At 41.6% G+C, this 72,089-nt stretch overlaps 2 protein-coding genes and 1 long non-coding RNA gene across 7 annotated transcripts; all 3 read right to left on the bottom strand.

Moving 5' to 3' along the window:
* Positions 1 to 8,386: 8,386 nt before the first annotated feature.
* On the bottom strand, positions 8,387 to 14,087 carry LOC102079290 (nuclear factor 7, ovary-like). The gene is made up of 3 exons (XM_019351066.2): positions 13,927 to 14,087; positions 12,948 to 13,825; positions 8,387 to 8,893 (listed from the first exon to the last, which is right to left on the bottom strand). The coding sequence occupies exons 2-3, from the start codon at positions 13,806 to 13,808 to the stop codon at positions 8,387 to 8,389; spliced, it is 1,368 nt and encodes a 455-aa protein (XP_019206611.1). The 5' UTR covers positions 13,809 to 13,825; positions 13,927 to 14,087.
* Positions 14,088 to 37,876: 23,789 nt separating this feature from the next.
* Positions 37,877 to 54,276, bottom strand: LOC109199838 (nuclear factor 7, brain-like). 5 transcript variants are annotated; one of them, XM_025906020.1, is made up of 2 exons: positions 54,090 to 54,276; positions 37,877 to 40,130 (listed from the first exon to the last, which is right to left on the bottom strand). In XM_025906020.1, exon 2 carries the CDS (start codon positions 40,010 to 40,012, stop codon positions 38,621 to 38,623), a length of 1,392 nt encoding a protein of 463 aa, XP_025761805.1. In that variant the 5' UTR covers positions 40,013 to 40,130; positions 54,090 to 54,276; the 3' UTR covers positions 37,877 to 38,620. The 5 variants fall into 5 exon arrangements, with proteins under 5 accessions (XP_025761805.1, XP_025761804.1, XP_025761806.1 ...); XM_025906019.1 differs by having other exon boundaries at positions 37,877 to 40,101; positions 54,061 to 54,275; XM_025906021.1 differs by having other exon boundaries at positions 37,877 to 40,086; positions 54,046 to 54,275.
* LOC109199839 (uncharacterized) lies at positions 43,615 to 44,528 on the bottom strand. Its single transcript, XR_002060138.1, has 3 exons — positions 44,451 to 44,528; positions 44,006 to 44,278; positions 43,615 to 43,884 (listed from the first exon to the last, which is right to left on the bottom strand). It is a non-coding gene; the product is annotated as an uncharacterized LOC109199839 (long non-coding RNA).
* Positions 54,277 to 72,089: the final 17,813 nt, after the last annotated feature.

Genomic DNA, 72,089 nt, shown 5'->3' on the forward strand with positions numbered 1-72,089 from the left:
CTAGATGGCCTGACGCAGCAGTTAGGGGCAAACTCTGTCAGAGTTTGTCTTTGCACAGGCAGTGCAGAAATGGCTCCGATACGCCCCAGACCGTTTGGGTGGCGCAGGACGCACATCATCCATCCCCATCCTGGAGTAAAAACTACAAAGTTATGTTAAAATATAAATGTAAATAGAAAACTGTCTTTTAATAAAGTATTTGGCAAACGAAACATGTCTATTGACCATTTTTTGTTTAGTTTTCTTTTTCTCTGTTACATCACATGCAATGCTTTCTTATTTTATGATATTAATATTGACATGATACATTGTGAGACATTTGATTTTTATAAAGGGTGTCCAGTTTGAGGAATAAGTGCAATTATGTGTTTAGGTGGTTTAAGTATTGATGGAAACATGCAGTAGTTTAGTATTGGTTAAAATACCTATAAAGAAAGGTAGATTTCCAGTCATGATTTAACTCTTGTTTTAATAAAAAAACAACTGCGAAAGAGGTGGAAAATCAACACCATAGCTCAACAGTGTTTCAATATCAGAATCTGACATTGTTTCAATGTCAACAGTGTTAGAAAATATAACGTCGAATCAATGTCAGGTTTCAACATTGATTCAACATCAAAACCTGACGTTGTTTCAGCGTTAAAAATGGGTGCAAGAGTGACGTTAGGTCAACGTCACACTTCAACGTTGATTCAATGACGTCGCCTGATATTGACTCAACATTGTTTCAATGTTTCCTTGCTATCTGGGCGGTCGACCTGGCTGTGTGTGTGTGTTCTCCTCTCTCTCACTGTTTTTTCTCCGGCTCCGACCTGGAAGTGCTGCCGCTCTGAGCTGCCTCACCTGCGACCGATTCCTCGCCAGCTGCTGTCAATTATCCACCATCATTGGCAGGACTATTTAATGGTGTAGCTGAGTGACAGACAGCGCTGGAGTATTGCCCCAAGCCGGGTAGTGACTCTAGCGCAGAGAGTGGTAAAAACAGTGTAGATAGCGAAGGGAGGCTAATTGTGTTTGTTTTTGCCTGTTCCCAGGAGCAAACGAGATGGAGAGACGGAAGGAGCGACTTTGCTGATTTTTGGGAGTTTTATGGACACCAATGCTCTAGCACGTATCACGAGGGGAGAACGAGAGAGGATCACTGAAAGGACTTGCACTGTGGATAACTGTGGACTGGTTTTGCTTCACTGTAAATAAAGACATTGTTCAACTTTAATGAGAGGTCCGCGTCTGGGTTCGCTAACTCACCATCTTTAACACATTAGAAGAATCGTACGTAAGAAAAACAGGATCACCGTAATCCACGTAGTTCCTCACGCATGTAAGTAATTGAGAGTGAATGACTCCAGGTGAGCATTGCCACCGACAATAAAAATAAGGTGTAAAAGATCTCCATCTCAGCAAAAACCACAAAAGAAATGAATCAAGGAAACCGTTCACTTAAAAGTTAACACGGTTAAGAACAGAGTTAAAAACAAAAGAAAAAAAGCAAAACACCAATAAACACCTGCTGCAGGTCGCCACAAGAGCAGCGCCCCTCACAACACAGATTCATGACACACAAATGCCAGTTCATCTCTCACTGGTGACACCTCTAAAATGTTTTTAATCTTTAAAGTTTTGCCTAAAATTCTTCTGTCTTTCTTTGTATTGGCAGTATTTAGGAAATGATACTGGTATATGTGGATTCTAAATATCACATTTCACAATAAGAATGGACCAATCCGATATACATTATTGTTATTGGTCTGATCCTGACCTAAATTATCGATTCCGATATCGGGGAGAAAAAAAATATAATCTGATCCATTAAATATCACACAAGCACCTCACAAAACCTGCAACATGGTGTAACCCAGGTAGTGACCTTAGCACATCTGAGCAGTATGTGTCACGTGATAGAGAGGCTGTTGTGTGCAAGACCTGTCGGCAGTCTGGAGTTACTCTACACTGAAAAAATTTGGAGCCTTGCTACGTGTTGCCAAACCAGGTGTCGTGCCAAGGTAGGCATCCCTGACAAAACCCGCTCCCCCTGCGCCGCAAGCAACCATGGAGTGCAGATCTAGTGTACTCAGCCTCCATTAGAGACAATTACATGTGGAAGTACTGTTTTAGTTTTGTGATAAAGTGAAAAATGAGTATCGTTACATTACCATTCAGTTTGAGGGTTACAAAAGAAAGTTATATATTTATATATTCTCATGTGGTATTGGATGGGGTTATTTTAACAAACGAAGTACATTTTGCCTGATAATTATTTTTATCCTACTGTAACGTTACTGTATATAGAGCTAAAACCTCCAAAGTTTTAGGAGTAGTTAGTCGCTGTAAGAAGTGTTTGTGAACTAAAAATCAAGAATGTGGGATACTGTTTGTCCATTCTGTCGGGGACACCCACCCCGGCATGACACATGGCTAAACAGTTTTGTGGTTAAAAAAACCAAAAACATTCATGTTTGTGTTAAGTTTTGTATAGAAATGACACAAAATTCAGGCTCAGGTTAAATGTGATGGAAACAGCGTACACTGACATCCATCTTGTTAAAAGAGGAGTGTCATGAAGCCGTGTTTGCATTTATTTGCACTGCTGTCCACTCTGGATGTCTATTTATGTTGAGCTGTAAATGTGAAAAGGTCCATTCTACAACCCCATCTTTTTTTAAGTTGTTGAATATAAAAGGTTTTTTATGTTCTGATATTGCACGTTTTTTCAGAACCAAGGAGTTTTTGAAATCTGCATAAATTTGCATTTTACATTACTCTTCAATATTTCTTTAAATACTTAGATTTAAAATTATGCTAATAGTTTAAATAAAAAGTACTGCTTAACCTCAAAATGTTTTGGGTTTAGTGTATTTTTTTGCATACAAGTATAATAGATGTGTTTTGATTTGCTTTTATTTTAGTATGAACTTGTACAAAATGCACCAAGAGTATGGGCTCAAAATGTGGTCATAAATATTTTGTACCTGTAAATCAGTTTTGTACTTGTAAATCAGGATTTGTATGTGTAAAAAGAATTTGTGTGTGCGTAAAAAAGACTTGTGCGTGGACTTAGCCAAAAAAAAACGTGTGAATCTCTGCAAGTTACAAGTACGAATTTTGACCCTATTTTTCTTTCTTCACACACACACACACACACACAATCTCACATGCATACAGATGTTCACAAATACATACAATGCCTTGTCTTAGAACCATGTTTTGCTGTGATGTGTGAACTGTTTTCCCAATAAAAGGCAGCAAGTGGAGGCCGGATTTGGGGTCATTTTCGTGGTAGACACCAACGTGGCCTCCCTTGCAAGTAAATCGATCGATCGCTGACTGTCTTGTTTTCTTCATGATGAATGACTCTCTAAAACAGCGGGGCTTGTGGAAACATAGACCCAACAAGTACACAGAGGGATAACAAGGGAATGAGACACAGAAGGAGAGCAGGGCTGGGAGTAATTAGGCAGGATGAGACAAGGAAATCTGAATTGAATACATTGATATGAGACATGGATTTTCAAAGTAAAACTGGGAACACCAACTACACTTACAGACTGTTGGGATTAAATAATTTGCAGTGTCTCAATAATTCTATGCCTTTTATCAATAATAAGAGTTATGATGTTATATACAGTAGTATTAAGTGGACACAGCCCTGAAAATAAAGGCATGAGACCATGTGTCCTTGGGGAGTAGAAAGCTGCAGACTCTTGCTCAGGCTTGCCTGGGAAAATGTAGATAAGAGGGGACTGTCTCTAATGGAAAGTTACTGAGAAACTGTTGTTTAGACTAGAAAGAGAGAGCTTCTGTAATAAAACTGTTTGTGGCGTATGGGCAGAAATCTGTGCCATCAGAAACTGAATTTGAATAAGTTAAATTTGAATTTGAATTACTCGGATTGAATCTGAATTGTAACTTGAATGAAAGCTTTTGAAAACTGAATTTGAATTAGTCTAATTTGAAATTGAATTTATGGTTTGAAAATGAATTGATTTGCTTTGAAACTGCATTTTATCCTTTAAAAATTCAGCTCTCGAATAATTTCAGATTCACTTCTCACCATTCAGTTTCAGTTCTACAATTCAATTTCAGTTCCAAAATTCAGTTTTTTGGGACTTACATCCGGTTCCGGTTCAAGCGCAGATTAATAGAACTACAGACTGATAGCGTTACTGACGGAATCTACAGCGTCTTGAGCTGAATTAAGACTTCAGAAGTTATTCGTCATGTCGAATGACCAGCGGATAAACTCTCAGGTTGGTAATAAATGTATTACATGTATAAGAACAAGCGTCATGTTAACAAATGATAGCCGTACAGTAACCTTTATGCTTATTGTAGCTGCTAGCTAAAAACGCTAATTTAGCGTAGTTTGCCCTGAATTCAGCTTTGACAAACAAATATGATCGACTGTTTCTAGTAGAATTCCAGAGTTGTCATCTTGTACCCTCTCAGAGCCCTGTATGCTTGCAGAGACCCCTACAGTAAGGAAACATGCAAAACAGTGTCCAAACCTTTGTATTTTAGCTTTATTTATGTCTTACACAGCATCCCAACTCTTTAGCTAACTTAATAACTTTAGCTAAAGTGAATAGTTAGTCTAATTCATTAGTGCAGCATTACTGGATCACCTCTGTTTGAAGTGATATAATATGATATACAACTATCACTGAAACAGCAAACTTTGTAAATAAACAAACAACACTTCTCATTCTCTAAACGTTTGGCCACAGCTGTAGATTACATTATCAGTACTTGTTCACTCTTGACAATAATTACATTTCTAAATTCTCTTTGTGCATTTACAGGTAAACAATATCTAATATTTTATCTAAATGACTGCTTTGTCTTTGAAAAGGTGAAGAGCCTGAGGCCGGTGACAGTCCAGTTCTACTCTAAGTACATCCTTACGGTGGCTCACAGGACAAGGCCACATTCCTGTCCTGCCAGGAGAGAAGAGAAACTTCAGAGTCTTCATGAAGTTCAACCACACCTGTCATATTCCGTATGACAGGGGTCTCAAACTCCAGTCCTCGAGGGCCGGTGTCATGCAACTTTTCCATGCCCTCGATAACTGGAGTTTGAGACCCCTGCTGTATGGTGTTCATGCAGTTTTCTACCCCACAGTTACAGCATGTCTGACTGCCTGTTCAGCATATGCAAAAATATATGATGAGTTTAAGCATGTGATGACAAAGGCCTTCCATTATGGTGTTTGTCATCACATGTCACAGACATCTGGATGATCATTTGGAATAAACAAAAAAACAAAAAACTTGTTACTTCATCTTTTATCTTTATTATTATTATTGTTCTTATTTTACATTTTTCATTGTTAGGCATTGGGTTTATTTGTAGTAGTCCTTTCCAGCTTCTCTCCCTCTTCCATATTACTGTGTCAGCTTGTCAGCATCTATTTGGGGTTGGGAGTGGAACAGGAAGTAAGGAACAGAAAGTGCCATTTAAACCAGGAGAGGTTCTTATATTTCAGAAGAAGGGATTAATTCAAAAGAAATGACCTCAATGCCATATTTTATTTAGGAACCCTAGAGAGCACTTTGCAAAATAACACATTCTTATAATTTCACCCTCAGAAGAGCCAAGCTACGACTGTCAGGGAAGGTGATGTAGGTACAGAGCATGTGAGAGTGGTTAAGTTAATGTCTCTTGTCTAGATGAAGGCACAGGAGGGATCAATGGCAAGGCGTAGAGATTCAGTATCTTCAGTGGACACTCCATTTCTGGCACAAAACACCTGTAAAAGATGGTCGATTTAGGAGGTGACCCGACAACTTCAGCCTGTCAAACATAGCAATGGAGCAGTATGTTTTTTAAAAAAACAACTAATAAGCATGCACTCAGTACCCTAAGAATTATTATGGTAGTTAAACACAGTGATAGTTGTATATCATATTATATCACTTCAAACAGAGGTGATCCAGTAATGCTGCACTAATGAATTAGACTAACTATTCACTTTAGCTAAAGTTATTAAGTTAGCTAAAGAGTTGGGATGCTGTGTAAGACATAAATAAAGCTAAAATACAAAGGTTTGGACACTGTTTTGCATGTTTCCTTACTGTAGGGGTCTCTGCAAGCATACAGGGCTCTGACAGGGTACACGATGACAACTTTGGAATTCTACTAGAAACAGTCGATCATATTTGTTTGTCAAAGCTGAATCCAGGGCAAACTACGCTAAATTAGCGTTTTTAGCTAACAGCTACAATAAGCATGAAGGTTACTGTACGGCTATCATTTGTTAACATGACGCTTGTTCTTATACATGTAATACATTTATTACCAACCTGAGAGTTTATCCGCTGGTCATTCGACATGACGAATGACTTCTGAAGTCTTAATTCAGCTCAAGACGCTGTAGATTCCGTCAGTAACGCTATCAGTCTGTAGTTCTATTAATCTGCGCTTGAACCGGAACCGGATGTAAGTCCCAAAAAACTGAATTTTGGAACTGAAATTGAATTGTAGAACTGAAACTGAATGGTGAGAAGTGAATCTGAAATTATTCGAGAGCTGAATTTTTAAAGGATAAAATGCAGTTTCAAAGCAAATCAATTCATTTTCAAACCATAAATTCAATTTCAAATTAGACTAATTCAAATTCAGTTTTCAAAAGCTTTCATTCAAGTTACAATTCAGATTCAATCCGAGTAATTCAAATTCAAATTTAACTTATTCAAATTCAGTTTCTGATGGCACAGATTTCTGCCCATAGTGGCACACCACCATTTTGAGATCCACGACAGTGTGTCATGCAGGACACATCTCCCTTCTAGAAATAATAAAGTGTTAAATGAACTCGGGGAAGTGTTGATTTTTACAGAGTGCTTTTTACAGACTCAAAGTGCTCCGTCATGTCTCTGCATGACTCAGGCTTCATGCAGAGACATGACTGACTAGTAACCAGAGGGAACAAAGAGAGAAAACTTAAGAACTGGAGATCACAGAGCCATGAAACAAAAGACTAGTAATGATAAACTAAATAAATCAAAGCTTAATAATAAAACAAAAATCAAAACACTGGGTCACTGACCCAGGACCGTGACAAATAGGATTGTGCATCCAAATCACAAGAAATGTATAGATGGAGATATTAGCCACAAACCTCTGCCCCTTTTTATTATAGCAGTTCTTAATAAATGAAGGAAATTTTAAAAATGCAAGAATAAAAAGTCCCGTGACTGGACTGGAACTGATGTGGGTACTAGAAACAGAAAACCAGTGACACATGTACAATAAATCTTTTCAAACAGGAACCGGTCAAATGTAAACAACAAAAACACCAATATATAAGACTGGGGATACACACCTCTTCCTGGTTTCCCATTTCCTTAATATTATAAAAAAGCTGCTTTTGCAAAGGTTTGACATTTCATTGAAAAATAACATTTATTGACTGAGGGGCAGTATGGGTTTAAATATGTTTACCTCAATAGTTATAATGCTGCTTTAAGACATAGGTAATGTAGTTGTAGTTACCAAGGAATATGCTTTCAGAGTGTGTTTTTGAATTTCAGTTAAAGCATTTGACACAGTAGCTCACTAATTACTAATGACACAGATGGGAAGATATAATATTAGAGGGGTAGCACATGCTTGTAATGCAATTTGCTAAATTATAGAGAAGCCATAAAGTGTTAACATTGTATATTGTGAATAAATGAGACATGTAATGTATGTAAGTTGTTAAAAATAACTTTATTATCTGCAAATAATTCTAATTCACATTGCTCTGTAAAAGCTTGAAACCCATTTTGAACACAGTGGAAAATGAAGTGAGAGTTTAATGAAATGATTTGATCTAAATATGTATATATATATACATATATAAAATTATAGCAGCATTCACAATGTTTAGTAACAGGCTAAAAAATATAAGGTCAAGATTATTTTCAATAATGTTGAAATGGAGTTTATGTATATAACGACTTTTCTTCGTGAGAGTTGACTATGAAATATGTTGGACGTCTCATATAAACAGTTTTAAAAAATGTCCAATGCCACTGTAATATTGTATAATGTCATTACAGATGCTATATTTATTTCGTAATTGTGCCACACATTACTCACACATGTCAGTCCATGTCCGAACAAACTAAATCACCTCCATCTAGACAAATCAAATAGAAACATGAATCACTTGTAATGATTAGAAACTTGATAGAATTTCAAATCTAGTTTGGGGAGTCATTCAGTGAGAAACAGTGAAATGATTTTCCATGTGAAAAGGTGGACAGCAGAAACAGAAAGAAACAGTGAGAACTAAAAGAGAAACAAAGAGCTTTGGAACAACGAGGCAGCAGGAGGACAGCTGCAGTTTAACAGCTTCAATTCACTGACAGGAAACAACATTAGAAATATCATCATCCTCAACTCATCTGCTCCACTTAACCTTCAATGGCAGCACCTTGGCTTTATCATAAGTGTTAATATATGGAAACATCCTGTGAGTGAAAGTGTGTGTGAAGGTGTGTATGTGTGTGTTAGTATCAGGATCAGAGAATGACAGCTTTCCTCTGTTCCAGTCCAGATTCACTCTGATCCTCTGGAACTTCTTCTCTACTGAGAGAGCAGTGACAGCTGATGGTGAACATGCTGAGTATTTGCTTCCATCAAACCACATTGTCCATAATCCAGACAGATGGTTTCCCTTCCTCTGCACAGACTCTTCGAACACACCTAGGTCCCACCCTGTACTGTCTCCAACTTCGACATCCCAGTTGTGAGTTCCTGAACCCTCAGAGCCCAGGACAGAGTAGAAATGATCAAACCTCTCTGGATTATCAGGACGCTGCTGCCTATTTACTCGTCTCACACTGGTCAGATCTTCAGACAGGATGAGGTTTGGATGAGCAGTGTTTGGGTCCAGAATGAGAGGAGTGTAGTGTTGTAATAGTAATTTTACAATGTATGTTGAAGGAATATTACTGCCCTCTGTTGGTGTGTTTGTGCATTACATGCAATAAAAGGTGTTCGTTAAAAACATCAGGTTATGGGCCCAGAGGTCGCCAAGGGAAGCTGCTAACACGTTTTTTGGGAGTCATAAACAGGATTGTGGGATTCACAATGGAAGATAGAATGTTTATTGACAAGCTGAGCGGACCGGAGAATTGGGCAACCTGGAAATTTCAACTGGAGCACCTGTTGAAGGCAAAAGGACTATGGGGTATGGTACAGGAGACGGAGCAGCTAGCTGCGGATGCTAATGCCCAAGTACGAGCTGAATTTGAACGGAAGAAGGAAAAGGCTTTTTCAGTGCTGGTACTGAATGTAAGTACACCCCAATTGTACTTGATAACAAACTGTAAGACCCCCAAAGAAGCATGGGAGATGCTAAAAGCACAGTTTGAAAGAGATACTATTGCCAACAAGCTATTTCTGAAGAAGAAGTACTTCCGGTGTGAAATGAAGGAAGGAGAACATCTCAATGATCATTTAAAAAGGATGAAGGAACTTACTGATCAGCTAGGGGCAATAGGTTCTGTAATTGAAGAGGAAGATCAAATTGTCACCCTTCTAGGTAGTTTGCCACCCAGCTATGCAACTGTTGTTACTGCTTTGGAGACAAAGATGGACAGTCTGACACTACAGTTTGTTCAACAAGCCTTGATAAATGAGGAACAAAAGCGAGTGCTTACTGACAACACCACTGTGTCCAGTAGTGTATCAGCTATGTCATCTCAGATGCATAGAAATGAGCAGAGTGGATCAAAAACAGTGGGAGCAAACAGCTCCGACTCATGGAGATGTTACAAATGTGGGAAGGAAGGACATATCAAGCGTGATTGTCCAAGCATTAAAAAGAAATACAAAACCCACAAGGCTAAAAGCGTGCTGTATAAAGACAAAGAGGACTCATATGAGGGAGCTTTTGTTGTAAATGAGTCATGTAAAAGTGATGCACAACAAGAAGAATGGTTAATTGATTCAGGAGCGTCAAAACACATGACATGGAATAAAGAAGCTCTACAGAACTACCAAGAGTTTTCAGAACCACAAACAGTGAAACTCGGTGATGGCAGAGTAGTTGAGGCTTTAGGCCTGGGCAACATAACAATGAAAATGTCATTCAGAGTTAGTGATGGAAAAGATGTCACAATGTTTGATGTGCTGTATGTTCCCAAATTATCAATGAACCTTTTCTCAGTGGGAGCTGCTGCCAAGAAGGGAAACACAGTGAAGTTCAAAAGGACTCATTGCTACATAGGAGGAAAAAAGTACTTTGTAACTTTCATTGATGACTACTCCAGATGTTGTAAAGTGTATTTCATAAGAGAAAAAACGGAAGTCCTGAGCAAGTTCAAAGAGTTTGAAAGAATCTTCTCGAATGAATGTGGACAGGGAGTAATAAGACTCAGAACTGACAATGGTGGGGAATACACATCTAAAGAGTTTCAAGAATATTTGAAAGCTCAAGGCATCCACCATGAAATGACTGTACCACACACACCACAGCAAAATGGTGTCGCAGAGAGAAAAAACAGAACTCTAGTGGAATCAGCTAGAAGTATGCTGTCACATGCAAAGTTGCCAAACACATTCTGGGCAGAAGCTGTTGCTACTGCAGCTTACATACAGAATAGGCTCCCAACATCTGCTTTAAAGAATGAAACACCCTATCAGAGATGGTATGGAAAAAAACCAGATGTTAGCCATATGAAAGTATTTGGTTGTGTTGCTTATGCTCATGTTCCAGACACAGAGAGAAAGAAGCTGGACAAAAAGGCAGTGAAAGTTCGTTTCCTGGGATATGCAACCAATGCAAAAGGCTACCGACTGTGGGATGAGCAAAAAGGAAAAATACTGATTCGACGAGATGTGGTCTTCAATGAAACAGAGTTTAAATGCAAACAAAGTGAAGATGATCTCTGTTTTGGGAATGAGGTGACACTACACACGGATGAAAGACAAACAAGTACTGAGGAGACTGTCGCCAGTGATGCTGCGAAAGGAGATCAGCGGATCAGAAGACCTCCAAAGAGATATGGATTTGAGGAGTTTGCTGATGTAGCTACAGTTGATCATTATGCAAACCTCTGTTGTGTCACAGAACCAAAAACACTGGAAGAGGCTATGTCAAGTCCAAATGCAAAGGAGTGGAAAGAAGCAGCTGATTTGGAATATGAGTCACTGCTGGAAAATGACACATGGGACTTAGTGGATCTACCAAAGGATCGCAAAGCAGTTGGATCAAAATGGGTCTTTAAAGTTAAGCATCACAGTGATGGACAAGTGGAAAGATACAAGTGCAGACTTGTTGCCAAAGGGTTTTCACAGATTTATGGTGCAGACTATGATGAAACATTCTCTCCAGTTGTACGATTTGGTTCAATTCGTACATTGTTATCATTTGCTGTGCAAAACAACCTGAATGTGCATCAAATGGATGTTGTGACCGCATTCTTGAATGGACACCTGGAAGAGGAAATCTACATGGAGCAGCCGGAGGGTTACATCAAACCTGGACAGGAACATCTAGTGTGCAAACTAAACAAGTCAATATATGGACTGAAGCAGTCTCCACGTTGCTGGAGCAAAGCTTTTTGAGAGTTCATGAAAAGTATTGGTTTTACACAGAGTACCTCAGATCAGTGTGTGTTTGTTAGAACAGGTCAGGAGTTGGAAATATTGGCTGTGTATGTTGATGATCTGATTTTGATTACAGAATCAGCAGAGAGCATGACGAACTTAAAGGACACTCTGAAGAAACACTACAAAATGAAGGACATGGGTGAGCTATCGTACATTCTGGGCATCTCAGTGGTCCAAGACAAGACCAAAAACCATGTTGTGCTTCATCAGAGACAGTATATTGAAAACATACTACAAAAGTATGGAATGTACAGTGCCAATCCTGTAGGAACTCCAGCCGACACAAATGTCAAATTGAGAAAGAGTGATGATGTCAGTCAACCTGTAAACCCAAGCATGTATCAGTCAATGGTTGGAAGTTTATTGTATGCTGCCATGGCCACACGACCAGATATTGCACAAGCAGTGAGTGTGGTGTCAAGATTCAATGCAAACCCAAACACTACACACCTTACAGCTGTGAAAAGAATCCTGAGATATTTGAAAGGAACTCTAAACCTGGGACTCAAATATCAAAGAACAGAAACAGGAACCTTGATTGGGTATTCAGATGCTGATTGGGCAGGTGATCAGGACGATCGACGTTCTACAACTGGAAACATCTTTCTACTTGCAGGAGGTGCAGTTAGTTGGCTTAGCAAGAAACAAGCAACAGTTGCACTTTCAACTGCAGAGGCTGAGTATATTGCTTTGAGCCAAGCCGCACAAGAAGGAGTTTGGTTAAGACGACTACTAACTGAACTTGGAATGGAAACCACAGCAACAGTGATCCTGGAGGACAATCAAGGAGCAATTGCAATCGCAAAAAATCCTGTTGATCATGCAAGAACAAAGCACATAGACATTCGTTACCACTACATTCGTGAATGTGTGCAAAATGGACAAATCCAGCTGAAGTATTGCTGTACAGAGAACATGAAGGCTGACATCTTAACCAAACCACTGCCTAGACAAAGGTTTGAGTATCTCAGAGAGAAGATTGGACTGTGTTCAGTTTAAAAAGGATTATCCTTAACATGCCTATATTATGCTTATGTTAAGATGTCAAGCATATAAGTGTAATGAAGAATAATAGTTTTGTCTAAGATGGACACAGTACATTTTTTTTGTGTGAGTTCAAAACAAAAGAGAAAATGTTTATTTTCTAGTAACACTGTGATATAGGTGCATATTTTTTTTTGGAAAGAAATAAGCAATGGCAGTCAAGTAAGTGAACTCCATGGTAAAATTAAGTGGGAGTGTTGTAATAGTAATTTTACAATGTATGTTGAAGGAATATTACTGCCCTCTGTTGGTGTGTTTGTGCATTACATGCAATAAAAGGTGTTCGTTAAAAACATCATGTAGGAGACCATGTCCTTCATGTTGTTCCAGATGTTGTATGTCAGGTTGCCCAGGTGTTTGGCCTGGTCTATCAGAGCTCCTGAGGGCAGCTGTGGATCATCCAGCAGGGGGCAGCGCTGGACTCTTTCCACTGCAGCCTTGTAGTTGTGCAGGAATGAGACGTCTTCAGCTCTCAGCTCCTCCTCTGTGGCTCTGACTGTGTCTGAAAGAGCTGCTATCTCTCTGCTCAGAGCCTCCATCTTCTCCTTCATCATCCCACTCTTCTGCTCCTCTTCCTGCCTCAGTGCAGCCAGCCTGATCTCCTCTTCCTCTGCTAGAAACCGGTGAAGCTTCTTAAACTGCTCCTTAATCTGCCTCTCTGTGTGTGGGGCCTGGACCTTAATGTGTTTTGCTGTTTGATCAAACTTCACTTGAACTTCTTCATAAAGCTTTAACTTCTTCTTTAAGGACTCCAGAGTTTCCTGAAGTTCCTTCTTGTGTTGTTGTGCAGCTTCATCGATGGGTCTGAATCTGTGCTTGGTGTGTTTTTCTGAGGCACAGCAGACGACACACACTGGCTGCTGATGGTCCAGACAGAAGAGTTTGAGTTTCTCAGAGTGCAGACTGCAGAGAGCCTCTGAAGCTCTCTGATCTCTCTCCTGTAAGAACGACTCACACAGGTTCTTTAAAGCTCGGTTTAAAGGTGGATCATACTTTGAAGATCTTCTCTTACAAACTGGACACTCGCGTGTTGGTCTCTCTCTCCACCATCTCTTCAGACAGTCTTTACAGAAGCTGTGGCTACATGACAGAAGAACAGGATCTCTGAAGACCTCCTGACAGACCGGACAGCAGAGATCCTCCTCTGATCTGGAAGCCATTGAGTCTGTGAGTGAAGCTGAAAACAGCAGACAGGAAGTACAGTCAGTCCTGGCTCCCCTCCCTCCTCTACGACCTTCACTGAAACTTCCTTTGAGTCGTGTTTTTGCTCAAACTTACATTCAGTGTGTGGAGCGTCAGCAGCTTGAAGCAGCAGTGTTGGAGTTTTCCACTTTTCTCTCCTGTAGCTGGACTCACTCAGAGGAAGCTGCTAGTTTGGTCTGAACTCAGTCTGATCGTCTGTGCGTCTCTCTTTACTGAGAAAGAGGAACAGCCTGTTTCCTCATTTCTCTCAGGTGAGTGACATGAGAAGGCGGAGCTTCATTAAACTTCCACTTATTTCACTTAGCTGGGCCCACATCCTCATTTTAGGTTTGACAGCATTTTTAGTAGACAAAGGTGAATCGCTTAGATATGAACTGAGCTACAATTTGGGACAAGCCTTGGAGGGGACTGGCGGCGGGCCTGGTAGATCCCCATGTACTAATGAGAAGTGAAGAAGTGAAAGGATTCAAAAAGGGGAAGAAGGGTGGGGCAGGAAAATGAGAACAAACAGCTTGTATAACTGGGGGATCACATATAGATATGTTTGTGTAGATAGTGTTTGGAGACGTAGGCCTGCTCCTAAAAGATATTTCATCTCCAAAAACATGAGTGTGAAAGCAGAGCGCAGATGTTTATTGCAGGTCAGAAAAACTTTTCAGAAGCTCAGAAAATAAAGTGTGTCTCAGTGGTGCAGCTGTTTGGCGGCTTTTATTTCAGACTTTGTTCTGGTTATTTTTCAGATTTCCCAGCAGTGGAAGTGTAATGCAGTCACACAAACAGGTGGTGATGAGGTGGATTTACTTTGTTACAGACCTATAAAAATGAAACAGATTGTAAATGTGTTTTTGGCTCCTCTCATTGAACAACCAGCAGTTACTGCAGGGTTGGGCACCTCCAGGTCTCAAGGACCAGTGTCCTGCATGTTTTAGATGTCACCCTGCATCTACACACCTGAATCAAATTATTAGTTCATTACCGGGCTCCTGGAGAACTTCAAGAGACGTTGAGGTAATTTAGCCAGGCCCTTGAGGCCTGGAGTTGCCCACCCCTGAGTTACCACACTGGAGCAGCTACTTTTTCATCAGACCAACACCAACATCAAATTCTATCTGACACAAACAACAGCTCTAGATGGATTTTAACCTTTGACTTTAAGCCCTCTTTTTTTATATTCCCCAAAGCACAGTTTAATCAATTTGAGTTTGTAAGAAATGTTGTTTTAAACTTTCCGCTGGAAGTTTTTCAGGCAGATGTTTGTTGGTCAGGTGCAAGGTACTGGTTGAATTCATGTGGAATGACCTCTACTTACATAGATAGTAAGAAGACATTGACATGATGTTAAATCAATATCAGGCAATTCCGTTCAATTAACATTGAAATCTGACATTGATTTTACATCACTTTTGCATCCTCAATTAATATTGAAACAATGTTACAGTTGGATATCGGATCAATCTTCAAATTTGACATTGATTTTACATCACTTTGGCACCCTCAGTTAATAATGATAAAAAATCCTGAATTCTAGTGTTTATTTTCCACAACATTTGCACCCATGGTTAATATTGAAATAACAATTACATCATGGTCAAAAATAAAGAGGACTTAATAGGTATTTCATTCAATACTAAACCACTGCAAATTAATCAATCAATACTTAAACCTGCAAAAAAGACAATTGTGTATTATCTAAAAACAGGATTACCATATATGTTAGACATTTTCTTTCAGCTTACCATGTTCATTATAATATCCCACAACATTAAGGATCGGGCATTATGTAATTAACAAAATAACAATACACATTTTTGCATCAAGAAAAAAATATTATGAAGACGTTTTTTGTTAAATGACTTATTTAAAACTCATTGTTTTTAGTTTACTCCAGGATCGGGCTGGATATCGGGCATCCTGCACCCCCCATCCCCACATGTTGAAACCAAGCACACCATTGTTTTTCTTGTGACATTACCAATAAGTTTGATGTGTCACATGGCCCTCTTCCTATTGAAAAAACAAAAGTTGTATCCAAGATGGCCGACTTCCAAATGGCCACCATGGTCACCACCCATCTTGAGGAGTTTGCCCCCTCACATATGCTAATGTGCCACAAACAGGACTTTAATATCACCAACCATTCCCATGTTATTACGGTGTATCCATATAAATGGCCCCTGTACATACAGAATAGCATCACAAATGTGTTTCTCACACACGGCATGTAAATCTTTAGGTGAGGCTAAGTGAAAAACAAAGTCTTAACTTTCTCTTTGAAAGGAAGATTTCAAGAATGGGGCTGAAGGTATAGATCCTCCCTGTGAGATGGGGGCCATATGTAAGAGCTGTGGAATGTTTTTGTCAGCCCCTGTATTTAAAGAAATGCTTTGCTTTTCATCTGTAGAGACAACGGCAAGGGCATCTCTCTTGGCTGCTTTCTCTCCATGCTGCAGCATGTGATTAAACGCAAATTAAATGACGCTCATCAAGTGTTTGCAGTTTATTTCAAAAAGGTTAACTTAGGTTAACTGGTGATTCTAAATTGACTAATGTTACCTTAGACTACTAAACAGACACAATAATCAAAGTTATGTTGCCCTATACAGGAAGTTGATTACATTAAACAAAGTCTTAATCCCTTATCCTTTGAGTCTTACACAGTAGATATTGTAGCGTTCTGGAGCCGATGTGGGTTAGCGGAGACGCCTTGACTGCTTTGACATCTTGGTGTCTTCCCTGCTTGCCCTGATAAAAAAAAAAAAAAAATGAGAAGCTGAATCTAATCTATGGCAGCTCTCCTCTAAATCCTGGCAGTTGTTGATAATAATGTATACTTTATTAATATTGTTTTCTGCGTTGTAAATAAATTGTCATTCTTTTGCTTGAAAGAGTCTGTCTGGTAGCCATGACAACGATGATGAGCCATGGCCAATCTCTCCTTCATGCCTATGCTGGAACTTCCAAAAGGTGAAAACGAAACATTCAGAGATCAGTGTATAGTGTCCTGTGTGTGCTCTCATTCATTCACACACACACCTAATCAAAAACCTAACCATAACACTGGCACTAAAACAAAATTTTAAGCCTCAAACATGCCTTCAGACTTGTGGGGACAGGCATTTTGTCCCCATGAAAAACTGATGGTCCCCAAAAATATAGTAACATTCCAACATTTGTTCACAAAAATATCTAAACATAGTACACACACCACTACATTTCTCATTTATATATTGATCAATTATTTTTTTGTTTTGATTAAGAATAAATTATTTTTTAAGAAATAGAGAAATGCTGTGTTTTAGCACTGTGATTGTGTTCACTCACATAGGGCGAGATATTAAAACATTTTACCGTCACAGCTGTGATGTAGACAATAGTTCATTAATTCAGGTTTATGTAATAGTTTAAGTGACACACTAACAATGACATCATTTTTTCCAGCAGGAGGCAGTAATACACTAAACTGCACCTGTTGTGTTGAAAGGAAGGTGTGAACATGTGCTGTAACCCAAATTAAGTTAACTGAAAATCTCTCTCACACAAACACATTCTCATTGTGATATCTTAGTGAGGACATCCTATTGACATAATGACTGTGAAGGTTCTCAGTCATCCAGGTCATCGTAGTCTAAGGAGCTTGGAAAGAAAAGCGTCTGGACTTCTTTAAGTTGCTTGAAGATGTTTCACCTCTCATCCGAGAAGCTTCTTCAGTTCTAGGGTCAAATGGTGGAGAGTCCCAGATTTGAACCAGATTTGGGAGTGTCCCCCGGAGAGGGACAAAAGGACCCCCTGATGATCATCTACCTAATCACATGAGCCAAGATGTGAAAATGGGTGTAGGTCACAATCAGCCAAGGTTTCAGGTGAGCTCATTAGGAAGTCTAGTCCCACCCTATCATGTGATTTCCTGAGGTCAGATGGCCCAGGATGTGACTGAAGGTTTGAACTGAGAGGCAGCTCAACGTTTGCTGCATAAACTGCATAAAGGCGGTGCTCAGCTACCACAGAAAGAAATAGAAACAGTGAGAACTAAAAGAGAAACAAAGAGCTTTGGAACAACGAGGCAGCAGGAGGACAGCTGCAGTTTAACAGCTTCAATTCACTGACAGGAAACAACATTAGAAATATCATCATCCTGAACTCATCTGCTCCCCTGACACTGACACCTTCAACGGACACACCTTCACTTTACCAACAGTTTCGATATATGGAAACATCCTGTGAGTGAAAGTGTGTGTGAAGGTGTGTATGTGTGTGTTAGTATCAGGATCAGAGAACGACAGCTTTCCTCTGTTCCAGTCCAGATTCACTCTGATCCTCTGGAACTTCTTCTGTACTGAGAGAGCAGTTTTAGCTGATGATGACCATACTGAGTATTTACCTTCATAGAACCATATTTTCCATAATCCAGACCGTACACTTCCCTTCCTCTGCACAGACTCTGCTAACACACCCAGTCCCCACCCTGTACTGTCTCCTACATCAACATCCCAGCTGTGAGTCCCTGAGTTAAAGCCCTCAGAGCCCAGGACAGAGACATAACGATCAAACCTCTCTGGATTATCAGGAAGCTGCTGTCTCTTTGCTTCTCTCACACTGGTCAGATCTTCAGACAGGATGAGTTTTGGATGAACAGTGTTTGGGTCGAGAATGAGAGGAGTGTAGGAGACCATGTCCTTCATGTTGTTCCAGATGTTGAAGGTCAGGTTGCCCAGGTGTTTGGCCTGGTCTATCAGAGCTCCTGAGGGCAGCTGTGGATCATCCAGCAGGGGGCAGCGCTGGACTCTTTCCACTGCAGCCTTGTAGTTGTGCAGGAATGAGACGTCTTCAGCTCTCAGCTCCTCCTCTGTGGCTCTGACTGTGTCTGAAAGAGCTGCTATCTCTCTGCTCAGAGCCTCCATCTTCTCCTTCATCATCCCACTCTTCTGCTCCTCTTCCTCCCTCAGTGCAGCCAGCCTGGCCTCCTCTTCCTCTGCTAGAAACTGGTGAAGCTTCTTAAACTGCTCCTTAATCTGCCTCTCTGTGTGTCGGGCCTGGACCTTAATGTGTTCTGCTGTTTGATCAAACTTCACTTGAACGTCTTCACAAACCTTTAACTTCTTCTTTAAGGGCTCCAGAGTTTCCTGAAGTTCCTTCTTGTGTTGTTGTGCAGCTTCATCGATGGGTCTGAATCTGTGCTTGGTGTGTTTTTCTGAGGCACAGCAGACGACACACACTGGCTGCTGATGGTCCAGACAGAAGAGTTTGAGTTTCTCAGAGTGCAGACTGCAGAGAGCCTCTGAAGCTCTCTGATCTCTCTCCTGTAAGAACGACTCACACAGGTTCATTAAAGCTCGATTTAAAGGTGGATCATAAACTGATATTTCCTTACAAACTGGACACTCGTGTGTTGGTCTCTCTCTCCACCATCTCTTCAGACAGTCTTTACAGAAGCTGTGGCTACATGACAGAAGAACAGGATCTCTGAAGACCTCCTGACAGACCGAACAGCAGAGATCCTCCTCTGATCCGGAAGCCATTGAGTCTGTGAGTGAAGCTTGATGTTCAACGAAGACAGTTGTGTTGTTTATCACATTCCCCTGAAATGAGAGAAGTGGGAGGGTCCTCAAGCTAATATATTGAAAGAAAGGGGACACAATTTGTACATACATACTTTATCCTACAACTTTTAATTTAATTGGCAACTTAACTGTACTTGAGAGTAAAGGAAAAAGTGATTTTTCTCATTTTACAGTGTTATCCCATGGCAGGGATGCAGACTGTACTATTAAGTATCAGTATCAAGGAGATGGTCATAGTCTTCAGGAGGAAGTTACCCCCAACAACAGTGGTGAACATCCAAGCAAAAGACATTGAGATAGTGGACTCTGACAAGTACCTGGGTGTTCACCACAACAATAAACTAGACTGGACTACAAATACAGATGTCCTGTATAAGAAGGGCCAGAGTCGACTCCACCTGCTGAGGAGACTGAGGTCCTTTGGAGTCTGCAGGACTCTGTTAAGGACACTCTATGACACTGTGGTAGCATCTGCCTTTTTCTATGCAGTGGCCTGGGGAGCGGATGCATGGACAGGGACAGGAGCAGGATTGACAAACTGGTGCAGAGGTCTAGCTCTGTGCTCGGATGTCTTCTGGAGTCTGTGGAGGTGGTTGGCGAGAGGAGGATGTTAGTAAAGCTGACATCCATTATGAACAAGCCACATCACCCTCTGCATGAGTCTGTGAGTGTGCTGAGCAGCTCCTTTAGTCACAGACTGAAACACCCTCGCTGCAGGAAGGAACGCTTTCGCAGATCATTCATCCCAACAGCAATTAGACTTTATAACTCCTTAATCACGATGTCATAACTCACTGGACATTGTGAACATCCACGGTCACCACTTCATTGTTAATGCACCTTCTATATGTATGGACATGTGCAGGTATATGTGTATGTATATTTATACATGTATATTTGTGTTTCCGTGTGTGTGTGTGTGTGTGTGTGTGTGTGTGTGTACACACATGTCTATACTTTTAGATATCCATTACTTACATAGTAATAGTAGTGGTAGAATAGTTAATTTTATTTATTGCATTTCCACAACCATCTATCCATAATCACAACCTGTGTATGCTACCATTGTATATAGTTTATTATTGTATTTATTTTGTATGTTTGTATTGGTATTTTTTTTTATATTTTCTTCTGCTATCTGTCTGAGCTGAATTAACACACAAATTTCCCCACTGTGGGATCAATAAAGTCTATCTTATCTTATCTTTATAAGGTTGGGGGAAACCTGCAGTCAGCTGAGATTGAAGAAGTCACTTGGATGACTGATGAAACATTTCGACCACTGAAAACGATACGTCCAGATGAACAGAATCAACCTTTTTGGACACAAAATGTCTTCTAGCTTTAAAAAAAAATATTACAAATTAATTAAACTTAAAATTAAGTACATTAATTCAATACATTTCAACAGAACCATGCACTGGTGTTTACTTCACTACAAACTTAAAGTACATTTAAAAACAACTAAGAAAAACAATGAATAAATTCAATATACAATACTACTGCCCTAAAAGTAAATACAGCCCAGAGAGTGAGCTGCTTTGCAGAGGTTTGCAATCTCAGAGTGCTTTTTGTAATTCTTCTTTTGTTTTTTAAACTGAATCATGTAAATCCACTCTAAACGTAGAGGGAAGATCTGCATTAAAGGGAAGAGAAGAAGCTTCCCAGGTGTGAGAAAAAATATAGATGTCCTTAAAACCCCTGGGAGGGAATTTAAAGTTGTGAATTTCAAAGTATAATTAAAATGCTCTTATGTATCAAACTTATGTAAACAAACATTTGTATTTAAAAGAAGAGAAAAAATAATTTACAGTGATTACATGACATAAAAATATCTGTGTGCTAGAAAGTGAAGTCAGAAAGTAATGCGTTAAATAACCATGAAATTGTTGAAATGTTAAAAATAAAATGTCTAAAGATTCTAAGAAAGATTCTGAATTCTTCCATTTCTACTCGATTAGTCTGCTTTTTGGTTTAACATTTAATTTCATTTAATATCCGTGAATGAAGAAACCGAGCAGAACTTTTTGTCTTGATGCATGCTCAGTCATCCAGATAAGGAAATCACACAAAATTCATTCTGTTCATCTGGACGTAGCGCTTTCTTTAATTTTCACTGTCATAATATTTGGAAGTAACAGTTTTATGTTTTCATTAAATTATGCTGCTATCACAGCATAATTCACAAACAAGTCTTTACCGTAATATCAGTTTATATCTAAATTATATGTTTTGCTGACTTGTACCATTAAATTTATGCATAACTGTTTTGAACTTTCAGGAAACCCAAACCTTAATTTCTACAGAAAAACAATGTCAAACAATTATGTCACACCTCGGCCTAGGAGAAACTGGAGCGCAACACAAAAAAAACAAAAAAATGAAAGAATGCCCACACGCCCTGCTCTTAACACAAGAAGAAACCAACGCTGCCACAGGATTACGGTTTTACGACAGCCAGGTGTTTTATTGAACTCAAAAAGCGTCAGGGTGAAAATGACCACAACAACAAACAAAACTGTTACGACACGTGGCCAAAAGAGGTCTATGTTAGCTGTTGTTGTGTTTCTTCTGTACTGTGTTTTAAAAATCTCTGCAGGTTATTCCTCTAATGAAGAGCAATGGGCTGCTGATTGGACCGTGGATCATGTGACTGCATTTAACAAGCCGCTCCGACAGCTACTAGGAGGAGAGAGAGAAGGGAACAAGTGCGAGAGTGCTCCAATTGACAGCAGACTCAGACCCGGCCCCTGGCTTCCAAACTGTTTGTGTTACTCTGCATATGTGTAAGTGTGCTCTCAAGCTTGCTCTTCGCTGGAAAGAGGTAGAGTTGGAGTCTAAGGGCAAAGACCTTATGCATCTTTGCATAAGAGCTATGGAGCTGGATCCTTCTCGGCTCAATGGCACTGTTCCTGTAAGTTAAACCTCCGACACTTTTGTTGTTGACCAGTTTAACACCAGCAAGCAGTTGTCTAAGTACCTCCTTTTAGGGAGGGAGAGGTTGACTCTTATTTTACTACTTTTGAGCGTATTGCAGCCACCTTAAAATGGCCTAAAGCTGTATGGAGTCTGTTGTTGCAATGTAAATTAGTGGAAAGAGCGCAGGAAGTTTGTGCAAGTCTGTCCATTGCTGACAGTCTGAATTATGAGGTTGTCAAGTCCACTATTCTACAGGCTTATGAACTGGTTCTGGAGGCGTATGGCCAAAAATTTAGTTCATGTAATAAGTCTGACAGACAAAGGTTTGTGGAGTTTGCATGAGAGAAAACTCCCTTATTTGATAAGTGGTTAGCTGCTAGTAAAGCTAGTAAAGTGGAGAACTTTACTCAGCTAAGAGAATTAATCCTGTTAGAGTTTAAGACATGTCTCCCTGAGAATATTGTGGTATTCCTGAATAAACAAAAGGTAGGGTTACTGTCTAAACCTGCTGTCCACGCCAATGAATTTGTATTGCCAACGTTTTAAGGTTTCTTGTAAGCGAAAGGCGCATTCTGCTGTTGTTGCTATGTCAGATTGCAAATGTTTTTATTGTCATGAAACCGTCCATCTTGCCGCAGTTTGCCCATCGCTTCAGCGCAAGGAGCATGCTCAAAGTTCAAAGAAGCCAAAAAGTGTTGATTTTGTTCATTCGATGTCTACATCCACTTCAATTGGCAATGACACGAGAAGTGACAGCCTTGATAATAGTTACCGTCCTTTTTGTGTCGGAAGGATTTGTTTTATTGACTGAGAAACTGAAGGATGGCGTGCCGATCATGATTTTGCTGCACAGACACTCATTTTGGCATGCATTCCACCTTTTTCTGATGAGTCTTTCTGTGGTTCTGGGATGATTATGGGAAATGACCTAGCGAATGGAAAAGTGTTTTGTACTCCGAGGGTAATTGAGAATCCTGTATCTAATTCTTTGTCGTCAGATCCTTTTGCTAAGTGCTTGCCATCTGTTTTTCCTGCTTGCGTTGTAAGCTGCTCACACAAGCGAAAGTATGGTGATGTTGATTTGTCTGACTCTTTTCTTTGTACTGGTTCTGAACCAGAGTCTGAATCTAAAACCTGTGACCCACTGGTAGATGACTCTGAGACAATGCTGTCCACTAGTCCATCAGTGACATCTCACCTGCCTTTGGGAGTTAGCGAAAAGGATTTTGTTCTGGCACAACACCGTGACCTGACCCTCGTGACTTGTTTTTTAGCTGGCAACACTAGTGACCAGAACCCTCGTGTTTATATTGTTGAGGATGATGTGCTAATGCGCACCTGGTACCCGCCTACATCTGGTGATTTATGCTGGAATGTGTTTAAACAGGTTCTTGTGCCTCAACACTATCGTCACCATGTTCTCAGTCTTGCCCATGACAATTTTTCTGGACATTTGGGTATTAGGAAAGCCTCCCACCGCATTCTGTGCCATTTTTTGGGCCAGGATTGAAGGCTGACGTGGCTAAGTACTGTCGTTCATGTCACACCTGTGAAATCAGTGGTTAGCCTAACCAAACCATACCACCTGCCCCATTAGACCCTATTCCAGTTTTAGGGGAACCTTTTGAGCATACTTATCAACTATGTTGGTCCACTTCCTAAGACAAAATCGGGATATCAGTATCTTCTGACTTTAATGTGCGTTGCTACGCGTTTCCCTGAAGCAATTCTGTTACGTGGCCTTAAAGTTAAATCTGTTGTTAAGGCTTTGGTGAACTTCTTTTCTATTTTTGGGCTGCCAAAATCTGCCAAAACAGACCAAGGCTCTGATTTCATGTCTAAGATTTTTGCTCAAGTCTTATGATCACTGGGTATCTAGCATCACAAGTCTAGTGCATATCATCCCGAGTCACAAGGGGCACTAGAACGTTTTCACCAGACATTAAAATCTATGATGCGAAAATTCTGTCTTGAGTCTGGAAAGGAATGGGATGGAGGTTTGCCACTGTTTCTTCTAGCAGTGAGGGAAAGTGAGCATGCCTCAAGACTTTTCTAGAAGTCTTGAGGCATGCTCAATAATCCAGGCAAGGAAGTCCCAAATAGTTGATTCTATTCATCTGTACGTATGTCAACTTTTTGTGACCTATAGAAAAGTTTAACATTAATAATTATCTGAATGATAATTATCAGGATAATAATAATAAATATCCTGAATCTACTCTTTTACTCCATATTTACACTAATATCTGTACTTTCTTCAACTTACATTTTCAAAACAGGCTCATTGCATTTGGTAACAAATTTGAGGGGAGTTTTTTCACTCAATACAAGCCTTCAAACATCAAATCAATTCAAGCCAAACTAGTAACACACGAGAGTAACAAATCATTGGAGGATGTTGCATAGAAAGAGATCACTTATTCCAAATTCAGGGGTTAAGTGGCCTGTTTTAGGGGTGTTTGCAGCTCTGCTTCAACAGCATAATCCCAGACATCCTCACCACCAAACAAGACGACCTTCAGATCCCACCTAAACGGTTGAACTGTCACACTGCTCCCGCTGCCAGACTGCAACTGCACCTTATGTACATTCTGTAATTCTGTAGTTCTGTACTACAGAATCTGTAGTATTCTGTAGTATTCATTCCACCTCATTTCATTTCCGTTATCCTGCATCCATACTGAGCTGGAATCCATAAAAACACAACTGTAAGTCCCATCATGTGTATTATGTAAAGCATTTGCTGAACCTCTGGTAGAACACTTGCTTTACTTTCTGAGTGGCTACACTGTAAACCAACCAATGGCGAGCTTGAGTCTGAACAAATGACTGTTTTTAACAGTCATGTGTCTTCTACCCATGAACAACTAACAGAATTGCTGGTAATGGCACTCTTTGATTCATGTTGAACTGATTCAGTTTAAGTTCTATTGCTCTCCCAGTCAAGGTTCATGCAAAGCTCTTTGTTTCCTGCCTTTCTTTCTCGCAGCAAGATTTGAGTATATCTTGTGTTGGGTGATCCTGTCCATGGCCCTGCAGATTTGCCCAATAATTGAGTATTAGCTGCTTTCTTGTGATTTCTAGTAGCATCTCACCCATTTCTACCTGTAAAACTGCTGTTGGGGTTGTTTTAAATGCACATGTGGAGCATTTTAGCTCCTCATACTGAATGAAGTCTAACTTTAAAACTCATCTGAATCAATTAAGAAATCTCAAACTCAACACAAATGACTGAATAACATAATACTCCCTACACTTCTGATTAACACATTTGCACAGCTAAATGGCTCTATATAAGAAAAAATATTCAACAAATCCCTTCGTTTCCTGAGACAAACAGAAGGAATCATTATTGGGAAAAACTCTTCCTTTTGGTTTAACTCGCTGATATCAGACATGACATCAGCAGTACTTTAAAAACCAGGAAATGCTGAGCCCTATCCCACACCTGACCTACATGAAGACTGAAAACAAAGAAACAATGTAAATATGCACAAATGAATTATTTCTTAAACATAATAAAGCTTAAAGGGACATGTGACTGAGTATTTGCTTTGATTTGCTTAATGTTTGATTTTTGTCAGCAACATAATAATTAGAGAATAATCTGCTTAATGTACAAAAACTCAATACTTCTGGGACAAGTGGAGAGTATTACAACTGCAAATTCACTTTGTCACAAGTATTAATGAGAAAAGCTCTGTCTCTGTGATTTCAGTCCAGAAATGCATCTTTTCATAACCAAGTATTTAATTTAACATTATTTAAAGCAAACTAAATATTTTAAATGTCTCAAGGAGGACTGTAAGATCAAACCTGTGGCTCTGAATACTTCCTGGAGTGACTTTAACAAAGTCCACCAGAGTAAGCACAGCTGGAGCTGATCACACTTACGATGAAACATTTCAACCAACTTTAATAAAACATAAAATCCTTGTTGCCTTAGGCAGTGGTGTGTACAGTGCCAACCTCATTTATATCTGAACAAACATTTTTTTTTTTTTTTTTTTTACCTCGTATATAAACAATGGCCCTGTTATGATGTCACAGGTGAGGCCTGAGACAGAGATCTGCTCAGAGTGACCAGAGCCAGGTCAGTGAAGACAAACTGGCTGTAAATGTAGTGCCCCCCTTCCCACCCACCAGCTATGAAACCCTCTATCCCAGTTCTCTCAGTTTGTACTCACTGGCTGGTGTGAAGCTCCTCGGCTGGTTGTGTCGTCAGTGGCGTGGCAGTTAATGTTGACGGTTTCCTTTCAAAAAGGAAAAAAGGAAAGGAAAAAGAAAGTCTGAGCAGCTCTCTTCTGGGCCATCACCTCACATTCACTCTTTTTCTCACATACACAAATACAGATGAGTGTGTTTGACATACAAAAGTCCACATTAATTATTGACATGCTTTTATGGCGCCATTAGCGCAGTAATACACAGTTGGGACATTATATATTTGGACACTGTCAAGTTTAGTCTTTTTACCTGGTTACTGAAACACATTTTAATTATAGTTATATAATGGACATAATGTTTAGACTTAAAGCTGCATTTGAGGGTATCCACATTTAAACTGGATGAAGGGTTTGGGAGTTTCAGCTCCTGAACATGACCCACCCTGTTTTTACAAGGGTCAATTATATTGCCACGTCATCCTCATCTGAAGTGTTGGGAAACATCCTCTGAGTGAAAAAGTGTGTCAAGATGAAATGTTTAGAGAGACTTTTTAAATATATTTTGATGTACCCAGATGCATTTGGTCTCATGAGAAAAACATGTTCTAAAGTTTAGATTGAAATCAGTTCACATCTCAAATATACACCTAATCAGATGAAACACAAAAACCTTCTGAAATATTTTGCAATGATTGTCTTTTACATTTGGAGAAATGGGTCATTTAATGAATGAGCAATGAATTATCCACAGCTAACAAAGTACCCATATGACACAGTGTGATGTGTAACTTTGCCCACAGAGCAGCAGAGAGTGGCCTCTGTTAAACACAAGAGAAGAAACTGCTAAAGTAGGCGATGCGGTCAGTAATCCATATATTCCTCCACTGCTCCCCCCACCCCTCTTTCTAGGCAGATGGGTAGAGGCGTGTCCTCCAATAAGTACTGGCTGGCTAGAATACCTATAGAATAATATTGGCTAGGAAAATGAAATCCCACCCCTTTGTAAGAAGTTGTTACGTCTCCTCGAGGGCAGGAGGGAATAACACAACTCCGGAAACTCTGTACAGGTGTTAAGAAACAGGTTTAATGGCAGCGCTCTCACAAAATAAATAACCCAAATTCAAACAACAAATGTGGGGGAGAAAGGGACAGTTAGGTTGTGCCAAAAAAACCATCAAAACGACAAAACCAAAACATAGCGGAGCTATTATCCTAGAAAACAAAAACAGAAAGACCCTAAACCTCAACTCAAAACAAGCTCAAAATTACATGGGTGGCACCAACCTACTTACCTAGTGTTTCTAACAAAAAGACTCTACGCTAGTAAGTGTATGGGGTCCCCAAACTTACCTAGTCCACTTTTACTCCCACCACAACCATCAAACAAAAGAAACACAGCAGAGGAGCTTTACACATGAGCCAAACAATTCAAAGGAGGGAAGAGAGGCCGCGCCCAGCCACAGGTGAGTCTCCTTATCAAGGTGTGCACTCCTGGTTTGTCCAATCAGGGTCTCCCTCCTCTAATTAGTTGGACATCCCCAGATTGACATCAGCCTGCAGTCCGCGACCTAAGGGATTAGCAAACAAAAGGAGAGGGAAAGAAAACATGCAGCCTGCAGACACGTAACAAGTCAAGAGAGTAATAATGAATTAGAAGCTCATCAGTTAAAACAAGTTGTGTTGTTTGGGATAACTGTAACCTGAGACAACACTGTGTAGACTGAAAGAGGAGATTCAATGTTGTGAGTGTAGGCAGTAAGTGTGCTGCAACTGTTTTTGGTCAGTTTAGTTCAACTTAGCTAGCATGGCTAGCTAGTCTTATAGCCATGCTCTTTGTTGATATAGCTCTAGTTTTGTTTTCTGAAAGGTGAAATTGACTTTACATCACATCTCTGTTGCTATAGTTGTTTTTTTTTTTTTTTTTAAAGATTTATTTTGTCTTTAATCTTTTTTCAACAGATACATTATTAAATTATTAATTTTTTTTTCCTTTTCACAAATCATGATCACAATACATATTGAAAATGTTGCGATTATACACCAAAAAAAAAAAAAAAAAAAGAAGAAAGAAAAACAAAACAAACAAACAACAAAAAAAAAAAAAAAAAAAAAAACCAAGAGCAAAACAAAAGAAACCTCCCCTTCCCGCCCCACCCGAGGCTCAAGTAAAGAAAAACAAAACAAAAAATGTATGTCACACATCTGGAAAATGCGTTTTTATATAGTCAATAAATGGGTTCCAAGTCGCAGAGAATTTTTGTTGTGATAAGAGAACTCTGTATCTAAGTTTTTCCAGTGGCAAAAATAAAAGCACCTCCTTTAACCATTGTATGTATAAAGGAGCCTTATCAGACTTCCAGTGAAATAAAATAAGTCTACGGGCAAGCAATGTAGCAAATGCTATGGCATTTTCCTGAGATTTACTAATTTTGTATTGAGTTGGCATAACTCCAAAAATGCCAATGCGGAAATCAAGCACTAAATTCTGCGCACTGATATGAGATAATACTTTAAATATATTTCCCCAGTAATTATCCAGGTTCGGACAAGACCACATCATATGACCCTCATTTGCTGGATTATGTCCACACCTGGGACAGGCAGGATCAACTTCCGGGAAAAATTTTGAAAGCCTTTCTCTTGTATAATGAAGACGATGGAGAATTTTGAACTGAATTAAGCCATGGCGAATGCAAAGGGAAGAAGTATGTATACGATTCAAACATGATCTCCACTCATCATCAGATAAATCCACCCCAATATCTTTTTCCCAATTTTCTTTAATTTTTTTCCAAGTAATAGGCCTTAAGCTCTGTATCAGTTTATATATAGCGGAGATTCTCCCTTTGCCGAAAGGATCCATTTCCAAAATCGTATCCACTTGATTTTTAGGGGGTAGGTAGGGAAAAGAAGGAAATAATTTTTTTGCAAAACTTCGTATTTGCAGATATCTAAACATATGTGAGGTTGGTATATTGTAATCTCTCATCAGAGTGTCAAAGGTGTTAAACGTTTCTCCTGAAAATAAATTGTAAAAAAACTTCAAACCATTATTGTGCCAAATTTGGAATGCTTTATCTGAAATGGATGGCAAAAAAAAAGGGTTACAAGCAACAGGGAAAAAATTACTAACCTGTTGCAAACAGAAATACCTTCTGAATTGAAGCCATATTTTAATAGATGTTCTTACAACTGGATTTGTTATTTTCTGTTTTTGATTTAGATTTAGAGCTAGGGATGAGGTTAGGAGAGGAAGTGGATTAGACATCAGTTCCATTTTTACCCAAGCTTCACCCTCGCTATTCTCATAAACATATTTCCAGTGCAATAATTTGGTGATATTAGCCGCCCAGTAATAAAAAATAAAATTTGGCAACCCTAGCCCACCAGCCTCCTTTGGTACTTCCAAATATGTTTTTTCTATTCTGGGATTTGAATTTTTCCAAATAAATGTTGCTATTAATCTGTCTAAATCTTTGAAACTTGATTTGGTTATAAAAACAGGAACCATTTGGAAAATATAGAGAAATTTTGGTAAGACTGCCATTTTAACTATATTTATTCTGCCTGCTAATGAGATTGGAAGTGTTGCCCATTTTTTAAAATCTTGTGATGTTTGTTCTAACAAAGTGTCAAAGTTATGAATCCGCAACTCGTTCATTGTGCGGGTTATATTTATTCCCAAATATTTAAACGTTTCTTTTTCTAATTTAAAAGGGAAGGCAGAGAAATCTTGCTCTATGTTATTAATAGGGAACAGTAAGCTTTTTGAATAATTCAATTTGTATCCAGATATGCGTCCGAAGTGATCTAATACCTTGAGCAATTTAGGAATTGATGCCGTTGGGTTAGATATATACAGTAATAAATCATCTGCATACAATGACACTTTGTGCACTGTCCCGTCCCTAGAAATTCCAGCAACCTGACTGTCCTCCCTAAGAGCAATAGCTAAAGGTTCAATTACTAAATTAAAAAGATAGGGAGATAAACTACAACCTTGCCTGCAGCCTCTACCTAGCTGAAAAATGTCAGAGGTTACATTATTTGTCCTCACTGCCGCAACTGGAGAGGAATACAATATTTTAATCCATTTTCGAAACAATGGGCCAAATTCAAATTTATTTAGGACCGCATGAAGGTATGGCCATTCTATACGGTCGAAGGCCTTTTCTGCATCAAGAGAAATTATTATTTCTGACTCTTCTTTTGGTTCTGATACATATAAAATATTAAATAGGCGGCGCATATTATAAAATGACTGTCGCCCTGGTATAAAGCCGGTTTGGTCAGGATTAATAAGTTTTGGCAGTATAAGATCGATTCTATTAGCTAAAATTTTTGTAAGAATTTTGTAGTCACAATTTAAAAGGCTCACTGGTCTGTAGGAGCTGCATTGTGAGGGATCCTTACCTTTTTTGTACAGCACCGAAATTATGGCTTGCTTCATGGTATCTGGTAATTTCTCTTGAAAGAATATTTCCTGGTATACATCTTTGAGTATTGGTGCCAGTTTATCTATAAACATTTTATATAGTTCAATAGGGAAACCATCAGGTCCCGGTGCCTTGTTACTTTGCATTGATTTAATTACTTCAACCATTTCACTAATGGTTATCTCTCTATCAATTTCTGTTCTATCATTTACAGATATTTGTGGAATCGGTAATCTATCAAGCATTTCAGCAACCTTTTTTTCATCAACCGGATCTGAAGTGTAAAGATTGGAATAGAACATTTTAAACTGGTCATTAATGGTTTTTGGATTGGACGTCTTTTCTCCAGAGGTTTTACAAATTTCGGAAATCGTATTAGCTGATATGGATTGCTTAATTTGATGTGCCAAAAGTTTTCCGGCTCTTTCCCCATGTTCATAGAACTTTTGCCTTGATTTGAAAAATAGACGTTCTGTTTGCTTAATGGACAAAATTTTGTACTCTGAATTTAATAATAATTTTCTCTTATAGAGGTCTGGTGTTGGATTTTCTGCATATAAGCAATCAATCTCTTTTATACTCTTGGCTAAGTTATTCATTTGTTGGAAGTATTTCTTTTTTTGAAATGATACATATGAAATTATCTGGCCTCTAAGATAGGCCTTTAATGCTTCCCATACAACAGTCATTTTCATCCCTTGGGTTTGATTTGTCTCTAAGAAAAACTGTATTTGCTCAGAGACCATTTTTTTAAATGAATCTTTAGTTAGGAGTAAAGGATCAAGTCGCCAGGCCAGTTTTTGACTTGAGCGTTCATAAAAATTAACATCTAATTGTACTGGACTATGGTCTGAGATAATGATAGAGTTATATTGGCAATCTAAAACCTCGGGAAGAATTCTGTTATCTACAACAAAAAAAATCTATCCGTGAGTATGACCGGTGTACTGGTGAGAAAAATGAAAATTGTTTAGATGTAGGATTTTTGTTCCTCCAGGGGTCAAAAAAAGCATAAGATTGCATAAAGGATTTTAGAACATTACCCGCTTTTGAAATTCTGCTATCAGGTTTTGGATTTGATCTATCAAGTTGAGGATTAAGCACACAGTTAAAGTCACCACCCAGTATCAAATGGGACACTGTTAAATCTGGCAGGTATTTTAAAAAAGTACAATAGAAATTTGGGTCATCCCAGTTTGGTCCGTATACATTTGCAAGAATTACTTGTTTCCCATACAAACTGCCCTGTATAATAATATATCTCCCTCTGGTATCCGCCACAGTTGATGTTGGAATAAATGGAATCCCCTTCCTAATTAAAATAGCAACACCTCGTGATCTGTCCTCAGATTTTGAGCTAAATATTTGGCTTATCCATGTTTTTTTAAGTTTAATTTGTTCACTTGATCGGAGGTGTGTTTCCTGCAGATATACAACATCGGATCTCAATGATTTTAAATGAGTAAAAACCCTTGTGCGTTTAACCGGATTATTTATACCTTTAACATTCCAGCTTATAAAACGAAGAGGCAGATGACTTTGCGGACTTGCCATTCAGGTACCAAAATGTAAGTACAGAAAAAATGAGTCCCAACCTGCTGGTCAACTTAGCAACGTCCGATTTCAGCTTGCTAACCTCGTTTTCCAACTCCACTGTCCGGTCTGAATAAGTATTCAAACCAAACTCAACACTTTCCAAACGGGTCTCTTGCTTCTCTAAATCTTCTTTGATTGTGTCTATTTTATCATTTAAATCTTTCGTGCTTAAATCGATACGGTCCAGTATCCTCTTTTCAGAGCTAGCAATCGCTCTCATGATTTCACTCACGTCAGGGGGTGGTGCCTCCGATCTGTCCTCAGCGTGGTCCAAGGCTTTTGCGGCCTGCTCTTTCCCCGATCTAGTTTTGCTCATATTTCGTACAACGTAGTTTTGAAGATGTATAAAAATGCCTCAGAACAACACACGGGCGTGTTATTGTACTATTATTAAAAGTTCGTTAGTTTTGGAGAAATAGAATTATGAAAAAAAGTTAGTCCATTGAGGAGCCCCTGTACAACACGTCTTTACATGGCTACTCCTAAGCCAGACCATATAGTTGTTTTAAACTTTTAGATAATGTGGTTTATTTCCGGCTCTGTTTGTTTTTTTAAGTTACCTCATTCCTGCGTTAGTGTGCAGCTACGGGGGCTTTTTTCAGTGCTAATTGTATCACCAATAACATGTGGTATGACTGCTATGACTAGTCCACATGTACATTTAAATCGGTGATGCTGTGAAAAATGTAATTTTTTTTAAAAAAGCAATGAAGAGTATAAAAAGGTAAAATGATGTGACAGAACTTATGAATCAAATGTAGTGGTGTAGCAATATTTTGAGAGTTCAGAATTTTATTTTTATTATGGTCATTAAATATTGTTGTTTATTGATTTGATGCAGTATTTATCATTATTATTATTATTATTATTATTATTATTGTTATTGTTATTAGTAGTAGTAGTAGTAGTAGTAATAGTTGTAGTAGTATTCCATGGAGCATTGATTTGGGTTTCTCCTTAATGGTGGAGAACCTTCGCTTAACCGGATCAGTGTGAAACAATGAAAACACAACCTCACATAATTTCTTGTATTTATGTAAAGGCTATCCTGAGGCTCCACTGCTCAGTCTTTCTCTCTTAAACCCCTCCTTAAAACTCTGAATCTGCTCCTACATTTCAGTATCCTGCAAATCTCAGGTGGGTTTTGTTTGCATCTGCCAATAACTGTATAATAATATAACATTAGTCCTTCAACTACTAATAAAATATGTATGATTCTTTCCTTATTCAAAGATTACTTATACATCTATGTTTTTATAGTTACTTTATCCAAGTAATGCAACTGTTTTCTTTCAATAAAAACCATTTATTTGTCCAGCCAATTCCAGCGACCATAGGCCAAGAGGCAGGGTACACTCTGGAGAGGTCACCAGTCTTTTGCAGGTCTCACAAATGCTATGTCCCAATTCAGGTGGAGCATCTTCCTGAGGCTGCAATTGAAGGCTGATTACATAACGATGAAGGCTGTCCTAATTCGAAGGCTGCTCCAAATGCGGCCGACAAATGTGTCTTTCATTTCCCTGAAATTGAGGGATGGGTCATGTGTATCCTTCGTGGCCCAACCTATCACAGAATTCATAGCACAGGCCAGCCAATTCCAGTTTCCAAGAATGGCAGCAGCTACTTAGTTGCAACATTACTCTTTTCAATACTTTATTAATCATCAGCTAATGAGTTTGAAATATTACTTAGCTGTGTAAACTTCAAACATCTGTGATCAAGAGATCACATATTTGCAAAAGTGTGCCGACGTATTCAGAGACGTCTGTTACCCACCAGCTCGACGGCTAGCTTGGAGGTCAAGGTTCACTAGACCGGGCAAGAACATTTGACTGCTGGCACATCATTTTAAAAAACCCCCGCGATCTTTTGCTGCTCAGGTTAAACATGATATACAAGTCACTTAGATAACTTAAAAATGTTATTGTCCTGTTATATATATGTACATATATATATATATATATATATGTCTAGCAAGGAACATACAGCTGAGTTTATTAAACTCCACCGAGACTGGCTCCACCGGCAAATCTGAAAGCTAGACCGTCCAATTTCACAGCCTCACACTTCCAGCCTTTTCGGCCTTCAAAGGAACCAGCCCACGTAGACCATGAAGGCATGGTCCTCAGGAGGATGCAGCCACTGAATTGGAACACAATCATTGAGAGACAGAAAACAATTTGCTTCACACCTGTGGGCTGTTTAGATTCACCAGTTAACCTAACCCCCACTAATTGCATGTTTTTGGCCTGTGGGAGGAAGCCAGAGTACCCACAGAGAATCCACACAAAACACACAACTCCACACAGTAAAGCCCCGCTAAAGCCAGCTGAGATATCAAAGTCTTTAGCTTTGGTAAACTCTGATGTTTTACGACCATAATTGATGATTCATTAAAACTTCAAATTAATAGTTTTTATAAAAAGTTGATATAAGAAAGTGTAAAAAGGTGAATACTGTGAGAAATGCTTTAACAAAATAGTGTTGTGGTATGGAATTTTGTAGTCTGAACAAAGAATTCTGTACATGACAAAATATATAATAACACTATAACTGAATAAGGAATCAATATGCGTATATTTGTGTGTGTGTGTGTGTGTGTGTAAGAGAGAGAGAGAGAGACAGTGAGTGAGTGGCATGATTTTAAGTAACGAAAAATTGTGTCAGACCATTTTTAATGGTATGGTATCTTTTTTTACGCCATCAAACCACAAGACTGTCATCAATCTACAGGAATCATATTTCAACACTGTCATCATTAATAATGTTTTTGTGATTTAAAAAAATTATTTAAGGAAAGGTAATAATATAAGAAACACAGAAATAAACCAACAAGTATTATTAGACGTGCCTGTTTATTATATCTGAAAACATGAAAAACCTAAAATGTCAAAAATCGGCTTTTGATAATATAAATATCATTATATATATTTAGAAAACTTTCCATTTGACTTGAATTTAATATAATAAAAAAATATGTATTTTTAAAATAATCTTAAAATGTTATTCTACAAAATGTGCAGCAATTTAATTAGTTTAATAGTCTGTGGGACCCAGTAGGACCCTATACCTGCATCTCTACCAGTTTCTTTGCACTCCAGCCTCTTCTGTTCCATGTGAGAGAATTTTCTCTACGGCAGGAGAAATTATCTCCAAGAAAGAACAGTGGAATAAATTCTCTTCCTAAGTAAAAAACAAACAGGATGACCCTAAATTCATCATGTTTTTACTTTGCAAGTCCATAAGCATTTTCCCTTTCCAGTTCACAATCAATTCCACCCCCAGGTCAAAAATATGTATGAGAAAATTGGCCTAATATAATATTATTTATAAACATATGTCCAGAGATTAATTGCATAAGTACCTGGATGCAGGACCTCACAGCAGAAGCATACTCCATAACGTGTTGTACATTATTATATGTATATTATATGTATTTTTCATCTATCGCATCTACAAACATCAAGAAGTCACAAGTAAAGACAGACCACACCATGGCACATGTTTAAATGAGGAAAGTTTATTGATCAAAATTATTTATTAAACAAATAAAACACAATTTCTTCACCTCAAAACAAAAATGTTCAAAGCAAGGCTACGGTGGCCCACAGAATTGTGAACTCCTCTCTGTAGAGTGGGTAATCTTAATGAAGCAGTTTGTTTTATTTTGTAGATTGAAGCTGCTCTTCATATTTTTGGCCACAAGATGTCACCACAGAAGGATGTGTCGAAAGCTTCGGGTAACGAACCGTTTGTCAATACAAGCTTCAGAAATCTTCATTTGGCCAACACTAGCTAATAGTCATGATCTGCAAGACAGAGCGTCAAGAGATGAGGGGTGTGAAGATGCAGGCACTGATGTTAGCTTAGCTGTGAGTAAATTTATTTATTGTACAGGACAAAATACAAATAAAAGCAGGAAAACACACCGACTAAACTTACAGTCTCAAAGACATGGCTTCACACAGAGGCATGACTAGAAACCAGAAGGAACAAAGAGACAAAACTTAAGGACTGGAAATCACAGAACCCTGAACCAAAAGACTAGTAATGATAAACTGTGAATAAATCAAAGCTTAATAATTAAACAAAAATCAAAACACTGGGTCACCGATCCAGGACCATGACAACTAGGATTGTGGATGCAAATAAATAATGTATAGATTGAGATATTACCCACAATTCTCTACCCCTTTTTATTATAGCAGTTCATGAAAAATAAATTAAATAAAAAAATAATGCAAGAATAAAAAGTTCACTGACTGAACTGGAACTGATGTGGGTACCAAAAACACAATGTAAAAGAAAACCAGGAATCGGTCAAATGTAAACAACAAAAGGCATTTCAATATATAAGACTAGAGATACACATCTCTTCCTGGGTTCCCATTTCCTTAAGATAAAAAAGTTGCTTTTACAAAGGTTTAATTTCATTATGAAATACAGTTTACTTATTGAGTGCCAGTATGGCTTTAAATAGGTTTAGCTCAGTGGCTATAATGCAGCTTTAAGACATAGGTAATGTAGTTGTAGTTACCCAGAAATATGCTATAAGAGCAGTTTCTGAATTTAAAAAAAAGCATTTGACACTGTAGCTCATCGATTACCAATGACACAGATGGGAAGATTTAATGTTAGAGGGGTACCACACACTTGTAATGTAATTTGCTAAATTATAGCTAAGCCCTAAAGTATTAACATTGTACATAGTACATAAATGACACATGTAATGCATGTAAGTTGTTAAAAATAACTTTATTATGTGCAAATGATTCTAATTCACATTGCTCTGTAAAAGCTTGAAACCTCTTTTGGGTACAATGGAAAAGAAAGTGATAGTTTAATGAAATTATTTCATCAAAATATATTACCACTAAATTATAACAACATTCACAATATTTAGTAACAGCCTAATGAAAAATAAAGTCAAGATTGTTTTGAATAATGTTGAAATGGAGTTTATGAATATCAACTTTTATCCATGACAGTTGATTATGAAATATGTTGGAAGGCTCATATAAACAGTTTTATATACAAAATTATATACAAAACCACTGTAGTCTTGTATAAATGTGAAATTTTAAATCAATCATTATGCATGCTACATTATCCCATAATTGTGCCATACATTATCCACACATGTCAGTCCATATCCCAGCAAACTAATCATCTCCATTTACACACATCAAATAGAAACATGAATCACTTGTAATGATTAGAAACTTGATAGAATTTCAAATCTAGTTTGGGGAGTCATTCAGTGAGAAACAGTGAAATGATTTTCCATGTGAAAAGGTGGACAGCAGAAACAGAAAGAAACAGTGAGAACTAAAAGAGAAACAAAGAGCTTTGGAACAACGAGGCAGCAGGAGGACAGCTGCAGTTTAACAGCTTCAATTCACTGACAGGAAACAACATTAGAAATATCATCATTGTTGAGTCTGCGCTTCCACAGACCCCGTTAGTTTAGAAACTTATTCTCGTGAAGGACGAAGACAAGACAGAACATCGTCAACCGGTCTTTTACTCGCTAGCGAGGGAAGGCTTGGTCAGAACCAGGCTCTGGAGCTTAACGCTCCTCATCTGTCTCCAGCCCAACTCCTTCAGAGTGTAGTCCTCCTCGCAGCTATTTATTTCCATGACAGTTACAGTTTACACAACACAACACAACACAAGCACCTCCCACCGTAAAACCCCCCAATGGTTCTAAAAGACAAGGCACTATGTGTATGTGTGTGCATGTGTATGCATTTCTATGCATGTGCAAGAACGTGTGTGTGTGTGTGCATGTGAGAATGTTTTTAACAACATCCTTGGTCAAAAGAGGGTAATCTCCCCCACACCCAACATATGGCTCGATTCCTGTACTGGTTCACCATACACAACACAGGTGAACCCATAAAAGGGCAGGAAGTTTACCAAACAACAAACAGAATCTTCACATGGATGTGTGTGTGATAAAACACAGCCTCCCCCACCATCGGCAGGCTGGGGAGGGGAACAAAGGCATGTCTTTGTTTACACAGTTTGAAACAATGTAGAGATGGTAAGCATAAAAATGACAACATTTAACAATTCATTTTAACAATCATCCTCAACTCATCTGCTCCACTGACACTGACACCTTCAATGACAACACCTTCACTTTACTATCCACAGTGCCAATATATGGAAACATCCTGTGAGTGAAAGTGTGTGTGAATGTGTGTATGCGTGTGTTAGTATCAGGATCAGAGAACGACAGCTTTCCTCTGTTCCAGTCCAGCTTCACTCTGATTCTCTGGAACTTCTTCCGTACTGAGAGAGCAGTGGATCTAGCTGATGGTGAGAGTGTGTAGTATTTACCTACATGAAACCATATTATCCATAATCCAAACAGTTTGTCTCCCTTCCTCTGCACAGACTCCGCTAAAACACCCAGGTCCCACTCCCTACTGTCTCCAACTTCAACATCCCAGCTGTGAGTCCCTGAGTTAAAGCCCTCAGAGCCCAGGACAGAGCTGTAACGATCAAACCTCTCTGGATTATCAGGAAGCTGCTGCTTCTCTCTTTCTCTCACACTGGTCAGATCTTCAGACAGGATGAGTTCTGGATGAGCAGTGTTTGGGTCCAGGATGAGAGGAGTGTAGGAGACCATGTCCTTCATGTTGTTCCAGATGTTGAAGGTCAGGTTGCCCAGGTGTTTGGCCTGGTCTATCAGAGCTCCTGAGGGCAGCTGTGGATCATCCAGCAGGGGGCAGCACTGGACTCTTTCCACTGCAACCTTGTAGTTGTGCAGGAATGAGACGTCTTCAGCTCTCAGCTCCTCCTCTGTGGCTCTGACTGTGTCTGAAAGAGCTGCTATCTCTCTGCTCAGAGCCTCCATCTTCTCCTTCATCATCCCACTCTTCTGCTCCTCTTCCTCCCTCAGTGCAGCCAGCCTGGCCTCCTCTTCCTCTGCTAGAAACTGGTGAAGCTTCTTAAACTGCTCCTTAATCTGCCTCTCTGTGTGTCGGGCCTGGACCTTAATGTGTTCTGCTGTTTGATCAAACTTCACTTGAATTTCATCACAAACCTTTAACTTCTTCTTTAAGGGCTCCAGAGTTTCCTGAAGTTCCTTCTTGTGTTGTTGTGCAGCTTCATCGATGGGTCTGAATCTGTGCTTGGTGTGTTTTTCTGAGGCACAGCAGACGACACACACTGGCTGCTGATGGTCCAGACAGAAGAGTTTGAGTTTCTCAGAGTGCAGACTGCAGAGAGCCTCTGAAGCTCTCTGATCTCTCTCCTGTAAGAACGACTCACACAGGTTCTTTAAAGCTCGGTTTAAAGGTGGATCTTCCTTTGAAGATCTTCTGTTACAAACTGGACACTCATGTGTTGTTCTCTTTTCCCACCATGTCTTCAGACAGTCTTTACAGAAGCTGTGGCTACATGACAGAAGAACAGGATCTCTGAAGACCTCCTGACAGACCGGACAGCAGAGATCCTCCTCTGATCTGGAAGCCATTGAGTCTGTGAGTGAAGCTGAAAACAGCAGACAGGAAGTACAGTCAGTCCTGGCTCCCCTCCCTCCTCTACGACCTTCACTGAAACTTCCTTTGAGTCATGTTTTTGCTCAAACTCACATTCAAACAGTGCTGTATATACTGTAGATAATACTGGATAATCTTGGATATAATTCATCCAGTATTATCTGCGTCAATACCTTGTACCAAAACAGAGCAGAACAGCTACGTGAACGCTGCTCCCAAAGAGGTCAATTATCTTAATTATTAATAATAATTAATTAATAATTTAAAATTGTATCTGCATATGATACTCAAGGTCTTCTGAAAAAGGTTGCCTCATATCAGAAGTACTTGACTCCCTGATCTAACTTTCAAACGTGCAGATAACTCGTAATCTGGAAAGGACATAATGTCTCACTAATTTAGAAGATCATCATTTAGCCTGGAGAAAGAGTTTATTGCATTATATAAAAGCCCCTCGGAAAGCTAGAACATCTTATTATTCCTCACTGATTAAAGAAAATAAGAAAGCCAAGGTTTCTCTTCATCACCTTAGCCAGCCTGACAAAAAAAAAAAAATTAGAGAAAAGATTACTCATAATCATCTGACAGACCAAACATTATATACAGCTACTTTCATTAGCACTGATATGAATTCAGACTCTTTTTCTTCAAATGATCTTTCTGAGGTAACTTCAATAATTACTTCATCCAAAGCGTGTAATTTAGACCCCATTCCTACAAGTTTCCTCAAGAACGTCCTACCATTAATTAACCCTTGGATACACAACCTACCAATACCTACACTCTTCCACGAGTGAAAGAAAAATAAAATCAGTGCGTTTTTGTGATAAATGCAGTTGTTATTCTTGAAAATCTGTAAAACAAATGGTTGTAATATTTTCATATTCTAGGTATTCCTCATAAAACATGCTTTTGAAATTAGGCCATTCGCATTTTTATTTATTTTTTCATGAAATTTAAGAAATTGCAGCTTTTGTATCACTACACCACTCCTCCACAAAATCGATGCATCTTTGCAATAAACTAAAGACATTTTTCTTATTTTGGTTAAGATGATATATTTAGTTCAAACAAAAGATTAATTTCATTTTTGACATGTAAATCTTTTACTTTTTAGTCACATTTCAGCACTTGACAATCAATCAATCAGGTCAATAAGTTGTCAAAACATGCTTGTCCCTATGTCTGGAGGACAAACAGTGAACATTCAACTGGTCCGAAGACCATAACACTGTCCACACACAAAATTCTTATCTCCTCTCACTGTGTGCAGCCGTCACAGACTACTTGCTTCTGCTCTGTGACGGACTTGCTCGGCATATACTGCAGAAGCTGCGTCTTCTCTCTGCAAGGCACAAGTTGTTCATCCACTGTAACACAATCACTAGGGATGAATTTCTGCCTGCTGTTGACCAGGAACAGGTCCCATTTGCTGCCATGTGGTCTGTTTTCAGTCGGTAGGCTCTGGGCCTCTTGTCATTAAAGTGCAAGAAACGGCAAATATCTTCAAATCTTCAAATTCACATATTGGCCTTGTACAATGGATTCTGCATAGGACTCCCAAAAAACACACAGACTGGTACATCCAAGTTCTTCTCACTTCCTGCAAGAATGGTCAATTCAATGAAGGCCATAGCCTCATGTTTGGTTACATTTTTCCACTCGTTTTCCCTGTCTGTAGCTACTCTTCGCCCCTACATGTTTGGGCATGTCAGCACGTCTTCTATTATATTATCAGACATGAACAGCTTCCATGCATCTATTGGGGAGTTCTAAACTCAGATGCAGGCCCTGTCCAACTGTTCAGAATATTGTGGCTTGGTGTTTTAACTTGACTGGGAGGTAACTCTGCCCAGTAAGAGCTTCGATGGCTAATTCTGTTGGACACAATATCCATTTCCTCTTCAGAGGACTCATCAGATGACTCCTCTGTGTCTCTCTGGCATTTTTCAGTGAGGAGACAGTAGTCTGGGTCCTCTACATCTGAGATGTCAGATTCTGAGTCAATGCCTCTGATAGGCTCTTCATCCCATCCATCCTGGATCATTTGTAGGGCAAGGTCCAAATGGATCCTGGCCTCATAGCAGCCATGTTACATTAGATAAATAAAAAAAAAATAAAAAAAAAAAAAAACCATTAGAAAGGACAATGTTTGAAATGCACAGAAAACTATAGTTCATATAAAAATTGCTACTATAGCATTGGGTTTGAGTTTAGGTCAGGTACAAAGTGTGTGTGTGTGTGTGTGTGTGTGTTAGCTAACACAATACTGTGCTACCCACCTAAATACAAAACTGTTAGCTAACAACAAAGTAGGCTAATCTGATCACACATTTCACTAATTTGATCATACTGTCAATGAAAAATATATTCATAGAGATAATACTTACATGTATGTTGCTGTGTAAAAATGACCTCCTGGGTGGTGAAACTGCTGAGATCAGATGTGTAATTGTGACGGTCAGAGTTGCTAAGAATGAAAGGTTCATAGAAGATTCCAATAGAACTGCTTGGGGTCATTTTTGACCCCACTTGTGGAAGAGTGGGGTAGTGATACAAAAACTGCAATTTTTTAAAATTAATGAAAAAATAAATAAAATGGCTCATGTCACAAACATGTTTTATGAGGAATACGTGGAATATGAATATATCAAAACTCTTAGTTTGAAAGATTTTGAAGAATAACAACCCGTGGGGCCATTTTTGACCAAGCTGGCATTGGTTAAACCGTTACTTAAAAAGCCATCCCTTGACCCAGCAGTCTTAGTCTTTATAGGCCAATCTCCAACTTTCATCTGCAGAGGAATCGTCTTTCCACCGCCAGTTTGTCAGTTAACCACTTTGGTAACCGTAATCAAAAGAGCGGCTCTGAATACTTCTTGGAGTGACTGCCACAAAGTCACCCTGAAGGTAACACTTTAGAGTAAACACAGGCGGGGCAAGTCACACTAACAATAAAAAACTTTCCACCAACTTTATTGGAATCTAAATTCTATTTCCAATGCATGTACTCAGCTTGAATCTGTGATGTTGGGCACCTGCAGTGAAAGACAATAAAAAACCTTTTTTTCTGACACTTTTATTGTACAGGGTGACTTTGCCTCAAACACCTAAACAGAAAAATGAGCACAGTCAGGGATTAAAGTGAGATTTGGAAGGTAGGGGAAGACTAAGATCTGTTGTAGTGGCTAAGCATGGGGAAAAATACTAACAGCTGACAGTAAATTCTAATATGAGCTTCAATAGATTTTCTTAGTGTATAGGCTGTGATCAGCTGACCTGCTGCTCTTTGTGGATTTACACAAATGAATTTAACAAAATGTCAGATCTCAGCTGAATTCCATTGCTTGACTAAAAGTATACTGAATATTGTCTTTATGGTAGACAGTATAACGTTTTTAATGACTGAAATCCAGAAATGAATCTAGGCATAATCATCTTAAATATAAATCAATCTCTGCTACGGTTTATGTAACCTAAATCTGACCGAGACAGCCACAGTCACTGTGCAGCAGTCCAACACAGTGCTTTGTTGCGAATTCACCACAATAATGCAGACTGTTTACCCTGGAGAAAACGTCACAGTATTATCGTGCAACATTTGATTAACACAAAATTAGTATAGGTTCACAAAATGAAAATACATAATTTATCAAAACAAATGATATACAGATCCAACATATCATTAAAATGATAATGAAATGATGATATTACATATCATCTCAGTGTAGTTTATTAAGCTACCCTGAGATGCCATTACCTTTGAATCTAAGCTCTCTTTTTCCTCTCCTCTCTTTCGTGTCTTTCTCCATTTTTGAGTGAGGTTAACTCTCTTTCTTTTCTCTCCCTGTGGAATACAGCCACTGGACCTTCAGCTGCAACACACTGTGAGACAAACTGCACACAAACAGTTTGTGTTTGCTGATACTTTTTGAGCTAGAAATGTTGTGTTGTGTAGAAGATCTTACTCCATCTGTGCTAATTCCTCTTCTGTAGCACTGGCTAGATGCTGACAACGGCATACAGACACTTCCACTTGTTCAGGCCCATTTTAATCCCGAGTATAAACACTATAGATGAATTTTGCGAATAAAAGTATAAAGTTGCCAGAAAAATAAAAACTGAAGTGAAGTACAGATGCCTGAAATTCGACTTAACAGTAATTTATACTTCATTATTCCCACCTCTGCCTGTTACTACAGGTGAGGCGTTCTGTCACATGACTGAACTCGGAGCTGGACCTATGAGATCAGAGTGAACAGACCCAGGATCAGTGAAGAAAAGCTGGTTCTTAATTGGTAATATAATAATAATAATAATAAAAGTGATAAATAAAAATAAATAAGTAATAATAAAAATAAATCCCCGCCCAGCTGTGAATCTCTCTTCCCAGTTCTCCTAGTTTGTACTCACTGGCTAGTGTGAAGCTCCTCAGCTGGTCACGCCATGAATGGTGTGGCGACTGAGCGCCAGTTTCCTGCAGGCAGGACAGTCTTCTTTACTCCCTCCCTCCCTTCCTCCACCACACACACACACACACACACACACACACACACACACACACTGCAAACAGAGTGAGTAATTCAAAAGATTGTATATTTAAATTCTTGCAGCTGTGTGTGTGTCTTTCTGATTAGGTCTTATTATGGCTGAGTGTGATACAGGTGTGATCTCATTGTTAGAACCTACTAACACTTTTTCCCTTCTTGTGTTTTTACTGTACAATACTGAAAATAACCCCCAGATACAGGCAGGTAAATGCCCTCCACCCCTCCTACAAGAGACAGAAGTCATTTGTCTTTAGAGTTCCTTTGAAACTGTTTATTTGTTTTTTTTTAATAAAGAAGATGATGTCTTTGCAGCTAAAACACACAAACTAACTTGAACAGTTACAGCAGCAACATCCTGGTTTCCCATCAATGCATCAAAACTGATGTTCCAACAGGAAGCAGAAAGGTTCATAATCTGTCTCAGTTAATTGTCTTTATTTTTAACAATTTTTCATCTGGGTCACAAGAATCTACAGACAAAACTGTAAACAGCAGAGGCATAAAAAAGACAAATAATAATAAAAAAACAATCACATCCATCCACATAAACAGATTTTGGATGATTGGACATTTGTTTTGTAAAATATAAATATTTTTTGAAATGTAGGGGACATTTGTAGTTTATCATCAACTGGAACATAGTGGAACATAACATAACTTGTCACCTAGCTTCAAATATTACGCTTTGGGAGTGAGAATGGTTGGCTGGCTGTGTGCCCAGCGCAGCCCCAGTTAGCTCTGTCTCAGCAATTGGTTTCTGGACCTGCAGGCTCAGAACCTGCTTCTGCTGGGGGCTCAGGACAGCCCATCTAGCGACTGGTTTCCAGTTTAAGAGGAGCCAGTTAAGCATCCTGTTTCGTCGGCTGGAGGCTCAGGAGAGTCTGTCCAGCCTCCTGTGACTTCCACGCCATCTGGTTCTGTTCCTGTTCCTGCTGGAGGACAGTCTGTCCAGCCACCTGCAACCCCGCTGCTTTCCACGCGCTCAGCCCCCTGAATTCCTGTTTTGTGGGGGGTTCTATCCTGCCTACCACACAGTATTTGTGGCACACCCAAAATGCGTGGCCACTTTTGTCTTAATCATTTCATTTAATTTATTTTATTTGTTTATTTGTTATTTTCTGTGACTATGAATATTCAAAATGATTTTGGAAACATGACCAATTTATGCAGTATATTATTTTGTCACATGGACTGTACAGAAGGACAGAAAAATGGAGCAACACCTCAGGTGGAACTATTACTTCAAGGCAGGTGCACCCCAGTTGTTTTAGGGGCATGGACTTACGCCCACTAGTGCACTGTGTCTTCATTGCTCCTGAACTTTACCTGTATTTGCAGGTTAGTACTTGGTAAAAAAAAATACTACCACTGTCTGTTACATTGCAATGTTTCATCTCCATGCTAAGTTGTAAAGAAGTATGACAGTATCTGTAACACTTACGAGCAGCCGCGCGTGGACCCGCATCAGTCTGAGACAGCGGGGTCAGGCTGCGCAGGCCGCTAGCAGAAACGTCGCGGTAATGTTTTGGTATTGTGGGTCGTAGCGCCCAGAGCATTGTCTTGCAGGAAGGTCATTCATATAGATTTCTTTTCTTTTCATCATGAAGGTTGGCACTCCCACACACTTTACTATTTTGCAGGGCCGTGCAGAGACGTTTAAAGGGGCGAGTGCTCAAAGTTAAAAAGGGGCACATTGAACCAGGCTGAATAACAACAACACACATTCATCAAGAATCTAATATGGGATCGCATCATACTATATCACTGTTGTGAGGTGGCGACAAGGCAAAGCAAACGTAGCCTATGTTTTACCTGATGGGTACAATGTTGCTGTTGAGGGGTTTCTGCTGCTCCTGCTGCTGATAGTGCTGGAGGGCAGGGCTGTGCTGATCTGAGACTGTAGACATTAAAAAGTCCATAGGAGAGATGGTAGCTGATTAAACAAGTGTCATGAGATAATAACAAAATGCAAAGAACATAACAAAATGCGCTTGGAACCACAAGGCAACATAAAACTGTGAGAAATAAATTAGGCTCTGCCTGTGAATCACTTTGCTTCTCTTCCTCCTTCCATCCCCTCATCTCATCTATCACTCTCCACTTGCTGTCTATCTGAGAACAAGGCACAACTTGCTATTGCAATAAACTATTATCTAATTATCCACACCTAACAACTCCTGCACTTAATCTATAATAAAATGATGACAGAAAAATGTTATAGAAGCAAAACATTCCAGTTGTGCTTATTATTATTTTTATACTGGAATACGTCTCCAACAACTGGTACATGTGTTAATGTTACCTGTGCTCTTTGTAATCCAGCTGCTGAGGGATCCGCTGCCTTTAGTATCCTCACACAGCTCCTACTGTTTCCTCCTCATGTCCTTACCAGCCATGTCTGGACAATGTTATATTATGAGTAATAATTTAAAAAGTCCATATACATAAAACACACACACGCATGCACACACAGTGACATTTTAGACCTTCTTCAGAATACTGTATATAATATGGGCATCATGGTGCTGATCCAGAATCCTTCCCTTATTATTTATTACTAGAGTAATGAAATAATGTATTTATGATGATTCCATTTGTTTCACTATCCACTCTGTGCAGGCAGAAATCTTATTACATTTTTAAACTGTAAAGATACAATAATTTTACTGCTATAAAATCAGCACTTTAAAATATAAATCTACTATAATCTGTGTCTTAATGTATGTTCTTTAAAAGACAGCGTATGTTTTTTAAATATTATAATTATAATAATGCATAATTATGTGGACATGCATATTAGATCGTTTTTAGTTAAATATAATCCCCCCAGAAAGGCAGGAAAAGCCCTGTAACTTACTTTAAAACTAAATATGTTCCCTACAACGGTGACAGAGCTACAGACCCATGACAGCCTTACCCAGTTAGCCAGCAGCTACGACCCGCACTATTTGTGCAGCTAATAAAAGGACAGGTAATGTTGCACACACAGCACACTCGTTTGTTTCAGTTCGTCAGTTGCAACAAGACAGCTTACCAACGTGTACGTAATAAGATAATACTCCTGTGTGCTGTAGACTACAGTGTGCGCTGTACACCTACTTACTGGTTGTGTCGCATCAGTCTGTGTCTCTGAGTTAATTTGTGTTTCTCCTACAGCTCCGGACCGCTAAAAATGCGCGTGCTCTTTATGAGCTCGTTCCCGGCTCGTAACCAGCGCCTTCTGCCGTCAAGGGCGATTATTGGTTAATAGTGATCATGTGACTGATGCACGCTAGATTCTTTTATTTAACAAAACTATGATTAATAGTTAAATATTATTGTTGAGGGGCACAGACAGGACTCCGCACGCAGAAATAGAAAGAAGTTGCCCATGTTATGCAAAAGTGAGTTTCATCTTCAGTGTGCTGTAAATGGTGTGTGTTTATTTTTGCTCAGTTTCAGTATTCAGAACCGGTACAGTTGTCCACTTTAATTTCAACCAGATATGAGTGTGGTTTGCTTTAAATACAGTTAAATATTGCTATAGATGCACTGTAGATTACAGTGGCTTATAATCGCTTAAGCCAGAGCATGTGTGTACTTTTGTTTTGCTGCACTGAGAGATCACATGAAGCACATGTAAAATAGTGGAAAGTGTAGAGTGTGAATCCATTTATTTTTCTGCTTGTGACTTGGAAAAATGGACAGATATGGACACTGGGACTGAAAGAGTCATGCACACATGGATATTGTTAATGCGGTTCATGTTTATTGAAACTTGAATAAGAGATGCAATCTGAGAGGCAAACCGAGTGCACTGTGTCTCCATTGCTCCTGAACTTTACCTGTATTTGCAGGGATTTCTTCTTTGTTATTGTGGCACCATTCCTGGGGCCGGTAACATATTACATGATAGAATGCAAGTAAAATAGGCATTCAGGTCTGTTATACTTCAATAGAGAGAGTGGTGCAACAGGTCCTTAAAATGTTGGGTTATTAAGAATAATTACAAGGTAGATAAATGAACCATTAATCAATTTATGTGTAATTGCAATATCAGAGCTGTCTAACCAATGTGTGGATGGGCTAGTGAGGGAAGGGAATCCCTAGAAAATAATCTCAATTCACATCTGCTTCAGATGTGAAGGCCACCTACATGCTTTCTTCAGCAAAGTTAACTTGAAGCAATAGAAAAGAGGATGAATTAATTCAAGATAATTGGTAGAAAAAAGTAGAATGAAACTATATAAATCTTTATAGAGCCCGTAGAGGACACTCATTGGCTGCATTAATAATTATAAAAGCTTGTTGGTTGCTTGTTTATTTTTTCAGGACAATACATGGTACCACTTTACAATAAGACTCCCCTTATAGATGGCTAATAAATAGTTTATAGCTATATTATTAATTAATCTGCAAATGCTTTATAAACCATTATTAATGGTTTGTTATGCATTAGTTAAGTGTGAGAAAGAGAAAAAACTGACCGGTTTCTTGCCAAATAGTGAGCCAAATGTGTTCACCTATATATTTTATCTAGAGTTGCAATATTAAACATTTCAGACTAATTTACTATCCTGTAAGCATAATCAGCATTTGTAAACATATTTTTTATCATATAAAATTGTACTTCATAAATGCATTATAAATATCCACAACTATCAACCGGAGCTTTGTTGTAAAGTGTAAAGCATAAAACCATTTATTAATGAATAATAAATTATTATAGATGACAGATGGGAGCCTTATTGTAAAGTGTAAAGCATAACATTATTTATTAATGACTACTGAATAGAGCAGGGTGATATGACCAAAAATATTTATCACGATATACATTTGAAAATTTGCGATAACGATATAACTGACGATATAATTGACACTAGACAAAATACTTTACAACTCCACAACTTTATTAGTGCAAAAACCCCCATCAATGTATTTTCACTTAAACAAGCAGCTGTTTTTTATGTGCATTAAAGTTATATAAAAATGTAACAGTGCAAATTCCTTGCTGACAGTTTAACCAAAAGGCATTTCCAGTGGAAATTGGCCGACATATCCTCAGCATAACCATGTATAATATCCACAAAACTTAAAAAGAGGTTATACACACACAATACGGTAATATTATGTTGAAGCACAGTACGTATCACTCTGCGAGGCGCCTGCCTACGATAGCCGTAATGCTCGGACAATCCATCAAGCGGTGCGGGTTCGTAGCTTAGCAAAGTCGTACTAAAACAATTGACAGATTTTCGAGCGCCGTGTAGCACATAAAATCATTTCGAGGTCAGTAACACAACCAGAATTCATACATAAGGCACACGGGATTATAACCCTTTAAGACCTACCATAGAACCAAGTCCGCCAGAGCTTATATTATATTTTTGCATGCTGTAGTGCCATTTTTGGGAGCATTTCAAGTTGCTATACATCAATACAACCGTTATAGCCCAAATTTTAATAATATGTATGCATTAAGTGCATAGTAATTACATAAATTGCAAAAAAGTGCAATAAACTACAAAAAAATTGAAAATCGTTTTTGTTTTTTTAACATATATTTCTAGTTAGAGAAATTTAAGAGGCTTATCCCTTAAAACTGTAAATACAAAAAAGTTGCACAAAATAGTTTCCCACCACAGGAAATTTATTTTGAGTGTCTTCATAGTTTTATTTTTGAGATGCACCAATTTTTATATACTGCAGGAAAAACGAAAATAAAAATGATAGTGCAAATTTGCAAAAAGCAGCATATGCATCAAGGTCAAGGTCAAGGTCAAATTTATTTATATAGCACATTTCAAACAGCCGATGCTGCACAAAGTGCTTAACAATATAAAAATGGCATTAAAAAGTAACAATGTAATACAATAATAACAATAAAAAACAATAATAGGACAATGAAAGAATTAAAACAATAACTAAAACTAATTCAAATAAGACCAAAATGCTTGGATCATAGTGTGTTAAAAGCCAGGGCATAAAAATGTGTCTTTAGTAATGATTTAAATTGCTCAAGTGTTTGTGCAGATCTAATATTTAAGGGGAGACTATTCCAAAGTCTGGGACCTGCCACAGAGAAGGATCTATCACCACGGGATTTGAGATAAGTCCGTGGGATGGACAGCATTAATTTTGAGCTAGACCTCATGGTTTTTCCTGGAGCAGAGGCAGAGAGGAGCTCAGACAGGTAAGGAGGGGCTCGGGCATTAAGTGACTTAAAAACAAAAAGTAAAACTTTAAATTGGATCCTGTAGGAGACAGGAGCCAGTGTAAAGAAGCTAAAACTGGGGTTATATGCTCTCTCCGTTTGGTACCAGTTAGCAGGCGAGCAGCTGCATTTTGAACCATCTGAAGACGATGGATGGTGGCCTGATCTAGACCATAATACAATGAATTGCAGTAGTCTAATCTGCAAGTAAGAAAAAGGTGAATAACACGCTCCAAGACGTTAGCCGGGGGGTATGGCTTTACCTTGGCTAGCTGTCTTAGCTGAAAAAAGCAGGACTGAACTACTGCACTCACCTGCTTATTCAATTTAAAAGAACCATCAATGTAGACACCGAGGTTTTTTACATGTGTTTTACAATACAAGGAAAGGGCGCCCAGAGTGCTGTCGATATGATTAAAGTTGCCAAAAATGACAACCTCAGTTTTATTTTCATCAAAATAAACTATTTCCAACAGTGCAAAATAAGTCCAAAGCATCCCAGAAACGACACAGAAAGTCATAAAGTCAAAGATAACTTTTAAAAAACACCAGTACAGGCTCATGAGGCCCTGATGGTAAAAAGACTACATTTCCGCGCGAATGACGTCACTTCCGGTTTCGGGCAGGTCATGGCGGACATGTGAGAGTTCGGGCTGACGTCTATTCCAACCTAGGAAGTGTTATGAACAGCTGATCGGATCGGCAAAGCGTGTTTCTGGAATATTATGTTTTTGTTGCTGCAAGCGCTTTTTATGCAGTTTTTGCAAAGCTATATGTGGAAGATAACTGTGACCTAGGACAAGCTGATGGCATAAGATGTAAGTACAACTCCTCCGGTTTCATATGCAAAAAAAATTATTGCACTAGCTTACGTGGTTGCAGAGCTACCGGGATTTAAAAATGGTTACGCAAAACAGAGCGTGCCCGCTCCGACCGGCTTTAAAGGGATATGGGGCACTGTCGATTTTCAGAAAAATCACAGGATTGATTTTAAGTGTGCCGTATTTTCCAAACAACACGGTAATAATTATGGCCCGCTAGCATGCGCTACCAAAAATAGTGCTTTGTTGTGTATCTGACGAACGAAAGCTAAACCAGTTCCACACCACTGAAGTTGCAGCATTTTTACAAACCAATTCTGGTTCATCCGTTTCATTTAACGATCCACTTTCGCTCTTCTCATTCTGCGTCGCCGCCATGTGCGTATGTAAACATAGGCACTGCGCATGCGCGTTTTACCCATATTCTATCGCGATATTTCATTTTCCTATCGTTGCCCAAAATTACACCGGTATTACCGTGAACGGTATGATATAGCCCAGCCCTACTACTAAACATTTATAAATGCCAGATGGGAGCCTTATTGTAAAGTGTCAAGCATAACACCATTTATTAATAACTAACAAACATTTATAAATGACAAAAGAGAGCCTTGTTGTAAAGTTTAAAACATATCAACATTTATTTATGATCAACAAACATTTCTAACTGCTCCTCCCATTCAACACATGTCAGTCCATATCCCAGCAAACTAAATCATCTCCATTTACACACATCAAATAGAAACATGAATCACTTGTAATGATTAGACACTTGATAGAATTTCAAATCTAGTTTGGGGAGTCATTCAGTGAGAAACAGTGAAATGATTTTCCATGTGAAAAGGTGGACAGCAGAAACAGAAAGAAACAGTGAGAACTAAAAGAGAAACAAAGAGCTTTGGAACAACGAGGCAGCAGGAGGACAGCTGCAGTTTAACAGCTTCAATTCACTGACAGGAAACAACATTAGAAACATCATCATCCTCAACTCATCTGCTCCACTGACACTGACACCTTCAACGGCAACACCTTCACTTTACCACCAGTTTCAATAAATGGAAACATCCTGTGAGTGAAAGTGTGTGTGAATGTGTGTATGCGTGTGTTCGTATCAGGATCAGAGAACGACAGCTTTCCTCTGTTCCAGTCCAGATTCACTCTGATCCTCTGGAACTTCTTCTGTACTGAGAGAGCAGTGAGAGGAGTTGATGGTGAGTGTTTGTAGTATTTACTTCCATCAAATAATATCTCCCATAATCCAGACTGTATGCTTCCCTTCCTCTGCACAGACTCTGCTAACACACCCAGTAACCACCGTGTACTGTCTCCAACTTCAACATCCCAGCTGTGAGTCCCTGAGTTAAAGCCCTCAGAGCCCAGGACAGAGCAGAACACATCAAACCTCTCTGGATTATCAGGAAGCTGCTGCCTCTCTCCTCCTCTCACACTGGTCAGATCTTCAGACAGGATGAGGTTTGGATGAGCAGTGTTTGGGTCCAGAATGAGAGGAGTGTAGGAGACCATGTCCTTCATGTTGTTCCAGATGTTGAAGGTCAGATTGCCCAGGTGTTTGGCCTGGTCTATCAGAGCTCCTGAGGGCAGCTGTGGATCATCCAGCAGGGGGCAGCGCTGGACTCTTTCCACTGCAGCCTTGTAGTTGTGCAGGAATGAGACGTCTTCAGCTCTCAGCTCCTCCTCTGTGGCTCTGACTGTGTCTGAAAGAGCTGCTATCTCTCTGCTCAGAGCCTCCATCTTCTCCTTCATCATCCCACTCTTCTGCTCCTCTTCCTCCCTCAGTGCAGCCAGCCTGGCCTCCTCTTCCTCTGCTAGAAATCGGTGAAGCTTCTTAAACTGCTCCTTAATCTGCCTCTCTGTGTGTCGGGCCTGGACCTTAATGTGTTCTGCTGTTTGATCAAACTTCGCTTGAACTTCTTCACAAACCTTTATCTTGTCTTTTAAGGGCTCCAGAGTTTCCTGAAGTTCTTTCTTGTGTTGTTGTGCAGCTTCATCGATGGGTCTGAATCTGTGATTGGTGTGATTTTCTGAGTCTCTGCAGACGACACACACTGGCTGCTGATGGTCCAGACAGAAGAGTTTGAGTTTCTCAGAGTGCAGACTGCAGAGAGCCTCTGAAGCTCTCTGATCTCTCTCCTGTAAGAACGACTCACACAGGTTCTTTAAAGCCAGATTTAAAGGTGGTTGCTGTACTGATATTTCCTTACAAACTGGACACTCGTGTGTTGGTCTCCCTCTCCACCATCTCTTCAGACAGTCTTTACAGAAGCTGTGGCTACATGACAGAATAACAGGATCTCTGAAGACCTCCTGACAGACCGGACAGCAGAGATCCTCCTCGGATTTGGAAGCCATTGAGTCTGTGAGTGAAGCTGAAAACAGCAGACAGGAATTACAGTCAGTCCTGGCTCCCCTCCCTCCTCTACTACCTTCACTGAAACTTCCTTTGAGTCGTGTTTTTGCTCAAACTCACATTCAGTGTGTGGAGCGTCAGCAGCTTGAAGCAGCAGTGTTGGAGTTTTCCACTTTTCTCTCCTGTAGCTGGACTCACTCAGAGGAAGCTGCTAGTTTGGTCTGAACTCAGTCTGATCGTCTGTGCATCTCTCTTTACTGAGAAAGAAGAACAGCCTGTTTCCTCATTTCTCTCAGGTGAGTGACATGAGAAGGCGGAGCTTCATTACACTTATTTCACTTAGCTGGGCCCACATCCTAATTTTAGGTTTGACAGCATTTTTAGTAGACAAAGGTGAATCGCTTAGACATGAACTGAGCTACGATTTGGGAAAAGCCTTGGAGGGGACTGGCGGTGGGCCTAGGCCTGGTAGATCCCCATGTACTAATGAGAAGTGAAGAAGTGAAAGGATTCAAAAGGGGAAGAAGGGTGGGGCAGGAAAATGAGAACAAACAGCTTGTATAACTGGGGGATCACATATAGATATGTTTGTGTAGATAGGCATTTCAAAATCCTTTTTCCAATTGCACTTTAATAAACTGCATTTCAAAATCCATTTCCCTTTCCTGTTTGCTCAGGGATTAACTTCTGGATTAGTTGCTGGATTAGGCTGTCTCTCCTGCATGAAGTCCAGGTGCTGGTTTTCCAGTGTGTGGATCTGATGGCCCAAAGCTGACTCACAGCTGTAACACCATTCATGGCTGCAGTATGGAACAGATGTGGGTGTGTCCTCATCTCCCAGAGGAGTCCAAATCGTCATCAAACAGCCCTACAGACACAAAAACGTGAAAATATAAACAACCAGACTATCAGCAGTGATTTAAGTACTTTAAGACCTCTGTGAAAATCATTTACAGTATATATCACAGAATTTAAGGCCTTTATAATCACAGAGCATACAGAGAAAAGTACTAAACTGAATCAATTTCAGCTTTCATTTTTCATGATGTATATTGTATAAATAATTACATTTCATTATCTGTATCTTTACCACACATGTGCCACACAGGTGTAGATACTGTAGGTTCAGTGAATGCTTAAATTGCACTGATTAGAATATACTGGACGTTCAAAGCTAAGATTCAGCGCACTGTGTTATAAGCTGGAATTTGATGAATTCATCATATTGTAGCGGGCCAGGGCTGTTCGGGGATTTGTTATGGACATTTATGTTCTGTTTTGCAGTATGTTTGTTTATGTTGCCATGGTTACGGGTGACGCTGCCTCTGTGTGTTTCCGGGTGAGAGGGCGCCTTTTTGTGTTGTTGTTGTTCTGCTTTAGCCGCGCTGAGCAGTTGGCTAGCGGCAGTGTTCTCCAGTTAAGCAAAATAAACGGCTGTGCTTCCTGGCTAGCTCGCCGAAAGCAAGACCGAACGAAACCTCTGTCTCCTCCTTGTCTGAGCTCGCCACATTGGTGTCAGAAGTGGGATAGCTCACCCTCGCCATAATGGAGAGAGACATTTGGAGGCTAGAGCAAGCTATCGAGGAGAACATTACCCGCATGGGAAGCTGGCGACTGAAGAGAGAGAACGTGAGCGGCCATGTAAGTCCCCCGATGGGTCCCGATGGCGCGAGCGCCGCCGCCGCGACCGACGCTAGGGCAATGCTTGATGGACTGCCTCCGTCGGCCGACACACCGGGCCCCCGACAGCGAGCAGTGATGCCTGCAACGCCAGCTAAGGTACCGAAATATAACGGGCTAACCCCGCTAGAGCCCTACCTCTCACAAGTACGGCTAGCCGCGAGACATAATGGCTGGAGCGACAAGGAGGCTGCTACACACCTAGCGCTAGCATTGGAAGGAGATGCACTGCAGGTACTCCTTGACCTAGCCGCGTCAGAGCAGCATGAGCTCCAGGCCCTCACCATAGCACTCGAGAGGCGATTTGGGCAGCGGCACTCCACTGATCAGAGCAGGGAGCAGCTGACCAACCGGAGCCGTAGGCCTGGGGAGAGCCTGGGCACCTTTGCAGCGGATGTGTTGCTGTATGCTCGTCGTGGCTACCCAGAGTTCCCAGCAGCAGCCCGTGAGGAGCTTAGCCTGCATGCTTTCCTGCGAGGACTTTTTCCAGAGCGACTACGCCAACACGTCCGCCTGGCCATGCCTCAAACTCTCCGTGAGGCGCTCCTTGAGGCTGAAAGGGCCGAGCTGGTGCTCGTCTCACCACCTAACCAGCAGGCGCCCCCCCCAAACTACCCCCAAATCAGAGCCGCAGACTGCGGCGGGGAGGGGGGGGTCGCGGAGATATGCCAGTTGCAGCCCTCAGTGCCCCGGAGGCGTCCTCGTCGACCCACCGACCGCTGTTACCGGTGCAATAAGCCTGGCCACGTGGCGCGTGACTGCCCAGCACCTGCCGCGACGGCCAGAACTACGAAGCCTCAGGGAAACGGGGTGGGAGCGGTGTAGTGAGGGGACCACCGCCCCAGCTTCCTGTCCCCCTCCAAGGACGATGCACGGTGGTGGGCCGGGTTGGGCACCTCAAGGGACTCTACCTGAGCTGCTGCGTCGAGGGCCAGCCATGCCGGGCCCTGGTGGACACGGGGTCTACCATTTCCCATTATACGACCTGGCGTGCTCCCTGGAACGTCCGGGTCGTTGGTGAAGGGTTGGTCGCCCACCGACACCCAGCTGATGACAGTGACGGGGAAGAGAACTGATATGCGGGGGAAGAAACCGTTGCAGATCCGAGTGAAGGATCTGGAGCTGATTCACGACTTCTGGCTTGCTGACATTCAAGACCAGTGCATCATCGGCCTTGATCTGCTGACCCGCTGGGGGGCCTGCGTCGACACCGCAAAGTGGGCTATCACTCTTGGCACAGAGACTCTCGCCCTCCAGTGCGGTCAAAAGCAGGGAGCGGAGGGGACCAGAGCCAGACGAGACAGGCGTCAGTCAGCTGCCGCTCAGCAGATTTCGGGTGCCGGTGGCTCCGGGTCATCTCTACTCACCTCAGCCCCGGCCCCTCAGCCCAACAAATCTCCTTCGACCGAGACAACCGAGGCTGTTGGTGACCTGTGGCAGCGCAGCAGCGTAGGTCTCAACGGTGATCAGCGCCAGCGGTTGAGGTGCCTCCTGGACGAGAATGTGGACATCTTTGCCACCAGTGACAAAGACTGCAGGCAGACAGGGCTGGTCCAGCACACCATCGACACCGGCTCTGCCCAACCCATCCGTCTGCGCCCACACCGGCTGCCCCTCTCAAAACGGCAGGTGGCGGAGGAAAAGATCCGTGAGATGGCTGCGGCTGGGGTGATCGAGCCGTCCAACAGCCCATGGGCGGCACCCGTGGTCCTGGTGGGGAAGAAGGATGGCAGCCCGAGGTTCTGCGTGGACTTTCGCCGTCTCAACGCAGTCACCAAGAAGGGCTCGTACCCGCTTCCACGGATCGACGAGGCCCTAGATTACGTCAGCGGCTCCAGCTGGTTCAGCTCCCTCAACCTACGCAGCGGTTACTGGCAGGTGGAGCTAGCCCCCGAAGCAAGGCCTAAGACTGCATTCACCATTGGACAGGGGCTGTGGCAGTTCAGGGTCATGCCATTTGGGCTCTGCAATACGCCAGCGACGTTTGAGAGGCTGATGGAGAGGGTGCTCGTGAACATCCCTCGTAGCCGCTGTGTTGTGTACCTGGATGACCTGTTGGTACACGGTGGCGACTTCGACAGTGCACTGTCCCACCTGAGCAAGGTCTTCGGTGCCATCCGTCGAGCTGGGCTGCGACTCAACCCTGCGAAGTGCTGGCTGTTGACGAGAGAGACTACGTTCTTAGGCCATGTGATCAGCGCTCAGGGTATCGCCACCGATCCCGCAAAGGTGGCTGCGGTCCGGGATTGGCCGACTCCCTCGAACGTCAAAGAACTGCGGAGCTTCCTGGGCCTAGCCTCCTACTACCGTCGGTTCATTAAGGGGTTCGCGACGACAGCCAGCCCCCTCCACCGCTTAACCGACAAGGGCCAGCCATTTGGCTGGGGTGATGCCTGTGCTGCGGCTTTTGCACAGCTGAAGGAGGCCCTCACCAGGGCCCCAGTCCTGGCCTACCCCGACGCCCGGCAACCCTTCATTGTGGACACTGACGCTAGCAATGTAGGAGTCGGGGCGGTCCTTCCCAGCAGGACGATGCTGGAGAACGAGTGGTGGCATACTTCAGCCGAGCTCTGGGGCGAGCCGAGAGGAACTACTGTATGACCCGGCGGGAGCTGCTGGCCGTGGTGCTAGCGGTGCAGCACTTCCGGCCATATCTGCACGGCTGCCGGTTCCTCCTGCGCACTGACCATGCATCTCTGACTTGGCTCCTGAACTTCAAACACCCAGAGGGCCAGGTGGCCCGCTGGCTGGAGGTCCTTCAGGGTTACGACTTTGAGATCCAGCATCGGGCAGGTCGACAGCATGGCAACGCTGATGCCCTCTCCAGAAGGCCCTGCATGGCCGTTGAGTGCCGTTACTGTCTGCGACAGGAGGAGCAGGCCCAGGAGGCGCTGGGGGTGGCTGCTGCTCAGGCCACAGCCAGCGGAGGGGGATGGCTCCCATTGACCCCGCAGCAGGAGGCCGATGCGACGTTGGTTCAGGTGGGGGCCTGGCTGGAGGCGGCGCAACGCCCCGACTGGACGGGGGTGTCGGGACAGGAGCCCAAAGTGAAGGCCTACTACTCCCAGTACAACAACCTGGAGACCCACGACGGCCTCCTGTACCGGAGATGGCGGGCCCCCGGGCAGGGCAGAGATCTCCTGCAGCTGTTGGTGCCTCGGTCGCTGCGGTCGCAGGTGCTCGAGCTCGTCCACGGCTCGGTGGGGCCGGCCACTATGGGAATGCCAAAACTCTCCGCCGTCTCAGAGGACGGTTCTACTGGCCTGGCTGTCGACGGGATGTGGAACTTCATGTGCACTGCTGTGACACCTGCACGGCAAAGAAGGGCCAAACTCAACGTTCCACTGCCCCCCTTCAACAGTACCTGGTGGGGGCCCCGATGGAGCGAGTGGGAGTGGACGTCCTAGGGCCTTTCCCTGTTACGGAGTCAGGGAACCGGTACGTGTTGGTGGCCATGGATTATTTCACAAAGTGGCCGGAGGCCTACGCTGTGCCGGACCAGAGTGCATCGACGACGGCGGAGAAGCTGGTGGAGGAGATGTTCACCCGTTTTGGGGTCCCGGCTGAGCTCCACAGTGACCAGGGGCGTAACTTCGAATCGAAGGTCTTCGGGGAGATCTGTCGGCGGCTGGGGGTGGAGAAGACGAGGACCACACCGCTTCACCCGCAAAGCGACGGCTTGGTCGAGCGCTTTAACCGCATGCTGGCCACCCAGCTCGCCATTCTCACCAGCCGCCACCAGCGGGATTGGGACCGACATCTGCCCCTGGTCCTTTGGTCGTATCGGACTGCGGTTCAGGAGTCCAGCCAGTGCACACCTGCCGCTTTGATGTTTGCACGGGAGCTCCGGACGCCCATGGATCTGGTGTTCGGGTCCCCCCCCGAGCCGGAGATTGACGGTGGGCCAGAGATGGACTACTACAGGAGGCTGAGGGAGCGGCTGCAGGTGGTTCATGACTACACCCGCCAGGCCCAGGCCAGCGCCGGAGTACGACAGAAAAGAGCCTACGAGACCAAGTGCCGGGGGGGGGTTTTCGCACCTGGCGACAAGGTTTGGGTGTACTGCCCGGTTCGCAAGAGAGGAGTGTCCCCCAAACTCTGCAATCACTGGCAAGCGGCTAACAGAAGTGGTGTACCGTGTTCGCATGCCGGGCCCAAGGCGCCTGGTCGTGTTGCACCAGGACAGACTCTCGCCATACCGACCGCTCGCTCCGGCAAATGCCGGGGCAGGGGATGCTGGTGGCACCCCATGTTCTGATCCGAGTGACTTTTCCCCCGCCGGTTGGGATCGGCTGGCGCGCCAGAAGAAGACGCCTGCACATTTGCAGGACTTTGTGTGGGGTAATGGGGTCGTCGGGGACGACTGACCCCTTAGGTGGGGGCTATGTAGCGGGCCAGGGCTGTTCGGGGATTTGTTATGGACATTTATGTTCTGTTTTGCAGTATGTTTGTTTATGTTGCCATGGTTACGGGTGACGCTCCCTCTGTGTGTTTCCGGGTGAGAGGGCGCCATTTTGTGTTGTTGTTGTTCTGCTTTAGCCGCGCTGAGCAGTTGGCTAGCGGCAGTGTTCTCCAGTTAAGCAAAATAAACGGCTGTGCTTCGTGGCTAGCTCGCCGAAAGCAAGACTGAACGAAACCTCTGTCTCCTCCTTGTCTGAGCTCGCCACAATATATACAACCTTTGATCATCATTCATGTCCAGTTGAGAATGAATCTATAGTGATGGGATTTCCGGCTCTTTTTAGTGAGCCGAACCGAAAGAGCCGGTTCTCTAAAAAGAGCCGGCTCTTTTGGCTCCGAACCGGCTCTTCAGGTTGTTTTGTTGCTTTAATTAATTTATTATTAACAATAATATAAAATTATGCACAAAAGGAATTACTAATGTAAAAAAAAAAGTGGTTTTATTTATATATAAATATATGCGGTTGCCCCTAGAGAGAAAACACATACAAACTCTGAAGCACATTTCTAGCATGAACTGAACTTCTAAAATAGAGCTACCTAGATCACTTAAATTACACAATTGAAAGCATATGTGTATTGTTTGTGTATTTATACACAAGCACTCATATATAATCAAATAATTTAAAAAAATGTTCATTTACCTGCTACTACCACACACCAAATCCGGTCGTTGGTACTTGCTGGCTTGTGTAGCCACTAGGTAACAAAAGCTCAACACTGCGCCTAGCATCCTGGAGCACTTCTGTTGTCTTTTGTACGTGTTTTGGAGTTTTTACGTGCTTCTGAGTTTTTACGTGTTTTAGAGTTTGTACATGCTTCGGGGTTTGTACTTGCTTCGGAGTTTGTACGTGTTTTGGAGTTTTTACGTGTTTTGGAGTTTGTACATACTTCAGGGTTTGTACGTGCCTCAGAGTTCATACGTGTTTTGGAGTTTTTACATGCTATGGAGTTTTTACGTGTTTTACAGTTTTTACATGTTTTACAGTTTTTATGTGCTTCGGGGTTTGTACGTGCTATGGAGTTTTTACGTGTTTTGGAGTTTTTACGTGGTTTGCAGTTTTTATGTGCTTTGTCTCTAGGGGTCACCGTAAATATACTTTTATTTATTCACTCCACATAAAATGTAATAAATAAATCATATAATACAAAAACCAACTAGTCACAGTTCAACTTTTAACTATTTAAATTTTCAGCTTTTTCCTTTTACAAATTTAAACACTGCAAACCACAACACAATTAAATATAAATTAAAATATGAAAACAAAAAGAACATGCATATTCTCTGTCATATGGGTCTGCATGAATAAACTTTCTGACTCCTTTATCATCTGCAACTGAAAATACTTGTGGATGATTACTATACCTTCCTAATGTGACGTTGTTGTCCCTGGCAGTGTTGCCAACTCCTCAGTAAGAAAAATCGCTATTGGTTGTCCTAAAAGTCGCTAGAAGTCGCTAAATGACGTCATCACCTAATTTGCATAATTGGTCATGCTAATATAATTGTAACCTATGTTGTTGGAGAGAGAAATAACATCGTGGAAGAGACATAAAGTGAGTAAAAAACGTCCTAAATGCATTTAGAGTTTATTTAGAACTACAAATTAAATTTCTTTTAGCAATTATTGTTTTTTTTTAATGTCACATTTCCAACCCTGCTCCTTTACCCGGGCTTGGACCGGCAAAAGTGACCCGAAATAGGCACTCTGGTGGAGTTACTTTGTGTGTGTGTGTTTATAAGTAGTTTTAAACCTTGTGATCCACAAAACAGCATAAGAGTAAAAGAAGAACTGACTGTGTTACAGCACCCGCTGCTTGTTGAGAGTAAAAGCGATACGCGCTTTCACGTCTTTTTTTAGCGACTTTTTTTCGATAAAAAGTCGCTAGGGGGTCTGAAAACTCGCTAAATATAGCGACAAAGTCGCTAAGTTGGCAACACTGGTCCCTGGCTCTCTTTCTCTCTCTCTCCCTCCCGCTCTGTTCCTGTGCTACTGAATGTAACTACGGCCCCTCCCCCCTCTTCCCAGCATAAAGCACAAGGCTCGCATGCAGAGTGAAGCGGAAAAAAGGGCGAGAGAGAGGGTGAGAGAAAGAAAAAAAAAAACCACGGCTCGCGATAAGACTCTTTCAGGACCATTGCATTCAGTTTTCGAGTTGGTGTGTCCACGGTGAGCCAGATCATCCCCCAGGTAGCGACGGCCATCTGGGACTGTCTAGTGGATGATTTCATGGCTGTGCCTTCAGCTGCAGACTGGCGGTCATTGCAGAGGGATTCCAGGAGCGCTGGAACTTCCCTCTCTGCTGTGGAGCTCTGGATGGGAAGCACGTCCAGATGAAGGCGCCTCCCAACTCAGGATCCATGTTCCACAACTACAAGGGAACTTTTTCCATTGTTCTCCTTGCGGTTGTGGATGCAAGGTATCGCTTCCGCGTTATTGATGTTGGGGGGCACGGGAGGACGAGCGACGGTGGTATTCTGGCCAACTCCACCTTTGGTCAGGCTCTTCGGGCTGGGACTCTCCATCTGCCTCCTGACCAGCCTCTACCTGGTGGAGAACACCGTGGAGCCCAGCCCCATGTCTTTGTGGCTGATGAAGCGTTCCCGCTGCGGCGTGAGCTCATGAGGCCTTTCCCTGGACGCCTCCTCCCTTTAGAGAAGAGGATCTTTAACTATCGCCTTTCCAGGGCCAGGATGATAGTGGAGGGTGCCTTTGGTGTCCTCTCCTCACAGTGGAGGATGTATCGGCGCTCCATGGAGCTCCGTCCTGAAATTGCGTAGAAGTGTGTGAAGGCAACGTGTGTTCTCCACAATTTTCTGCGCTGTTTGGACGAGAGAGGGGCAGCTTCTGTGAGGGGTGTGGCACCTGCTGTGGTGGAGCCGTTGCAAGGCCTGGGTCGTGTAGCAGCAAACTCCTCCAGAGAGGCTGTCCTGGTGAGGGAGAAGTTCATGGCCCACTTCTCGGCGGAGGGAGCTGTGTCTTGGCAACCAAAGGAGTAGCCTGTTTGAAGTCCGAGTGACTTCCCCACAATGGCTCTTTTAAGAGCCACCCACAAACCTCTAAAGAGTGTTCCTGTCTTTTTAAATTTTTCTTAATAAATGGAGCTCTACTCCAAAATAAACTAACCTCTTTTTACTCTCTTAAATAACTTGTCTTCACTATGTTCCTATATACAGTGTGATGCAAAAGTTTGGGCAACCTTATTAGTAGTCATTTTTTTCCTGTATAATTCGCTGTTACAATAAAAAATGTCACTTACATATATCATATAGGAGACACACACATTGATATACACTAAATATTTATTTCATTTCTCTTTTTTTGTGTTGCCAATTTATGCACCTGCTTGATTTTGTTTAAACAGTTATTGCACACTTTGTGTAAATCATGTGAACTGCATTTCACTTGTCAAATATCACTGTGTGTGTCTCCTATATGATATATTTAACTGACAATTTTTTATTGTAACAACCAACGATTTGTACAGGAAAAATAATGACTTTTAACAAGGTTGCCCAAACTTTTTGCATCCCACTGTATTAGTATATTTTGTCATTAGTATAATATGAAATAAATTCTACTTGTGTCAAGTCGTGTGTCAACATTTGCTGTGTAGTAGAACAGAGACATTAGTCATTACAAATGTTTATTGGAAAAAATATATAAATTCACTAACAAAAACATTAAACATAAATATATAAAATTTAACTATTTACAGAGGGACAGGAATAAAAAGGACCCAGCTTGGAGTGGAAGAGCCTCAGGGAGAAGGAGGAGAAAAATAAGAACATTGTTTCTGCCCTGGAGAGCCTGCTGCCTCATCAGAAAACTACTGATCATTAGGGTCCAATGTTTCCAAATTTAACACAGCTGTGCTGTTTTCCAAAACTAATTTACACATTTGAAATTTCACGAATTCTCGTGTCTGAGGCGGCATACTCTCCAGAGCAGGAACAAGGCCGAGGAGGAAATGTTCTGTTGGAGACTGGCGTGGCCTCTTTAGGGACTCCAGGATGGCCAGCTCCACCGCCGATGGACCGTCCTGGGACCCGTCCCTCGACCGCCTTCGAGCTGTCCTCCTCTGTGGGCCTGTAAAACACAGCACAAAACAACACAAAGTAATGAGAAGGCTGCTACTAGATTTTCATTTTCAAGATATAAAAAAGATATTCCCAGATATAAAATAAATCCTATGTAAATTGACAAAGGACAGAATTTTACAACTTGCCTTTTAATAGACTCTCTGGAATTGCCTCACAGACTCTCTTGAATCTAAAAAAGATAATGATGTTTTTATTACAATTACAATGCACTTATGATGAAATATATTTAATCAAAGCACACCTTCACTATTGAAGGCATTGACTGCAGACTCCATTTGCTGGGGAGGTTGCATAGTTGTGTAGGTTGGTGTGTTGGACTGGAGAGGTGAAAGGAAACGGTAGCTGGCTGGAGCATCGTGATGGTTGCAAATAGTGGGTTGGAGGACAGATGCCAGAGTGGTGGAGGCTGTCTAGAAAAATGATTACAACATAAAAAGGCTACGTATAACTTATCTAAAAAGACTCCCTTTCCTCACATACAGATATATACACATACACACACACACACACACACACAAACTAAACATGACATTATTACATGATACTTCACACAAGGGGCCTGGAGGTTGTTCATAATCAGTCTGTGTAATTGTAAAGGGGATTTGGTCTATAAGTAAAAAAAAAAATAAAAAAAATTTAGGAACTTATAAAGTGCACTAATGTACAAAGACCTTTTTTCTTCCAGAAACTTGTTTCTTATTAACAACAATTTTAATAATAATTTTCTTCTCATTTAACAAAATTAAAATGTGGACATGATAAAATGTGGACACAACTTGACACATTGGTTTTGGGCTGCTAGTGAAAATAGTTCTCTTTCCAAATAACTCTCTCTGAACTAACACAGCCAATCCCTCCACATGTTTGTACCGCCCCTCCGAACCGTAGTAAAAAGACCTCTGGCTAATACATTGGGTACCGTGTCTGACTCCTAACTAGCTTTACTGTCTGGGTCAAATTTGCTAGCGAGAGACTGAAATGCTGCCTTGAATCGCTGCTCCATCAGAAGTTTATTGATTTGGAGGTGGCGAACAGAGTGTACAGTAGAGTCTTAACAGCTTACTTCTAACTGGGTTCATCAGGCACTCTTTTCGGCTGAAGTCGTTATTATTATATTTCCATGCTTTCATCTGTCATTTCTCGTCCTTGACTCGCACATTTTGACTCTCCTTTTTGTCCCTCCCTCCACACACACACACACACACACACACACACACCGGAAGGGGCAGTCCAAGACATTCTCCCAGCAGCACAGAATACACCGCCCATAAAGATGTTTTTTTCCTTTCTTTTTAAATATCATATTGCGTTCATATTAAATCCATTGTTTTATTTTATTTTTTATGCAATATGCGGGCGCAAGTAGAGGTGACGTGGGCCGTGTTTCAAACTCCTATGTAAGCATGCAACGTGATCATGGCATAACAGGCAGTTGGTCCAGATGTATGAAAGGGTTTGTGTGTAAATTGAAGCAGGTGCTCCCGAATCTTTAAAAGTAACACAAGTTTGTACGTGTCACATTACGTTTCTGGATCATATTGTACATATTTCTAACTCTTTTGAGGTAAATTACTTTGCATACAGCTGCCATAGAGCGAAAGTCGGGGTACACAGTGGGCAAGTTGACGCAGGGCTAAGAACACCCTTGTAGCTGGAGCTAGCTTTAGAGATATAAATGCTAGGGAACAAAATTAACTCTATATTTTAGAACTCTCTCATAAGAAGGTAGACACAAAGGTTGTCTGGCTCCCACATTGTAAATGAACTATAAATATTAACAAATGTTCAGTTTTTTCAAATTACAAATAAATAAATTCTTACATTCTTACCTGATATGAAATCTAGTGAAGTGCAGGGATGATTACTACTTCTCTGATCAACTGTATAACAGCTGAGTTTCACTCAACTGTGAAAAACACTGTCCAATAGTGGCTACAATGTACCACTGTGAGAGGGGTGCTACGGAATACTCCAAGTGATAGCAGCTTTAATTTCCCACTGAACTATAAATAAATGGTTTTTCAACGTGATTCTTGTCACCTGGTCAACTATAAATACATCAACAATCAATGCTAACAGAACAACTGTGAATCAATGTTATTCCATTGTCACTACTATTAGACCATCAGGTTTATCAGTATTTCTTTGTTGATTCGACACGGATTTAACATTGGGACTTAAATCTTGACCATAATGATGGTTCAGATGAAAAAAAAAAACAACATTTCAATGTCTTCTTGCTATCTTGGTAGAAAAATGTCAAGGGATGTGAGCAGCTTGTAGAGACAGAAACATGACTGATGCAGTATATCAAGTAGCTGATATTTCCAGTCCTGGAGACTCTGAAATCAGATCTGATTTATTTAAATATAAAGACAACATTAAAGTTACAGAAACAGATATTAAATATTAATCTGATTCTGTCCACTCAGATGATGATGATGATGCAACAAACCCGGGATTGTCTCTTGGGCTCTCCTCTCCTCTCCTCATGTTCTCTCTGATGAGGTCTAGCAGGTCATCATCCCTGTCTCTTTTCCTCTTTTTCCCCTGTTGTGAGTGGCTCACTCTCTTCCTCATCGCTTTCGTTTTGGTCACACACTGCTGCGCTTGGCCCCGGAGTGTCCTCAAGGAGAGAGGAAATTAGGACAGGAGGCCTAATGGAAGGTCTTTGTCCTATCACCTCATCCACGAGGGCAAACCAGGGCCAAGTAGCAGCAGTGGGCTGCTACTCCTGAACGCGTTTCCTAACATGAACTTTTCTTAGTTTTTAAATCGGTCCATCAGTGTGGTGAGAACAGAAATATATTTGCAGATTTTTAACAGGATTTGACCTGGTTGTAATTTTCCAATTCTAATCACTACTACAGAAGGTCAGTGGTTTGCTGCTGCGGAGTCGGGGCGGTCTGCTTCTCCCCACCGCAGGGAAAAGGGTAACACCACCTGGGTCTGGGCGCAGTTTCCCCCTCCAGGGGCAAGGGTACCTAGACCCGGGGCTTAGAGTACGCTTGGGGAGTGTGATTGTGTGTACAGTGTCTCTCTATGTCTGTCTCCGCGTTGGGTGAGTGTTGAGAGCATGAGGGTGGGAATAGATGTTTGTATCTGTGTGTGCCTGTATGTCTGTGTCTATATGTCAGGTTGGGTATCAGACCCCACCTCTCTGGGGACATCTCAGGCCCTCCAAGGTTTGGAGGCCCATCTCCCCCACCACTCCCCTGCCGGTGGGAGACGCCCTCAGACATCGGTGCATTGGTGGTTCTTTGTGTCCGGGGTGGGCGCCCAGGTACCCACCGGCTCACTCCTTGGCGGCTGCTTATCGGGGCATGGAGCCTGGGGCTCGCTCGGGCCACTTCGGGGATGGGGTGCCCTCGGCCTCTCGCCCGGGGCTCGGTCACTCAGGCACAGCTGGCTGCCGGCGGAGCTCACGGGCACGTCACTGCAACCCCCCTGGCTTCTGCTCCGCGGCTGCTGAGTGACCCCTCATCTGGGACTCTCCTCAGCTCTTTCTGGATAGTGGCGCGGCTGCCCCTCTGTTGGTCTTCCTTGGTCTCTTGTGTTCTGGGGGCCTCTGGATGTCTGGAGTTTTGATCTCCTCCATACCTGCTTCATGCCCTGGAGGACGGGGCAGTGGCCCCCCACACCCTCTAGCAGATCATTACATGAAGGAACCTTTTAAAAACAAGCGCGTTCATGCTCACAGGTGTACACACGGGTGATCACACACACAAACTACACCCTTTTTGGCTCCTACCTCAAAGCACACTGTGCGCTGTCGATCTCACGTGCTGCACCATAATGTTTAATATTTAGTATTTACTGTCATATTCCCATATATCATTGTGATCTTGTTTATTACTCTCGTCTTCTTCTGCTTGCTTTCTTTTTTCTTTCTCAACAGGTGATCCAGGTGATCGATATATGTATTTTTTGTCTGCTTATTCTGTTGGTTTTTGTTTTTTGCCCTTTTTTCCCCCGTCCCTCTTCTCAGGTTTTTTTTTCTTTCCCTCTTTCTTTCTCCCCTTTCTTTCCACCAGTCAAGTCTGTCCCGTATTCAGCAAGTGAAAATAAAATAAACAATAAAAGGTGAATCAGATGGACCATTACGGCAAGGCTGGGATGGTCCATTTGGTAAAGTAAATCAGTTGGGCATCTTTCTTCGCCTTTAGACAATAATTCTGATGGCAAAAGAACCAAACGGGACAGGTTAAAAAAAAAAAAAAAAAAAAAAAAAGGTCAGTGGTTTGAGCCTCAGCTCCTCCAGTTTGAATACCAAAGTTTCAAATAATAAGTTCCAGCTGCTATAAGCCATTTTCTGCTAGTACAAGAACAAAATACAGATATGTAAAGAGCTTTTATTGTAAAAGGCATGGACAGGAAGAACCACTTTTGTCAAAAATATAGATTTCGTGTGTAGATTGGAAGGTAAAAAAACTCACCTGGTTCTTCAGACTCACTGAAGGTAGATATTTGGGCAGTAGGACCTAGGAGAGGGAGGGCAGAGGATCGCAACAAAGCATCAACAAGATGTCATCGCTGAGCAACATTACAAACTGTTTATGAAATATGTATTTGTTAAGGCTGGGGGGCCTTAACAACTACAACTGAAGAGACCCAAACGCAGACACAGAACAGAGGCAAAAAGGTTCAAACGTGATAACTGAATTTCATTTACAAATAACTCGACAGTCAGATGATGGCTGTGAACTCAATAGTCTCGAACATGAGTGATATGTCTGAACATACTATGATCTATGAGATGTAACGTAAACTATTAAATTGTAACATAAACTATGAATGATGAAGCAGAAAAATGATCTATGAACTATGAAACATGAGCTATGTAGCAGACACATGAGCTATGGAGACAACTCTGGGAGCAGATTGTGGCCCACGCAGGGGAGGTCAGTGTCACTGGAACACAGAGAGAGAAATTGAATTGATGGTGGCAATTTGGTCAGATAAGAAGAGTAAATAACAGCAAGTGGAAGACAGTCAAAGTGGTCCGGGTAAGTGTCCAGAAGCCAAGTTCCAGAGGGAGTGTTTTCTGTGAATCCTTTGAGCAGTGGCAGGGAGGCACGCAGGTGAATTACCAAACAGACCAGCGCCCGGAAGTGGTATCACCAAGACTAAAATATTGGACCAGAGGATTCCTGAAAACCACAGCAAGAAAACACCAGGTAAGTATACGTTGAACTTTATGATGGAACAACTTGGCGGACTCACACTAACGCAGGTTAACAGAAGATCTGGCAAAGCATTATTGAGAGCACTAGTCTTAAATGCAGGCAGCCCAAATTGCAAATCGTGATTGAAATGAGGTAGCTCCACCCAGGGGTGGAAACTCCTGCTCTATGGAAGAATACAGCCACTCACCCAGACCATCAGTCAAAACAAAACAGGAGCATTGAGCACTGAGCTGAAAGTGACACTGGAGGCACAGGAGACTGAGCTGAATGTGACACTGGAGGCACAGGAGACTGGGCTGAAAGTGGCTGCTGGGCAGCTGCCACTGGTACCTGAGCTGAAAGTGGCTGCTGGGCAGCTGCCACTGGTACCTGAGCTGAAAGTGGCTGCTGGGCAGCTGCCACTGGTAACTGAGCTGAGTGTGGCTGCTGGGCAGCTAACTGAGGTAGAGGTAGCTGAGCAGGCGATAAGCAGTTCGTACTGCTATCCGCTGCACAAAACACAGCCCCTGAATGAACAGTCACATAGTCCGAAAAAGAGTCCTCACTCACCACAGCCGGCGAATTAGAAGAAAATTCTGGCTGTGGGGTGGCGTGCCGGCGGCGCGATTGGCGTTTCCTCCCCGCAGACGGCTCCGACGGGCTGGGCAAGATCACATCCGGCGAGTCAGGCAGCGAGGCAGGAGTGGCTGAGAGAAGGTGAGGTGTGTGCTGGAGAAAAGCCTGCATGGTCGGAGGAAGCGATTTCAAAAGCCATGGCAGGCCGGAAAAGAACCGTTGTAGCCGATTTTCAACGGTGCGGCGAAGCTCGTACGGAGGGTTCTCCAGCCACAGCCTGAGGAGGATCTCCACATTGTAGCTGATGTCATCCTGGAGCTCCTCGGACGGATTGAATGCCGCAGGGTCCATGCTGGCTGGTTCGTACTCTCACGGTCTGCGGGGGCAAGCCGTGTGGGAATTATTTAGGACCAGAAAGCGGCAGCTCGGGTGCATGTGAGTTTAACCCTTTAAGACCTACCATAGAACCAAGTCCGCCAGAGCTTATATTATATTTTTACATGCTGTAGTGCCATTTTTGGGAGCATTTCAAGTTGCTATACATCAATACAACAGTTATAGCCCAAATTTTAATAATATGTATGGATTAAGTGCATAGTAATTACATAAATTGCAAAAAAGTGCAATAAACTACAAAAAAATTGAAAATCGTTTTTGTTTTTTTAACATATATTTCTAGTTAGAGAAATTTAAGAGGCTTATCCCTCAAAACTGTAAATACAAAAAAGTTGCACAAAATAGTTTCCCACCACAGGAAATTTATTTTGAGTGTCTTCATAGTTTTATTTTTGAGATACACCAATTTTTATATACTGCAGGAAAAACGAAAATAAAAATTATAGTGCAAATGTCACGGACTTTGGGAAGGAAGACACTACACGGGAGTCAGGGAAACTAGGGGATTTATTGTTGTTTACTTCACCACCTTTGTAAATAAACACTGTCGCATTGAAGAGTCCGGCGTTTGGGTCCTATTTCCCCATCTCCCCACGGTCTGCCAGCCATACCGTGACAGAATAATCCAGCCATCATGGACCCAGCGGACTCAAGGACCGTTTCACAGGAGGAGTTGCTCGCCCAGCTCTGGAATCAATGTCGGAGCATTATCCAGGCGGCAGATCCTCATCAGAGACACATACAGGTCGTATTTTTTGATACTTTCCTGTCATCCACCACCTTTTCTGTGAGCTTTTTGGACATTAAAAAACTAATTAAAACTGTAATCATGCTGAGGGCAAGTTCCAGCTTTGAACTGTTTGGTTTGGGCTGTCCGGGCGAGGAGAATGTGGCGACCTCCCTGGGAGCCCTAGCTGCCTGGTTTTTGTTTCATAGGCGGATAGTTTCCCCACAGTCGCTTGCGGCTCACTTGTTGGACCCTCCATTGCGGGGGAAACGTTTCACACGCCCTCTGCACCTCACCACCTCTCCACTCACCTCCGCGGCATGTGCTGAGTCAGCAGACCAAGGACCGGCAGCTCAAGACCACACAGCTGCTCTCCTGTCCGGCCGGCTGGTGGAACCTCAGCCTGACACGCCGGCCCCAGCATCGTTTACGAAGCGACGCTCGCGCCGCCGGCGCGCCTCACCGCAGCCAGATTCGCGGACTTTCCTACAGCCGGCTGTGGTGAGTCAAATGGACAATTTTTCGTTACACACCCCATCTGTCAACTCTACCTCGGACTGTGTGAATGCTAATGCTGCAACCCAACTGTTAGCACAGCCTGAAGCCGTAGCACAGCCTGAAGCTCCGTTAGCTGCCCAGCCAGAAGCTCCGTTAGCTGCCCAGCCAGAAGCTCCGTTAGCTGCCCAGCCAGAAGCTCAGTTAGCTGCCCAGCCAGAAGCTCAGTTAGCTGATCAGCAGCCACCTGTAGCCCAGTTAGCTGATCAGCAGCCACCGCTTTCGTCTCTAATACAGTCACCCGTAGCTCAGTCTTCACCACCTGCAGCACCCGCATCACCATCTTCACCTCCGGATCGACCATCTATGGCCGCTCCGCAGCCGGGGAGCAGCTCAGCGAGCGGGAGGAGCTCGTGCTGCCCGAGCAGGAGCTCAGCGAGCGGGAGGAGCTCGTGCTGCCCGAGCAGGAGCTCAGCGAGCGGGAGGAGCTCGTGCTGCCCGAGCAGGAGCTCAGT

The sequence above is a fragment of the Oreochromis niloticus genome, linkage group LG3 (assembly GCF_001858045.2).
Source record: "Oreochromis niloticus isolate F11D_XX linkage group LG3, O_niloticus_UMD_NMBU, whole genome shotgun sequence".
Lineage (NCBI taxonomy): Eukaryota > Metazoa > Chordata > Actinopteri > Cichliformes > Cichlidae > Oreochromis > Oreochromis niloticus.

Coding starts and splice junctions, on each gene's coding strand:
- LOC102079290 (XM_019351066.2), bottom strand. CDS start 13,808: ATGGCTTCCAGATCAGAGGAGGATCTCTGCTGTCCGGTCTGTCAGGAG. Junction 8,894..12,947: donor TGAAGGACATGGTCTCCTAC/ATGATGTTTTTA, acceptor TTACAACACTAC/ACTCCTCTCATTCTGGACCC.
- LOC109199838 (XM_025906020.1), bottom strand. CDS start 40,012: ATGGCTTCCAGATCAGAGGAGGATCTCTGCTGTCCGGTCTGTCAGGAG.